The sequence below is a fragment of the Alexandromys fortis genome, unplaced genomic scaffold, assembly GCF_014885135.2.
Source record: "Alexandromys fortis isolate MF-2015 unplaced genomic scaffold, M_Fortis_MF-2015_v1.1 scaffold_219, whole genome shotgun sequence".
NCBI classification, from domain to species: domain Eukaryota; kingdom Metazoa; phylum Chordata; class Mammalia; order Rodentia; family Cricetidae; genus Alexandromys; species Alexandromys fortis.
In genome coordinates this window covers 796,410-866,038 of record NW_026068092.1, presented here as the reverse complement: position 1 = coordinate 866,038, position 69,629 = coordinate 796,410, and the positions used below count along the sequence as shown (strand labels likewise).

At 52.8% G+C, this 69,629-nt stretch overlaps 3 protein-coding genes and 1 non-coding gene across 8 annotated transcripts in view; 1 reads left to right on the top strand and 3 right to left on the bottom strand.

Annotated features, from left to right (window-relative positions):
• The first annotated feature begins 43,416 nt into the window (after positions 1 to 43,416).
• Positions 43,417 to 45,594, top strand: Ccdc188 (coiled-coil domain containing 188). The gene is made up of 9 exons (XM_050123062.1): positions 43,417 to 43,947; positions 44,071 to 44,176; positions 44,264 to 44,373; positions 44,451 to 44,507; positions 44,588 to 44,647; positions 44,750 to 44,814; positions 44,944 to 45,001; positions 45,275 to 45,324; positions 45,408 to 45,594. The coding sequence occupies exons 1-9, from the start codon at positions 43,417 to 43,419 to the stop codon at positions 45,592 to 45,594; spliced, it is 1,224 nt and encodes a 407-aa protein (XP_049979019.1).
• A 614-nt stretch (positions 45,595 to 46,208) lies between these two features.
• On the bottom strand, positions 46,209 to 60,753 carry Zdhhc8 (zinc finger DHHC-type palmitoyltransferase 8). Of its 5 annotated transcripts, none has more exons than XM_050123048.1 (11): positions 60,509 to 60,752; positions 53,986 to 54,107; positions 53,663 to 53,820; positions 53,407 to 53,579; positions 53,125 to 53,227; positions 52,722 to 52,813; positions 52,420 to 52,555; positions 52,008 to 52,128; positions 51,819 to 51,928; positions 49,653 to 50,650; positions 46,209 to 47,144 (listed from the first exon to the last, which is right to left on the bottom strand). In XM_050123048.1, the coding sequence occupies exons 1-11, from the start codon at positions 60,610 to 60,612 to the stop codon at positions 46,934 to 46,936; spliced, it is 2,328 nt and encodes a 775-aa protein (XP_049979005.1). In that variant the 5' UTR covers positions 60,613 to 60,752; the 3' UTR covers positions 46,209 to 46,933. The 5 variants fall into 5 exon arrangements, with proteins under 5 accessions (XP_049979005.1, XP_049979007.1, XP_049979009.1 ...); XM_050123049.1 differs by lacking the exon at positions 46,209 to 47,144 and adding an exon at positions 47,625 to 48,752 and having other exon boundaries at positions 60,509 to 60,751; XM_050123050.1 differs by lacking the exon at positions 53,125 to 53,227 and having other exon boundaries at positions 53,484 to 53,579.
• Positions 60,754 to 68,137: 7,384 nt separating this feature from the next.
• Ranbp1 (RAN binding protein 1) overlaps positions 68,138 to 69,629 on the bottom strand; it is an 8,838-nt gene continuing 7,346 nt past the window's right edge. The window contains exons 5-6 of the mRNA XM_050123063.1: positions 69,090 to 69,155; positions 68,138 to 68,554 (exon numbers count right to left, since the gene is read on the bottom strand). Coding sequence (XP_049979020.1) covers positions 68,448 to 68,554; positions 69,090 to 69,155 — 173 coding nt within the window. The 3' untranslated portion in view covers positions 68,138 to 68,447. The remainder of the gene's footprint in view (positions 68,555 to 69,089; positions 69,156 to 69,629) is intronic.
• LOC126489054 (small nucleolar RNA SNORA77) lies at positions 68,917 to 69,042 on the bottom strand. The gene has a single exon (XR_007588847.1). It is a non-coding gene; the product is annotated as a small nucleolar RNA SNORA77 (small nucleolar RNA).

Genomic DNA, 69,629 nt, shown 5'->3' with positions numbered 1-69,629 from the left:
TGTGAGTTCGAGGCCAACCTGGTCTACAAGAGCTAGTTCCAGGACAGGCTCCAAAGCTACAGAGAAACCCTGTCTCGAAAAACCAAAAAAGAAAAAAAGGAAGGAAGGAAGGAAGGAAGGAAGGAAGGAAGGAAGGAAGGAAGGAAGAAAGGAAGGAAGAGAAAAGAAAGAGGTGTCTCCAAGCACATCTTTCAAAAACACTGATGCTACATATAAGATCCTATATGCAGCCAAGAGAGATCACAGGCTTGCTAGACCTCCATGGTGGATCATTTACAAGTCTCCAGCAAGACATCTGTCCCTATGAAAACTGATGACTTGAACAAGATTAGCTCCCACACCCATTCACAGACCCACATAATCAAGGAAGGGTTTGTTGAGTGAGTGACCTCACAACCTCCCTCTGGCCTTTACAGACTCTGGCACGCTCTGACAATAAGAGGGATAAAGAGGAAAGGGGGTAAAGTTACTAGGCATCAACATCAAGGAGCCTGGGAAAAAACGGGAGCCACGGCCTACTCCCACCCGCAATGTCTGTTTCAGCCCTCGTGGATACAAGGCAAGACCCGGGCCAGAAGGCAGTGGCTCAGTTGACCTGATTTCCCACCCCAGACCCCTCCTGCCTCCCTCTCTGCAAGCCTTCACAGGGAGAGGCCAGCAGCCCAGCAATTAACATTAATAAGTTGATGGACACCAGCCTGGGTCTAAGTCTAGTGATAACTGAGGCTGATCCCTCCTCCGTTTGTCAACTAGTCTGGATGCAGCCAGCCCTCCTAGGATCCGGTCCTGCTTCAGGGACCTAAGACTGCCCTATTCTACCTGGTAGTGCATCCAGCTTTCCCAGACCCTGCTGGGAGCCTATACGTTCCAACACCCTCTCTCGGACTCTGGCTGTCCCAGCGACAAACAAACCAACCCGCTACCCACCTACCCTACCCTCAGACCTCCCCCTGTGCAGACTCTTTGTGCAGACTCCCTGTCTTTCCTTGTTCCAGGCCTCAGCCTCTGTGCATGTGGACCACCAACCACAGTACTGGTATTTGAGCAGTGTCCAAGAACATAGGGGAGACACAGGACTCTATCCCGGCTCTACACTTCAGTCTTCCCAATGACAGGTCAAGTTGGTATCATTGGCTGTGTGACCAAGGACAAGGCTAGCCTGTCATTATCAAGTTCCGTGTTGTGCCACCTATACGGCAGCTTGACTTGGTCCCCATCTATACCTGGCTTGGAAAAGGCCCCACATCTCCCGAAGAATACAGCTTTGCCTGTCTCAGAATGGGAGGCCACCTGACTCTCCCGGGGAGCTGGTGAGTGTACTGGAGGGGTCATTTCCCAAACATCTCCACCCTGCCTCCACATGCCTCCTTCCCTAGCCCCCATCAGGTTGGCTGTGACAGGAGACACTGGGAACAAGGGACATAAAGAGGAACAAGAAAGGCCTGTGAGAACATTGGCCTTGCAGGGCCGGCTCCGGGGAGAGCAGGTGACCCTTCCATCAGTTTCATTCTTTTCAATCCCCAGACTTCCAAGCTGGGGAGTGGGGGAGGGGATGGGCAGCCTCATCACAGAATCACGGGAGATCTTAAGCATACAGACCCACTTGGACAGCCCCCACGTACCCCCGAGAAGGGCTATGGAACTCACTGAGATGCCACAGATGGAGTTCAGAGTCTATGACAGAAAGGCCCGGAAAGTCTTTGGAAGAAGATGATTCTGGAACACTCCAGGGGACTGCTCACCAAGTTCTGCTTTGGACATGCCACACTTATTTCAGTGATGGATCTTCCCATCTTACTGATCACCCCAGATGGGTACACTCAGTATCTCCCAAAGGTGGCAGGCCTGGCATCCCATCGAGGACTATGCAGGCTGAAGTCCAGAGATGCCAGTGGTTGCATAAAAAGGCAGGACCTTGGACTGGGGTCATAGGTCAGTGTCAGAGCACTTGCCTCACATGCCTAAGCCCCTGGACTCACTAGCAACACACACACACACACACACACACACACACACACACAGAGTCAAGGCCACCTTTGAATAAGTCGAGTCAGCAGACTGGAGTGTCCTAGAGTAGAGTCATTTAGGGACAGTGAGCCACAGGTAAAACTCTAGGGATGGGACAAAGATAACCTTAGTTATTGTTTTCTTGTGTTGTAACACACTCTGTCACTGGAGCCCTGGCCCAAATACTCATCCAAATTATGTATGAAATATAAAGAGAAATGGAAAGATTAATTTACGTAAAATTTTGACCAAAAGTGGGGAGACAGAAACATTAACTGTGTCCCCACCTTACCCATAGCTGCATCACCACATTCAGAGGTGCCAGAGAAGCCAGGAGACACAAGTGCTATCTCTATTTGCTAGGGAGTGACATCTAGCCCGGGCCTCCCTCCCTTCCCACACAGAATTTCCTGGGGGAAATCCTGACTCACACTGCCTTCCTCCCCTACTAACATCCCTCCCCACTCCCACTCTCTCCACCACCTGAAATGCAGCTGCCGAGAGACCTGGCCAGGTGATTCTGCTGATGCACGCCTGAACTACAGGCACAGAGTGGACATTCAGTCCTCTCCTACTTCCTTCTTTTTTCTTTTTTTTTTTTTTCCCCAGAAGGATCTCATGTGTTCTAGGCTGGCCTTGAAATTGCTCTGTAGTCAAGAATGGCCTCGAACTTCTGATCCTGCTGCTTCCAACCCACAGGGGCAGGGCTTGGGGATGTGTGCTTTCACGCCTGGTTTATGGTGCTGAGGACTGAACCCAGAGCTTTGTGTGTGCTAGGCAGACACTGCCCACTGATGATGAGACAGAGCTGAAGACAGGGAGATGAGGCGTGAGGGGGGACGTGGTGAGATAGGCTGGTAATTCCAGAACATTCTCAGAGTGCTGACTGTGTGATGACTGTTGGCACAGGAGAGGGTGTTCTGGAGGAAGTAGACTGTGTCCAGGGAGGGAAGCAATACAGCTGGCTGGAGAATCATGGATCTCCCTCAACCACAGAGTGGCCACAGGGCTTGCTCCCGACTCTCCTGGAAATAACCTAAGACCTCTGTTGTCACCGGGAGGGCTGGAGGCCACTCTTTGAGAGATGAGTCCAAGTGAATGTGCTGAAGCCCATGGAGCATGAACACACATGATCAGGTGATGGGTTTGGGTAGCAGAAGGTAAGAATCCAGGGTCCTTTAGGCCAGAAGCTGGGGCTCACCATGTGGGCTAGAGGTAAGACGGATATGACAGAACATTACTTTACCATTGAAAGGAACAGGAAGCCAAAAAGAGGAAAATTCTACCAAATCCCAGTGGGAAGGAACTTTCTAAGAAAAAAAAAAAGCCAAAATGAGTGCACTTTGTGTAAAAGCTAAATTCTCAGGTGGCGCCAAAGAAAACATCATGGTAAAAGATGAGCAATGTGTCAGGTAAATGTTTGACACTAATGTGACAAAAATTAATACCATTAACATGGCAGGAGTTGTTCTGAAGCAAAAGTGCTGAGGAAGATGTGAGTACACTGCAGATGAAGCAATGCATGTGGCCTGTACATGCACGCACACGCATGCACTCACATGCACAGACATGCAAGCATGCACACATGCACACACATACGCATGCATACTCACACATGTACATACATGTACTCGTGCGCACATGCATACGCATGCACACGTACATGCACACATGCATAATGCAGACACATGCACGTGCACACACGTATGCATTCACACTAACACATGTACACACATGCACACACAATGAGAACACAGTAACATTCTAACCCCTTTGCCTGTGTCGCATCAGTCTTTCCTGCCCTGAGGCTCCAGTCAGCACATAAACCGATGGAGGTCTCCATCTCACGCTTCAGCCTAGAGCCTTTATTGGACTCTGTGCCAGCCAACCATGCACAGAAAGTCAGATCAGGGCTCATGAGCTGCAGTGCCTTGCCTCAGTGCTGTGGAGCCATAGCAGGAAACAGCACCTGAAAAACATTCTGGATAAAATCTCACAAAAGACAAACACAAAGGAAGATCATTCTGGAAGAGACATGAACATGAAAAGGTGTGCACAGGACAAGGAGATAAGGAAACCACCATTAGCAGTGACATTTCCATCCTATAAATACATACGTGGAATGTAGACACAGGAACAAGACTCTGGGGAGTGCCCTGTTCAACGTCAATGATGTCAGGATCTTCCTCAGGGTGGGGCAGCCCTGTTCTTGGATGGGGGCGGGAAGCTCTAAACTGGAAGGATGGGTGAGCAAGTTAGTGTGGATAGAGATGAATGAATAGGGGAGACAGACACCCAAGTCCACAGGAAGATGGTAGAGAATAGGTGGATGATGGGTAAATGGGTAGGTAGACATAAGGAGAACAGATGGGGCACAAAGTGACGGCTAGTCAGATGGACAGATGGATGACAGGATGACTGCCTGCCTGCATGGGTGAATGCATGCATGCGTGGGTATATGGATGCATGCCTGCATGGGTATATGGATGCATGCCTGCATGGGTATATGGATGCATGCATGCATGAGCGGATGGATACATGCCTGCATGTAAATGGATGCATGTGTGCAAGGGTGGATACGTTGGCAGGTGAATGGACAGGTGGAGAATTAGTTGGATGAACAGGGGGATGGATTGAGAGATAGGTGAAAGCCTTGGGTAAGTAAGGATTAGCCACTGCCCCCTCCCCTAGCCTGTACCTTTGCCCTTCTCTCTGGGAGCTATGCTTGCCCATTTCTCTCCATTTTTTTTCCTGCACACTCTGCTCAGCATCCTTTGACCAGCCTCTTAACCTGAGTCCCAGACAGCTCCCCTCCCCTCCCCTGTGCTTGGCCTCTTCAATATGCTAGAGAACCAACCCCACACAGCCACCATAAATCCTGCCCTTGTCCTACAGCTGATCAATCTCCAATCGGCTCCAAAGCCCCTGAACGTCCGTAGCTCAATCTGGCCATGGGAGCCACGGCCACTACTGGCTCTGAATGCTGCTGGTCACATATATTGAATTTGAAGCATCGGATTACATGTTTGTTCAATAGCAATAAACTCCCAAAGTTTTATAGGGTCATAAAACTGCTGCCTGGGCTCGCACTTAGGTGGCGTGTAATGTACACAGACCGGTTTCCCTCGCTAATGGGGCAGCGCAAGTGATTTGGGGCTATTAGCTAGAAACAGTACATCTGCATTTGCCAAATTCTCATAAATAAAGTGCCCTACCGGAGCAGAGCACACAAGACCCAGTCTTGACATTCGAGGGGAGGAAGCATGGCAGAGTGCGGCAGAGCCGTGAGAAATGATTAGAGAAGAACCAGGGAAATTACTAACCCCCTGGCATCCCATTTCAGCCTTTGCCTGGCTCTTCCTTGACACCAGAGTGGGCACGTGTGTGACTTTGCCCTGAACCTTGTAACTTTGCTATCGACCCAGATCCTAGGAAACACATCGATTTGCCTGAACGAATCAATATTTATTGCGACTTTAAGGCCTGGGGCCTGAGGAGGGCCTGCAGGCTGATGAATGAGGCCAAAGAAACTGCCCTGTTCTACAGGATTCGTCCAGCAACTTCCTGGTTACACTCTGGCCCCAGAGCCTCCGACCTACCCAGGACGACCTGCCACATACAGACACAGCCAAGGTGGTACAGGGTAGGGGATAATCCTGGGGCTGGGTCTTCTCACCCTGTGGCCTTGGACATCCTTGTGTCCTTCTTTAGAGGGTCTGTGGACCTGCTTAGTGATACGCAGAAGCAAGTCTCTGAAGACCCAAGGTCTTCTGGGTTATTTTCTCCGGGTGCCTCTTCCCTCCCCTTTCCGGATTCTGTTCTCAATGAAAGTCCGGGGGGGGGGGGTAGAAGGTGTGAAGAGGATTTTGTGTCAGGTAGGCCCCTGTGTCAGGTAGGCCCCTGTGTCAGGTAGGCCCCTGTGTCAGGTAGGCAGGCCCCTGTGTCAGGTAGGCAGGCCCCTGTGTCAGGTAGGCCCCTGTGTTACTTGCTTTTGTCCTCTCTCTGACAAAATTACCTGACCAACTTAGTGAAAGAGTATTTGTTTGGCTCACAGTTTGAGAGTAAAATCTACCATGTTAGACATGATGGCTGGAAGTTGAGGTGACTGGTCATGCTGCTTTGGCAGTCAGGAAGCAGAGAGAACTGAACACTGGTGTTCAGTGAGTCCTCTCTCCCAGAGCCAAGTCCTGCCACGCAGACTCACAGTGAGTCTTCTGTCTCCTAGACAAGCCCAGAAGGTGTTGTTAGATGATGCTGACAATGAAATCTGCCATCACGGGCCCTCAGGCATCCCAACGTCCTATCCACCCAGGCACTAGACAGTCACTTGCCCGACATGTCCTCAGCGAGCCTGCAGAGTCCACCCCAGGGGCCCCAGCCCTGACAGAAGGTTGCCCTTTGCCCTGAGGCTCTGTGAGGGTGACATGGACAGTAGCCAGTGTGGAAGGGTGGATCCTCCAGTCATGAGGTGTTACGGGCTGAACTGGGTGTGGACAGGGCTTTCTGATTTAGAATGTGCGCCAAAGTGTAAGACCTCATGGTGCAATGGTGCCTCTTCCAGCAAATTCTAAGGTTCCAACTGGACTCACTACTCTCAGGGGAATGGAAACCTGAATAACCAGTTCTCATTCACCAGAGTGGGCTACAGCACATGGCGGCCTTCAGGAAGAGGACTTTGTCACTGCTGCCCCCTCCTAAAATGCCAGAGCCTGTGTTTTGGGCAGAAAAGAGGAGGTGTCTTTAATAGGCCCAGGGGCAGTGGGGCATGGCAGTGAGAAACCCAGCAACAGGAAACTCATTCAGAGCCTTAGAGGAAGCTAAGGAGGCCTCTAAATAGCCAAAAAGCCACAGAACACAGGAGACCAGAGAAGAATTTTCCAGGCCGAAAGCCCACAGCTACGTCCTGCTCCAAGGGAGCAGTGAGGAAACTGAAGTGAGCCCCAGCATCACCAGCCCCGGAGCACCCTGGCATAAAATGCCTCACAATGGGACACGCATAGGCATCACTGCATGGTGTGGACCACAGACTGGAAGGTCTTCTTTGTGCTCATGCCCTACTGCTCCCTCCTCTCCTTCAAAGCATGCTGGAATTCCCCCAGTAAGAGGTGCACCCTGGAAAGCACAGTTGCCTTTGGAAGCCTGTCTTCTCCTCTGCCCCAAGTGGTCATACACAGGAAGGCTCATATAAAGAGAGCTCATCAGAGGCTAGCAATTGGCCAGGCTGGGTCACCATTCTTCAGACAGGACAGAGGTGGGACAAGGACAGGGATGGTAATCGTCAGCACTGAGGGAAACCATGGAGCCGTGGTGAGCAGTTGTTGCAGGGAGGTTGCTTCTTGGCTCCTGTCTGCCCTGCTAGCTTAGACCTGAAATAATCACACAGAAACTGTATTAATTAAGCCAGTGTTTGGCCCATTAGCTCTAGCTTGTTATTGGCTAACTCTTACAGATTTAATTTAACCCATATCTATGAATCTGTGTATCGCCATGTGGCAATGGCTTACCAGCAAAGTTTTGACATGTCTGACTCTGGCAGCGGCAGCTCCATAGCTTCTAACTCTGCCCTTCTTCCTCCCAGAAGACAGCACAGGTTTCCCCCACCTAGTTCTGTTCTTCCCTGCCATAGGCTCAAAGCAATTCTTTATTCATTAACCAATAAAATCAACACAGAGACAGAAGGACCTCCCGCTCCAGGCGGTAGGGTGGAGTGAGAGAGAAATGAGGGGAGACCAGATATGAACACAGGGCTACCAAGAAGGCCATGCTGTGGATGTGTCTTACAGGAGAACAGGCTCTGCTTCCTGCTGTCCTATTGTCTCTGGGTCCTGATGGCTTTTGCTGAGACTCAGGCTGCTATCTCCATCAAGCCCCTTCTAGACGGCTGAGGTTCCCCATCTGGGTCATCATCCCAAAAGCCTGGAACATCTGTGCATACAGGCCTTGACTGTGTGTGATAAGAAGAAGACTGTTCAGGGGACAGCAGGAAAGGGCCAGGGAGTGAGCAGCTCAGGGTCAGCATCCTTCCCAAGGCCTATCGCTAGATAAATCTAGACCCACCCCCAATCAGTCATATACTATACATAGCCTCTCAAAGTGCACCCTTGCCTCCTGAGAAGTGTGTTAGGGCTCTGGCATCCCCTCAGGAGGCCATTCAACATATAGGCATGCCACAAGGTCCTTGTGGGAAGAGGACAGGGAATTCGGGAGCTCAGGGGAGTGAAATATCAGATCCCAGCACAATCTGGAGCATCTGAAGAAGTGTCCCATTTGCATAGGGGCACATAGAGCTGTGACTTTATGTAGAGAAGTGTCAGAAAGGCCAGGCAGTGATGGCACACATCTTTAATCCCAGCACTCAGGAGGCAGAGGCAGGAGGATCTCTGTGAGTTCTAGGACAACAAGGGCTACACAGAAAAACCCTGTTTTGGAAAAAAAAAAAAGAAGTGTCAGAGGGGCATGGGCAGTGAGGGAGGACATGGGCGGTGAGGGAGGACATGGGCGGTGAGGGAGGACATGGGCTGTGAGGGAGGACATGGGCGGTGAGGGAGGACATGGGCGGTGAGGGAGGACATGGGCGGTGAGGGAGGACATGGGCTGTGAGGGAGGACATGGGCTGTGAGGGAGGACATGGGTAGGGAGGGAGGACAAGGGCGGTGAGGAAGGGCATGGGTGGAGAGGGAGGACGAGGGCAGTGAGGGAGGGCATGGACAGTGAGGGAGGACATGGGTGGGGAAGGAGGACATGGGTGGGGAGGGAGGACATGGGTGGGGAGGGAGGACATGGGTGGGGAAGGAGGGCATGGGTGGGGAGGAAGGACGAGGGCGGTGAGGGAGGACATGGGCAGTGCCATTTTTCTGTAGCACATTTCTCTCTTGTGAATTTCATAACAACTCCATGCAAGGCCTAGGCCAGCTCTGGTGCCCCATTGGGCACCTTGCCCACTCTTCAACCCTGACCCCCACTCCTGCCTGCAGCACCTCTAGGGCCTCCCAGAAGACTCAAGCATTATAACTTCTTTCAGACAGAGCTCCTGGTAGAGGCAAGGAGTCTGATTTACTAGCTGGTGGCACCAAAGACCTTCTGGAAAGGTCCCTTGTGCTGGGGTGTGAGGCAGAGAGGCTGGCACCACTGTCAACTCTGGAGGTTCTGCCACCAGGATCAACTTCAGTCAGTTGTGCATCCTGAGCCTGGGGTGCCAGACCCATCCTTGTCTACATGTTCAGGACAGATGCAGTCCCTGGGCTCACACAGCACAGAGTGGAATGCCCAGTGGCAAGGCCACAGTAATAAACAGTAGACACGCTGCCAGTATGGCCTTCTCAGCACCTGTGAACCGAAGCGACCATGCACGGCTCTGTGACCGGGCACCAGCCCTCTCTTCACTGTTCATGTGAATGGGCGTCCTGGGCCTGCCATGGGTGAGAAGGCCGGCACAGGCTGAGCCTCAGTTCAAGCCCATGTATGACCATGAGACCAGGAAGGACTCAAAGCCCAGGTAGACAGGCCTCTGCCCTGGTGGTCCTGGTTAGCCAGCCCCAGCCTTGGCTGCACTAGAGGGTCTGCATCCCTTCCTTCCTCACCCCTCCCACATCGTGCCCTGCCCCACCCTGCCTCTGCCTGCCCACTTCACTGTTGTTTACTTGAAGGTTTTCGTCAAATGGATTTTTTTTCACTTAAGTGATTATATTTTGAAAGGAAATCTTACAGCAGCGCTGGAAATAGAAAACAAGCATCGAGAGTGGCAAATAGAAGGTATCCACACAAATAAAATGAAAACAAAACATGTTACGAAATCCCTTGAGGCCCCGGCTGCAGCAGGCTGATGCCCATGCCCAGAAGCCCAGATCCACTCAGGCCAGGAGGAAACTGCAGGGCCCAGTCACACCTCAGTCTCAATCTTTCATCACACTCCTGAGTCCTGGGCATACGGGGTTCTCAGTCCTGATCACACCTTGATTCTGGGTCCAGACACACTTTAATTCTGGGTCCAGACACACCTTAGTTCTGGGCCTAATCACACCTTGATTCTGGGTCCAGTCACACCTTGATTCTGAGTCCAGTCACACCTTGATTCTGGGTACAGTCACATCTTGATTCTGGGTACAGTCACACCTTAATTCTGGGTCCATTTACACTTTGATTTTGGGTCCAGACACACCTTGACTCTGGGTCCAGTCACACCTTGATTCTGAGTCCAGACACACTTTGATTCTAGGTGTGGCCTGAGTCCCAGATATACCTTGATTTTTGCTCTTAGATACATCTTGACTCTGGGTTCATTCACACTTTGATTCTGGGTCCTGATCACACCTTGATTCTGAGTCCAGACACACCTTGATTCTGGGTTGAGTCACTCCTTTAACACTGGGGCCATGCACGTTTGGGTTATGGGTCAGTCCTATTCGAGTTAGGTTTTTGGGTCTTGTTCTCACCTTGATTCTAGGTCCAGTTGCAGTCTTAATCCAAGAAGCTGCTCAGATCTGGGACCTGAGTCCCGGTTATACCTTGATTCTGGATTGACACCTGGCTTTTGGATCACAGTACATCACCTGGTTTCTGGGTCATGGTTGTCACAACTGGTGGTCTACCTGGACTTTGGGGCACTTTTCACGGGTTGGTTCTGGGAGTCACTGGGCCACACCAGGATTTTACTGTGGCTGCATTTTGGAGGAGGATCTGCTCGAAGGTTCCCTCACAAGGAGAGCACCCCACACAGTGGTGAGAACATTCCTCCATGCTTGGCGGCGTTACAGAAGGCCTGTGAGTGGCCACTGCTTCCTGTGGACGTGAAATGACTGAACCTTGATCACAGTTCAGATTTGTTATGAAATCCTGAGAGGCCCTGGCTGAAGAGCATGCCCAGAAGCCCCAGATCTGCTCAGGCCAGGAGGAAACTGCAGGGCCCATTCTCACCTAAGTCTCAGACCCTGGTCACACTCCTGAGGGCTGGGCACATGGGGTTCTGGGGACAGCAATTCCCATTCCCGCTGTCTGCCCAGGATCCAGGGTCCCAGGCAGCCCATGCGTGTCCCCACCACAGAGGAAGGAGGCAGCGTGGCACCGCTCACACCCGTGCTACCTGCCTGTCTCTTAGGTTTACCTATATCTAGAGGCTGCTTTTTTATCCTAGGGTTTCCTGGTGATCTCTTCTTCCAGATTGACCTGTAGGGACCTCCTGGCCAGACCTCATCCATCCACATCAATGAGCACGCCTCAAAGCCCAGCTTTACTTAAACAGCAAGATGACTCCACCCAAATGATAGCTGGCAGGCTTCCCTGCTGTTCTCAGCAAAGCCATAGGACACCCAGCCTGTCCCCTGGCCTGAATGGTCCAGCACCATGCTCCCTGCGACTTTATCAGTGCCTCGGTGGATGTCCCCCTGTCTCGGGCTCGGCAACCAGAAGACGCTGCTCAGTGTGGAGGTTCAGACTTGGAAAAGGTCCTTTCTTAGTGAAGAATCAGACTTGCCTCTCCCATACTGACTCCTTGGCCTGGGAGATGTTGCTCATGGAAATGCGTGGTCTCTCAGGGCCCATGGGCATGGAAAATCACTAACTGCTGCTGGCACTTGGTCATATGGACCGTCAGACAACTCTGAAAAACCATTGTGCCCTGATTCCAGAGCCTGCCCTGCCCAGGGGTCCTGATCTGCACATGGCTGCCCAGTAAGGCTTGGCCCACATATTGCAGCCCCCACAGCCCACACTCAGCAGCCTTTTGTAAGGACAACATTTGTATTGCTGGGCCCTCAGGGTGCGGCAGCTGCTACAGGCAGGGCCTGAGGAGAGTACAAGTGGAAGGAGAGGGACACCTCACAACTGGGCCAGCTGGTGGCAGCTGCCATGGGGGGCAAGAAGGCAGAAGCTGACTGGAACCCAATAGGCTGGAGAAAAATGTGGTCAGAGCTGAGGCAAACTGGCTAAGGTTATTAGAGCTATGACAGAGGGCTGGCCACACACACTGCTGCCTGGCCACTGGAGGAACCCTAGTTGCCTCCTCCTAGCCCTTGTCCTAAGGCCTTGTACGACAAGAGTCAGTCTAGACCCCTGGCTGCTCTGTCCAGCTCACCTACTCGGAAGAGGCACCCATCCTAGGAGGATGCGGTCTGTGTCCTCTGTCAGAGCCATGGCTATGTTCGACACCTAGGATCCCAGGCTGGGAATGTGTTCTGAGAAAACACACAGGCAAGGGCCACCTCCCCTCCCGACTCCTCCAGCCCCAAGCTCTGGAGAGCCCACAGGTGTGTCATTACTAATTGGTGCCAGTGCCTCCCTCACTACCACATGCTGCTCAATTGTGCCAACACTGCCACTTGATGGGCAGATTGTCACCATTCTATGTGGGTCCCCCCCTTCCTCCCTCTCTCCCGTCCTCCTTTCATCTCTCTCTCTCTCTCTCTCTCTCTCTCTCTCTCTCTCTCTCTCTCTCTCTCTCTCTCTCTGTGTCTTTTCAAGTCAAGATCTAGTCTCTATATAGCCCTGTCTGTCCTAGAACTCAATGTGTAGACCAGGCTGGCCTTGAACTCTCAGAGATCCACTTGCCTCTGATGACCGATCAGAGTTCATCAGTGCTGAGGTCAAAGGTGTACACAACTACATTTAGCTTATGTGGGTTTCTGATATGTTCCCAGGCCCCAGAGTGTGAAGATGGTGGCTGACTCTACAGCCAAGGGATGATAGCTGTGGGAAGCTGGAGAGACTGTGAGACTCATGAGGGGTCAGTCATGGAGGACCATAAGGTCCTGTCATGGGGGCCAATCATTGCTCAGAGGCTCAGCCAAAAGATCCCCAAACCCATTGACAATACCCAGGTGACAAGGGACCAGAGTCAGCATGCATGTGCTCAGCCTCCTCACACAGATACACATGTCCCTGGCATCCACATGTGCACACGGCTTCTCACACCACACACACACCTGGCTCCTTCACAGTTTCTGGGTCCCCTGCTGCAGAGGTCTTTGTTCCACACCCCAATACTCATGCGCTCTACTCTTGTCCCATTCACCCCTCAACCAGCCTCAGCTGGTGCCTGTGACAAAGACCCTCCTATCACACAGGACTGAGGATGACCTAGCTGTTGACAGGCAGCTGGAAAACCTGGTCTTTGTTCCTGCTCTGGGTACAAGGGTACCCACCAAGTGGCTAGAGAATGGCTCCCTCATCACTCTAGGCCTCCTAGGGACCCTGGGACCCCTTTCCCTGACTATGTCCTCAGGATAACCCATCTATAGTCACTAGGGAAGGCCCACAGGCCACCAGCCTGTACTGTCCACCTCCAGCAGACACAGAAGCCCAGGAAGTGTCAGAGGATGGGATTTGAACTCTGGGCTCAAGCCCTGTTCTCCCCAGACCTGTGAAACTATCTGACTTAAAGGCAGGAAGGCTTCTCTGTGCCCATGTGGAACTCAGACAAAGGTCAAGCCAACAAGTATACCCTGGAACTTGCTCTGTAGATCAGGCTGGCCTCAAACTCAGAGATCCACCTGCCTCTGCCTCCCTGAGTGCTGGGATTAAAGGTGTGTGTCACAACCACCCAACTGGGTGATTGATTTTGCATGGATTATTCTGAAGCCAGGCCTGGCGGTTCCAATTTTCTGTGAAAATGTGATTTTGTTATTTGCTTTTCTTATAACAATGGAAAAAGTTAAGCTGGACTGGGCAAGAGGGTCCCCAGCATCCTGGGCCCTGTAGCAGCCACAGGGGAAGAAGAGTCAGATAGGGCAGCCTGTCTCTGCCATCCATAGTCCTGGCTCTCACCATCCAGCTCGGGGCAGCCCACAGAGTGGGGCATATGTTGTGCCAAGAGCTGTCCATTCTGTGTACCTAGCACGCTGGGCAGCTTTGCCATTGAGAACTTCAAAATGACCTCCCGTGTCCCCTCACCATTCTGCAGCCCCTAGAGGCCCCTGTGCAGAGGACCAGGCCCAGCTGTGGACTCTGGGTCATTGCCAGTCCTCCAGAGTCACTATCCAAGGGACTCAGGTCAGAATCTGAGCAGAGTCATCGCGAGCCTGATAATGGCACGTTGCTGAGACTCTTCAGACCATCTCACACCTTTGGGCTGGTGGGGACAGCTTGGGAAGCCAGAGAGGGTAGGCTTTTGCAGGCCACCTTTAGGGGCACATTCCAGGACCAACAGGACTGGCCCAGGTAGCTCATACTCATAAGGCAGAAGCTGTCAGACACATGTGGCATATGGGTAAACTGAGATAAAGATGGGGCCAGGGTTCACAGAACAGAACCCAGGTCAGTGTGGGTGCAACACATATGGGAAGAAAGCAGGCTGAAGTGAAGACATGGCGGGGGCAGGGGCAGACCCCTCCCATCCACGGAAGCACACCATGTGTGGGGAGCCCTCACCACCCGCATTGTCCCTAGAGCCACTCATTGTCAGCTTGACTGAATTCAGAAAAACTGTGTGGATTTTTCAAGAGGGGACTGGAAAGATGGCTCTGGGATTAAGGCCACCTCTTGTAGAGGACCTAGGTTCAATTACCAATCCCTACACTGCAGCTCACAATCACCCTGTTCCAGGGGATCTGATGCCCTCCGATGGCCTCTGAGGGGACCAGTACACACATCCATGCAGGCATACACACATACACATAAAATAATAATAAATCTTTATAAAAAAAAACAAACAAAGAGGACATGAAGTGGGAGGGAGCTATGGGGCAGGATTTGGGGGGCGTCGGCACAGGGAGGGGAAGTGAATATAATCAAATATAGTGTACACACGTATGAAATTCTCAAAGAAGACATTTAAAACATATTTAAAAAATAAAGCAGTGCAGGAGACAGGGCTGTGAGTGCAGTCTCTGTGAGTGCAGTTCCGGAGTCTAGCTGGGGAGGAAGACCCACCCTGAGGTGGGGCAGTACTGTCCCAGGGGCCCGAGGCTGCAGACTGGATACAAAGAGGAAAGGGAAGGAGCCCGAGGATGCCAGCACTCACTCTTCTCTGCTTCCTGTCTGGAGCCAGCTGCCTCCTCCCTTGCTTGCTACCATCACATCCCTGCCATGGGGGGGCTGCACCTACAAACTGTGAGCCAAAACAAAGTCTTTCTTGCTTAGTTCTTTGTCAGGTATTCCGTCATAGCAGCTAGGAAAGTAGTACAGGAGACACCGCATCTCCAGGAACCCGAGCCACCCTGGCCCCACTCACAGGCGCCACACAGCCCTCTCTGTCTCCAGCCTCGGTGTGTCTCATGGAGCCATCACCCTGCCCCTGGCTGGGAGGGACCTCTAGGGTCACAATGAGGCTCTAGCCACGTGTTTGCCCATTCCTTCTGTGTAGTGACTGGCCTATGTATGTTCTCCGGGGAACCAGACCTGAGCAGAGTTGGGGAAGACTGTGGAGGACAACAGACAACACCTTATTCCTGAATTGGAGCTAGAAGGAGAGCCACCTGCGAATCCTCAGTTAGAAAGGCTGTCCCCACACACAGAGTCAAGGCCTCGGCACAGCAGTCTGGCAGTCCTCCCAGGCAGCAGGGCCCAAAGTGTCTGGGAGGTAATGTCATGGGTTGCCAGAGCCAGGGAAGGTGACTGTCACGGAGGGTAACAGAGCCCTGTGCCCAAGTGGGCAGATAGGACAGGAGAGCCAAATCTCGGCTGCAAAGGTCAGAGCTTGCACAAGGGACAAGAACACAGACCAAGTCCCAAGCCAGGAGTCTGTCCTAGTACCCCAGATCTAGGTCTGTCACCCTGCCTGGTTCCCTCTGGAACCCTGCCTTATGTCACTCGATGCCTTCCAAGCCATGTGCCCTCCCCTGACAGGCTGTCTTCCGTCCTTCCAGGCCAGCTCCCAACACTGACGCTCCCACCGCTCTCCTGATTTTACCAAGGGCTTGCCACACAGCTCTACTCAGGCCCAGGCAGGCCAGAGACAGTCCACACGTCACACCTTCCCCCTCACACAGTTCTTTAGAATACGATGGCCACTGCCAGCAAGGACCCCCTGGGAAATCAGCTGATGCCATTAAACCTCCTCAGATACCTCAGGTCCCCCGTGCACCATCTTCCACATCCACCAGTCTACCAAGTCTGTGCTGCATCCGTCTGATGCAGCTTCGCCCACTGCCGCTTCCCCACAGCCTGTAGCCCACCCAAGTTCAACCCACTGTAGTGCCCCTCAGCTCTTGCCTAGCTCCTCTGCTGGGGCTGCAGCTCATCCAGCATGATCAGGAGTGGGGTAGTGGCAGGGCTTGCCACCCGCCAGCCTGACATTTCCAAATAGGCTAGCAATGCTTCCTCAGCAGGCAGAACACGCACCGTCAGCAGCTCCCCGGATACCAAATGCCAGTGTGGCTACCCAGGCATGGCAGGATGAGGCCTGGGCTGGGCGTGGGTGCAAGGGCTATGGACGGGAGTCCTGGGTCTACCCTGGGGAGAATAAAATGATCTTTGCCAGCCAGCCAGCCCCAGTCTTTTCTGGCCAAAAGCCTGAAAGATTCCCTCAAATCCACTCCTCCCTCCCCCATGACAGGTATCCACTGTGGCCCTGGGTGAACTGCAGCTACCGGCACCTCTCCCCGAGCGACAGCATTGGACCATGCAGCCTGCCTCTCCAGGGGGCTGCATGGTCTAAGAATTAAAGTCACAGCTACCCCGAGAGTCCCAGGGTGGGCTTCAGGGCGCGTTTCCCATCACGTTGCTGGTCTCAGTCTGGACAAGCAGCAGAACTAGAACATCGGACAGCAGCAGCCTACCTCACAGGCCCAGGCAAGTCTATTGAAAGCTAAAGCTACGGGTGGGGACCAAGCCCCGCCCACAGTTCCACAGTTCCCAGAGGGTCTCGCCCACCAGCAGCGGTTGGCATTCAAGGTGGGGAAGCAAAGACAGTGACTGGAAGATGAAGTGTGAATGACTCACGGGTGCCACAGCCACACGGCTCCTTGACTTTCAAGGAAGTTAGAATATACTGAAGTCAGTCCTAGACTGTGGTAATTGCTCATAGCAGTGCGGGCCAATTAGCATGTGACTGAGGAAACGAAAACAAGCCTTTTTTCTCCTGCTTGAAACACTTCAATACAGAATGTAGGAGGCTCTGCTGCTAAATGGAGGCTGCCTGTGAGGACGGTGTGCGGGACTCACTGGGTCCCAGTACACGTGATCCCAGGAGCACGACCCCAGAAGGACACAAGCCTGGGACTCCAGCCCAAGTGGACAGAGGGGTGGCCACCATGCCAACCATCCCAGGGATTAGGAGTCATATTGTGCCCAGTGATATCATTCTCACTGAATTTTCATCAGCTGCCCTCAACTACAGCCATCTAGAAAATTGAGGGGCTCAGAGGGTCAGCCCCAACTCTGAGCAACACCAGTTCATCTTGGAACCAAAGGGAGATAAAGATCCAGGACCCCTAGGGCCAAGCTGGTCCACAGCACCACATAGATCGCTTGGAGTTACAGGCTCACTGTGCAGGCCCCAGGCCGAGGGCTTCCTCTGGAAGCAAGTGTCCTGCAGGAGAGTGTCCTCTCCTGAGGTCAGGAAGGAGGCGAGGGCTAGTCCTGAGACCTTGTGTAACACGTGGGTGAGAGTTGTCTGTGCTGTGTGAGAACCCCTTAGCAGTGGGCATGGCAAGGGCGCCAAGCAGCTAGGATAGCAGTAGGGGACAGATTGTGAGGAAAGCCCTTGGGTTGGGGTAGGAAAGCCCTCGCACACACTCCCAGACACCTGCCAGTCGGCAGCATAGGTGCCTCCCTCAGCACCCTTTAGGCATGGTGCCTAGCCCAGCAGCAGTGCCCAGAATGGAGGAGGCTGCCTGACCTGCTGGCACCACTGCAGAGACAGAAGCAGCCCCAGCCTACAGGTTTCCGCTGGGGGAGCTTATACGCCGGCACTTTTCTGCCCAGATTTCCTCTCCACTAGTTCATGTCCTCAAGTGTCAGCTTGCCTCTGGCTACCCAGCGGGACCTGCCCCACCATCTATACCTGCCCATCTCACGGTCCCATGCCACCTATACTATTGTTACCTGCCTACCCCACTGCCCCATTTATCCTCAACTCCCAAGGCCCTGCCTATCCTTCTCCCAAGAAAAACCCTTGCAGACCTAGCCTGTCCCCACACTTCCCTTCCACACAGATGAAGAAAAAATGCTCAGGAATCACAGGAGGAAAATTAAACAACCCAGCAGGTGCAGCTGAGATGGGTAAGTAGGGAGGTGTGGTGGGCAGGTGCACCTGGGGCAGGCGGGGCAGGTGGGGAGGGGAGGTGGGCAGGTGCACCTGGGGCAGGTGGGGTGGGGAGGGGAGGTGGGCAGGTGCACCTGGGGCAGGCAGGGTGGGGAGGGGAGGTGGGCAGGTGCACCTGGGGCAGGTGGGATGGGGAGGTGCACCTGGGGCAGAGCAGAGCAGGACTGGTCCCAGACAACCCTGTTCCTGGTGCCATTGGAGAGCAGCAGAAAGAGCAAGGCTTCTTGGTCCTTTGCTCAGAGAGAGTCCCCTCTTTCCTTGTGACTCTCAGGGACTCTGGGACCTTCAGTATGGCCTCACTACGCACAGAACTTCTGCCGAAGGCTGTTCCTGGCAATGCCCTACCCATGAATTACCTCTCCTCTTAGCAGGGCCTTATCTGCCTCTGTAGCCATAAAAAGGCCTTGGAGCTCTGGTAGTATAGTCCCCACAGCTGGTGGCCCCAGCATGCTCTTTGCACCTTTTTCTCCCTTATGACAATTTTTTTTTTTGGTTTTTTTGAGACAGGGTTTCTCTGTAGCTTTGGTGCCTGTCCTGGAACTAGCTCTTGTAGACTAGGCTGGCCTCGAACTCTGAGAGATCCGCCTGCCTCTGCCTCCGGAGTGCTGGGATTAAAGGCATGCGCCACCACCGCCTGGCCCTTATGACAATCTTGACCTTGCAGAAGACTAACAGAGGCTGCCCAGGGACCCTCAGCATACTGGACACATGGCCTTGCCCTCTCTATGATTTTGTGGCATCGCTGAGCTAGTTACCGTCAGCCCGCCTGGGATCACACTTACGGAGTCACAAAGCCTACATCTGGGAAGCTAGGCTATGGATCCCAACATTTAGAATGTGGGAGAGTCACCTTCCTAGACAATTAAGCCACGACATAGACAAGTTTACTAGGGTGAGACCCTGCCCAGCCTGCCTTTTCTCAAAGTCAATTCTTCCTCCTGAAGGTTCTCACAGGGCCACAGACACCCACACCTGCTAACAGGGCTGCCAGCCCTAACTCGGCCATTGGTGGCTGATTGATGGGTAATTGTTTTACCTCTCAACAGCCCAAGCCCCATAATTTGGAGGCATAAATCCCAGGCTGTCAGGCATGGCTGACATGCAATGACACCCAGAATTAAATGGAAGCATAACAATTAACAGCCTATAAGATTGTTTCTACCGGGGGCACCACCAACAGGCCACTGCCCCTCCCTTAGTGGGGCCCCCACAGGGGCCTGAGCCAGGAGGGATGAATTGTTCACATCCTCTGACCCACATCTCCCTCTCCTGGGATAGAATGACCCCTGGATCCAGCGCTGCCTGGGCCCACATGCTGCCTAAGTGAGCCCCTGAATAGAGATCCTCAATCCTGCCGTCCCCTCAGCACCTGGTGGGCTGGTGCTGTGAGAAGACCCTTCACCCCCAGTTGCCTGGAGGTCACTAGTGAGCATGTGCAGCCATAGGCAGAGCTGGAACTCAAGAACCAAGCTCTAGCAGCCCAGTGTTCTACCCAGTCATTCCTAGGTCACCTCCTTCCCGACCCTGCCCTGTCCCTGGTGCTACCATGCCCAAATGAGCGCCTAGACTCAGCCTCACTTCAGGGTCATTTAGGAGAAAATCACACTACAGGAGGCCAGCAGGCTCCCCTCTTGTCTCTGACTCCCATATACTTCATTCTTGGGAACCACATGGGGGCCTACAAAGTCCAAGGCTCTTTCAGAGGAGGAGCAGCCCCCAACCCCTGCCCTGACATCTCTGGTGGCAGCTCCCACCATCAAGGTTGTTAACCTCACAACCCTCAAGATTGGACACCAGGGAGAACAAAGGCTCCTCCCAGACCTCCAGAGGGCCTCCATCATGGAAGCTGAGCTGGAAGCAGGCACCTCAGAAAGAGAGACAATGTCTGACCCCAATAGCTTGTGCCTCTGAATCTGAAGTCCCCATAGTCAAGGTGTCCCTGGGTTCAGTGTGCACGGGGCTGCGGGGAAGGGAACTTGAGGTCCTGTGAGCGAGTTGATATCCCTCTTCCCTCACAGCAGTCTTGACCCTGCATCCAAATGACCAAGGCTGACCGGAGCCCCTCGTCACAATGGCCTTGCCCTCTGGGGACTCTGCAGTATCTTTAAACAGATGACCCTCAGCTGTGAGGACAAAGCCACAGAAAACTAAAGGAGCCTTGCTGGCTGATTCCAAGGACATGATGGTGACACACAGGTGTCTGCTGTCCCCACCACGCACAAATAACAGAGCCCCCCAGGTCCCCACCCCAACCTGGAGGGTCCTGACACCACAGGAGAGCATGCTCAGACCCATGGGTACCACGCTGCAGACTCTCACTGGCTGGCACAGCCCCCGTGCTGAGGCTCAGCTTAGCAAACACCTCGTCCCAGTGTTGGGAGCAGTACACAGCAGCTGCCTGGCTTCATCAGCACCGAGCTCTGTTGTGAAACTCTGTAATTGTGATTTTGCTTTTTTTACTAACAGTGTTGCCAGAAACCGACTCCAAAACATTCTCTGGGTCCTCTCAGAAGGAGTACTGCCATGGGTGCAAGGCAGACACAGGGTTCCCCAATACCTTCCTCCTAGGATAGCTCTAGGGACTTTCCCGAGCTCAGGTCATCAGGAAGAAGTGGGTGGAAGGTTCTCTGGACACGGGACCACATAAACAGGGGCGGGTGCTGAGGGAGGCTGAGGAAGGGCAGACACCGAGGGCAGAGTGGGAATCACGGCCAGCATGGCCACTCAACAGGGGGACACGGCAGCTAAGTGGAGGGAACATCCAGTGGCCCAGCCAGACAGTGTCAAGGGGAACCCCTGGGGAGAGCCTGCATGCGTGGAGAGGTGCCCAGCATGGGGGTTAGGACTGGCTTTGAGGAGAATATGCCTGGGGGGGGGGCTGTGCCCTGTTCCAGCCTGGAGGCTCAAGCCTCTCCCTAGGCACCCTGACAGGAGCTGAACCACATTGGGAATTCAGGGCAGGTCCAGCCTGAGCACTGTGTTGGAGAAATGCAACACAATTAATTAGCCCCTAAAAAAAGTGCTTGAAGTGTTTATTGCAGGACGGCGCTCCTGGTTTTATAAGCAGATGGGGAAATAAAGCGGTGGGGATGACAAGCCAGGAACAGCTGCACAGGGACCCGGAACCTAATTCATAATTCAGCAGACTAATCAGAGAACATCTTCTGCAAGCACCGTAATGAAGGGACGTGAGGCTGCAACCGATGAGCCGCTCCCCGGCGCCCACCACACCCTCTCGCCCTCCGCTGCACAGCTAGACCCAAGACAACACATGCCTTCCGCCCTGGGCCTGACCCAGCCACCTGGGTCCTCTGGGTCAGAGCTCAGCATCGCAGAAGGGCCTTCTTGCAACATTGCAAACACAAGCCCATTTTCCAGGAGACAACTGAGGAAGAGCAAGGCTGAGCCGATTATAGCTCCTGGTGGGTACACAGCGCCCCCCAGAAGCCCTTCTCTGGGGTCCTCTAGGCTAGACCACAGCATGTTCACGGTAATACCTTGCAGACCTGGAAACCTCCCTCCCTCGTGTGAGGCCAGGAGGGGGGAAGAAAACAGCTTGACGTTGAGGGCCTGTCAGGAGGATGAGTTGGGGGCTTCTCCACTGAGCACAGAGGGGGTCTAAATAGGCAGAGACTGGGGATCGGGACACAGACAGGGCAGCTCTTGCGCCCTGAGTGGGAGACCTAGAATAATTGAACATAAAAATTCACATGCGTTTTATGAATCTTCCAGCTCCGACAGGAGCCCAGCATTCGCAGCAGTTGTGGACTGTAAAATGTGTGGGATGAAATATTTGTGACAGCCATAAAGTCCTTGTTTTCTCCTCAGCTGCCGTTGAAACAATGGGAGGCAGAGGGTGGGCACTGAGCCTCCCTTACCCTGCCCGTCCGTCCTGCCTGCGCACACTCGCCTGTGTGGCCTGTGTGTACACAGCAAGACACAGAGACAGAATAGCTCGGCCCATAGACCTGCTCTCAGCAGCTTATTGTCTCTGCAGGCTGGCAGGCAGGTGAAACCATGTGCAACCTGCAAGAGACCACTCGCACTGTGGGATGTCCTGAGGAGGGCTTCAGGGGCTTTATGGAGTCGGGCTTAGGAACACCAGTCACCGTCCTGTGACTCACCGAGCCTGGATGGGATTGGACTCAGGACAGAAATAGAGTCTTGAGTCAGACCATACCCCCACCTCTGTTGTACCCTCAGAACTGCCCAACAAGGGCCATTGGCACAGATGCACAGCTCAACACAGGGTCGCCTCTTCATGAGCCGTGAGGGTGTAGTCAGAAAGAGAGAAACACGTGTTGACAAAGAAGCCATCGCTGCCTGAGGGTTTGAGCCCGGGAAGGACTGCTATCCATGGTATATCTATAGGGTACAAGGGACACCATGAGGGTGCTTGAACCATTTGCGCACAGCCTTGGCCTGCTGGCTCTCCTTCCCCACATCCCCCTCACCTAGCCCTGTGGAGCTTCTCTAAGACCAGCTTGGTACCAATGCTGCAGCGAGAAGATGACAAGCAGCCACCTCAGTACCAGCAAGGCCCCGTAGGTGTCAGCATCCCCTGCGAAGCAGGATCATCAGTCAAGAGTCCCAAATGACAGTTCCAAGACTATCTACCCTGCTAAGATGTTGATAGGAGATGAACAAAACTCTTGGAGCTCACTATCTGCTCCCAGGGGCACAGGGCATGAGAAAAAAAGGTACAGACCCTTAGATCCGTGACACCACGTGGGCCCTAGTTGAGGCAAGCAGAAGTGTCTTGGAAATTAGCAAGAAAGTTGGCTGTGACACAGCACTTTGTCACCGTTCCCAGACACCTTCTGGTGGCCACTCAGCCAGCCCACTCTCACCTTCACACTGTGGGCCCATACTCCCTTGGCCACCCACCACCGGCCGGAGGTCCCAAGCTTGCGAATGGTGGCAATGATGACACGAAGCCAGTGTCTCAGCGCTGGGGCCGTGTTCCTGGATGCACTCCCAGGGAAGCCCCAGGGTGCACACTCCAAAGTCTGTACTGGCCCACCAGGAGAAAGAACACAGCCAGCCTGTGGCCCAGGAGGCAAGGAGACTGCCCTCCACCCCCCAGCAAGTCCCTCTACAGGTGTTTCAGCCCTGAACACCCACAAAGTGCAGTGAGAGTACAGTGTGCCACCTGCGTGTGGAAGGCAATGACAGGACACATGGGGCCTCATGAACAGAGCCCCAGCGAGACAGAGCCTTAGGCTATCTGGAGCCTGTTGTCTTGGTCCTTGCCAGATAACACCTATCCTGCCCTCAGTGACTGGGAATGTGGGCAGGTCTACTATGGGACCCTCCCATACATGCAGCCCTCTGTGCCATCTGGCTTCTGGGCTTCTCTGGCCCAGGAAGTCTTGTTGGAGAGTCTCATGTCCAGACCCTGGGGCACAGTGGGCCAAGATGGACATGGCCCCAGTTCCAACGATAAGGAACAGGACAAGTAGGGGTAAAGGGGGCTCAGTGGCCCAATGAGGCCTGGCTGCCCTGGGACTGTTGTCCACCACAGCTTTGAGGTTAGTACAGACAGGCCGAGCCTGTGGCCACAGCACCACCCTGAAATGGCATCTGCCTAGGGCTCTTCTGTCTAGAGGACAGGCAGCAGGAAGCCAAGGTAGATGTCAAACACCCAAGGAAAGGCTTCCCAGGGTGCTCAGCCCTTGTTGCCCCAAGGGGCTGACTCATCTCTGGGTGACCAGCCAACCAGAACTTCCTCTTAACAGAGCTCCTAGAGGCCAGAATGGATAATGTAATACCCTGGGCATCCCCACACCTAGTGGGGTGTGATGTCCCCAGCCCAGCAAGCTCCCTGTGCATTCTCCAACCTGGAGCTGCAGACTCATGAGGGGGCAGGGGTTCTTCAGGGGTCCCTATGCTCGCTGCCTCCCGAGGACCCTCTCCCATCCTCTACAGTAAGTGGTGGAGAGCTCCTGCCAGTCCCATCATACCCCAAGGGGACGCTGGACGCTCACTTCTGGAGGGCCTCACTCACTTATCTCCAATGTCTACAATTTCAAACTTTTCTCAAAGTGGCATGGCTTCCTCACAGAGTTGAACAGACAGCGCCAGGAGGAGTCACCAGGAGGAGGGCCAGGAGCCAAGGGGCCTTGCGCTCTCTTCCGAGAGTCCTGGGTGGGCGCAGTGTTCCTGTGTAGCCACACTTGGGCTGCGCTATCCCCAGGGCTCATTCGTGTCTCTCCTGGGGATGTGACAGGCTCATTCTATTGCTGCCGCAACGGCTGGATTAACTTGCATCTAATGGGACGTTCAGCTATGGACATGGAGCAACTACAGTTTAATTAGGCATCGGAAAGCAGTACATTAATTAACATGGCAAAAGCCTCCGCAAAGCATGGACCTACCTGGAAGGAAAGCTGAGCTCAGAATCAGAGGGGAGGCCCAAGGCATCACCAGTGTCACCCTGGGTGTCACCACAGAGGCCACCAATGCTTCTGCAACACCCAGGTGGAGCAAAGCCCTCCTTACTCCCCTCCCCTCGCCCTTCTCAAGTCTCCTCCACACCTGGAGGAAGCTGCCCCCATGGGCCACAGCAGTCCAGGAGCACGGAGAGCCTGCTGTGAAGGGCAAAGGTCACAGGAGGCAAGACAAAGCTACAAAGCCAGGGGGTACCACAGCTGGCCTAGTATTCCCTGCCCCCATCTGTTTACTGTTCCCAATTCTCCTTATCCACACTTGGCCTTTGTCCCTCCATGATAGCAAAGGAAGGAAGGTCACCCTAGTGACCCTAGTTCTAGTACTTGCTGCATTCACAGAAAAGGCCTAATGTGACTTTAAGAGCAGGTGAGTTGGCCCAGGCCAGGCTCTAAGCTCTGCCATTCCTTCCTCCCAGGTGTGCCATCTCTGCTCCCCCTGCTGAGGTGTAATGAGGGATTTGACCCAAAAGGCTTCTTCACACACAGTCCTTACTAACAGTGGCTTCCCAGTGGGTCCCCAAAGTCCACATAGGCAAAGAGGGCTGCCACCACCCTGAACCATTCTCTCCTTCAGGAGTTTACCTGAACTGTGGCGCAGGGGTCTTAGAACCCTGGTAAGATAGTCTGGGAGACACGGCCAGCACTGCAGCCTCTAGAGGGGCCCAACAATACAGTCACAGGGTGTTGAAATAAGAGCCGCGGGGCTAAGTCCCAAGCACCCTGACCGCTTGCTAGCTCATGCCCCAAAATAACAACACACAAACTGTATTCATTTAAGAACTGCTTGGTCCATTTCTATTTAGCCTTTTCTAGGCTAATTATGGCACCTGGACTAGCCCATTTCTAATAATCTGTGTAAGCACCCCAAGGTGCGCTTACCGGGAAGATTCTAACCTATGTCCATCTTGGGTCGGAGCTTCATCGCATGTGCCTCAGAGAGCAGAGCTATCGGGAGAGTGGAGCATGGCGTCTCTGCTCCAGAGAGCAGAGCTGTCGAGTCTCTCTGGAAGCAGAGCAGAGTCTCACCTCACTTCCTCTTCCTCCCAGAATTCTATTCTGTTTACTCCTCCCACCTATGCTTTAACCTATCAGGGCCAGCCAAGCAGTTTCTTTATTGCTCAATGACCTTCCTCCATCAACAGGGAGTCTCCACAGAGCATACCTGATGCCGCTCACCCTCAGACTCACATGTCTAGAGCACTGCCTGGGTCTCCGAGACATGCCTGTCATCCCAGCACTAGGAAGCTAAAGCAGGAGGATCTGAAGTTCAGTTCAAAGCCTTCCGGGGCTATGAAAATTTCCTTTTGTAAACAGGAATGCCACCAAGCCCCCAGCACTTCAGGGCAGTGTCCCAGCCTTTTCTGCAAAGCCCTGGAGCTCAACTAGGAAGCGGCCACTCAGGGACACTGGCTAGTCTTGAGAGTCAGTGGATCCCCCGTACTCCTTATGCTGGGGCAAACACTCACTGCTGTGGTATCGTCCTTTCCCACAATGATGGTCTTATTTTCCCCATCAGCAAAGGCGCCAATCGATGTTGTGTGAGTAATTTGAGATTGATTTTAATTAAGTCTTAGGAGTTTTGCAGCCCTGCCCTGTGGAAGGTTCTCTTGGCCTGCTACAAAGAGATGATGAGAACTGAATTCTTCCCACCGGGGGCCCTGGGGACCAGATCCAGAGCTCCCCTATGATCCCCAGGAGTGCCTGTGTCCTCAGCTCCAATGAGGCAGGAACCTACAGGAAACAGTGGTTGGGTTTGGGCCTAGGGGTAGCTGCTCCTAAAAGAAACAGCCAATGGGAAGGGTGCCCCAGGACAAAGCTGCTCTATCGGTTTCTTGGAAGCATCTGGAACATCGCCACATTTGCTCCCTTTTGTCCCTCTTGGAGCCACCAGGGAGCTGCTCTCCACATCCCACCAGCCTGAGCTATAGACTTTTCAGTCTCTGCTCCCCCAGTGCAATGTCCTCAGAGCCATGTCCAGTGCCACGTCCCCAGTGCTGTGTCCCCAGTGCCGTGTCCCCAGTGCCACGTCCCCAGCACAGCCCTGACCTCAGTTCTCACAGCTCTCCAGCCCTGGAATAAGGAAGGACCATGGACTCCTTTCCAGTTCTCAGCTGTCCTCGTCTATTTGACAGGTGCTTGCTCTGACCACCTACTCCTGCCTTTTCATGATGCTCCCAGGAGCCTTAATGGTCCCTTATCCCATATGGGGGCAACCCTGCCTCATGCACAAGTGTCTCCCACAGCTGGAGGGCTCAGTTAATGACATGGAGGAGAGACGGTTGTTAGCCGAAATGTGTTATTAATGAGACGGTCTAACTAGGCAGGCCACTAAATCACTTAGCCTTGCCCAGATCCCTGGGGAATAGTGTGGGGGAAGGGGTGAGGCCTGAGAGGGATGGCCAGCCTGCAGGGTGGGCCTGGGCACAGAGGCTGCAAACAACTGTGATGGGGGGGTCACCTGACTGACTGAGTTCTAAGGACCCTAAATCCTCAGTATTGATGATGGTGGCTCCCCTCATTTCAAAACCATTTTACAGACAGATAAAGTGAAGCGGGCCGTAAGAATGGATGACCCAAAATGTACCCCAAGTCCTCACCAAGTGGGGGAGACTCATCTGACCCATGGGTAGCAGTAAACACCAAGGTGGAGAGTAGAGCCACAGTGCCACCCACAGAGCCAGGGTCAAGGGCACCTGATACTCTGTGGGGAGGACATCTGTGCAGGTGCGCAGGGCCATCAGAGAAACTTAAGCAATCAGGGTCCAAGGAGCCAGCACCTCTCTCACTGCCACCTCTGAGCCCCGGGACCCAGAACTAAGTCGCTGCTGAGGAGGAAATATTGGTTGAGGTGAACCGAGGACGCCAGGGCCTGGGTTGAGGCAGGAGGATCAGGAACCGAGTGCTCAACGGACCTAGGATTGGCCTTCTGAACCTTGGGCAGCTCTGACCCCCTCAGGCCTATTTACCCATCAAGTGTGACCTTGTGTGTGGCAGAAGAAATGAAGAAACTAGCATTTCAACCAAATGGTGAATCTGGGCCAGGCTTATGCCCATACCTTCTTGCCTGTGGGAACTGTCTGTGATGAATGACAGGAAGTCCCTTCCCACAAGGCCACCACCCGGGCCCCTTATTTCTCCGGAATTTTTGAAAAAAAAATTTAAGTCCTCAAAAAATAACCCTGCAGGGACATCCCAGCGTTACCTCCTTCTACTCTGGTGTGCCCACCATGAGGTGCCAGGGGCCTGCCCCATAGTTTCTATGGCTACGGCAATGATGGCCTCTGAGCTAGGGAAGTGGTGACTGCGGACAGGTCACCCCTGCCCTCAGGGGCTGTTTCCTGATGAATCTTTACAACAGGAGTGGCAGCAGAAATGGGGACCATACGTGTCCTTCCCCATGCAGGGAGACTCAGAGATCACCCCTCCCAGGGAACAGTCTCTTCCTCTTTGAAATGAAATCACACAGGACACTGAGCTTCTGTGCCAACCTCTTGACTCTGCCCAGGTTGCCATTGCTGCTGTGTTGGAACAGTGCCATAGCCTCTGGGACACCCCGCACACACTTTAGAGAGTATTGATGGAGCCATCTTGGCCAGATCCCGGGAGGACTGAGGAGTTGAGCCCACAGCGGTCCAGAGGCCTTTCATTCATTCTCCTTCTCCCATCTGGAGCACCATGGGTAAGCACACAGTATAAAGTGCAATCTCTTAATCCCCATGTCCAGAGCTAGCCAGTCTTCTCTGGAGTCACAATGACACCAGCGGCAGACAGGGGCTCTGGCCCTCTTATAAGGAGGCTGATGAAGGATGGTCCTGCTCAGGGTCCAGGAAGCTGAGGGGATGGGAAGGGGTGGACAGCTCAGCAATATCTGACTCGGAAGAATAGGAGAACTGTCCTGCATGGGAGGCACCATACCCCCAGATTCTGTCCCTGTGTGGGCCCCTAAAAGCCTGGTGTGGGAAGTCCTTCTGTCTATGTGTTGCTTTTTATGATTAATGAAATTGGTTTTGGCCAGTGGTTTAGCAGAATAGAGCTAGGTGGGAAAACTCAAAGGAATTCTGAGAGAAAGAAGATAGAGTCAAAAGGAGAGGCCATGGAGCTGCCAGACGAGAAAGATGTGAGCCACCAGCTAGAACCTTTCCTGTAGGCCACGAGCCTCGTGGTAAAATATAAAATAATAGAAATATTGATGCTAACAGTACTGAAAACCGCCTGGTATTAGCATAAAAACAGACAGGAGGACCAATGGAACCGAATCAAAGACCCGGATATTAATCCGCACACTTACAAACACCTGATTTTTGACAAAGAAGCAAAAAATATCAAATGGAAAAAAGAAAGCAAATTTAATGAATGGTTCTGGCATAACTGGATATCTACATGTAGAAGAATGAATATCTATAACCAGCACAAGCTCAAGTACAAATGGACAAAGGCCTCAAAATAAAGCCAGCCACACTGAATCTTATAGAAGAGAAAGTGGGAAGTACACTTGAACGCATTGGCACAGGGAACCACTTCCTAAATAGAACCCCTGCAGCATAGACACTGAGAGAAACAATTAATAAATGGGACCTCCTGAAACTGAAAGGCTTCTGTAAAGCAAAGGACACGGTCAACAAGACAAAACAACAGCCTACAGAATGGGAAAAGATCTTCACTAACCCCACATCAGACAGAGGTCTGATCTCCAAAATATACAAAGAATTCAAGAAATTGGTCATCATAATAACAAATAATCCAATAAAAATGGAGTATAGACCTAAACAGAGAACTCTCAACAAAGGAATCTAAAATGGCTAAAAGACACTTAAGGAAATGTTCAACATCCTTAGTCATCAGAGAAATGCAAATCAAAACAACTCTGAGATTCCATCTTACACCTGTAAAAATGGCCAAGATCAAAAACACTGGTGACAACTTATGCTGGAGAGGTTGTGGGGAAAAGGTAACAGTTCTGCATTGCTGGTGGGAATGCAAGCTGATACAGCCCCTTTGGATGTCTCATAAAATTAGGAAACAACCTTCCTCAAGACCCAGTAATACCACTTTTGGGTATATATCCAAAGGATGCTCAATCGTGCCACAAGGACATGTGCTCAACTATGTTCATAGCAGCTTTGTTTGTCATAGCCAGAACCTAGAAACAACCTAAATGCCCCTCTATCAAAGAATGGATAAGGAAAATGTGGTACATTTACACAAGGGAGTATTACACAGCAGAAAAAAATAATACCATCTTGAATTTTGCAGGCAAATGGATAGAGCTATAAAACATCATTTTGAGTGAGGTAACCCAGACCCAAAAAGACAATAATCACATGTACTCACTCAAGGTGTTTTTTAAACATAAAGCAAAGAAAGCCAGCCCACAAATCACAATCCCAGAGAACCTAGACAACAATGAGGACCCTATGAGAGACATACATGGATCTAATCTACATGGGAAGTAGAAAAAGACAAGATCTTCTGAGTAAATTGGGAGCATGGGGACCTTGGGAGAGGGTTGAGGGGAGAGGCAGGGAGGGGAGCAGAGAAAAATGTAGAGCACAATAAAAATCAATTTAAAAAAGATATAGGAACTAGCTGGCAACACACTTAAGTCATTGGCCAAGCAGTGATTTAAATAATATAATTTCTGAGCCTAGGCAGTTTGGATGCTCACCTTACTAGACCTGGATGGAGGTGGGTGGTCCTTGGTCTTCCCACAGGGCAGGGAACCCTGATAGCTCTTTGGGCTGATGAGGGAGGGGGTCTTGTTTGGGGGAGGGGGAGGGAAATGGGAGGCGGTGGCGGGGAAGAGACAGAAATCTTTAATAAATAAATAAATAAATGGAAAAAAATAATATAATTTCTGTTTGATTATTTTCAGAGTCTGGGTGGCCAGGAAACTAACAAGCAGCCTCCCCCAACAAAAAGCCTCTGAGCCGCTGTCCAGAGCTGGCGGAACTGGTGGATTCTGCCAGGTACAGGGTGCAAGCCCTCTCACTGGAGTTGCCCTCTTCCTCCCCTAGCCAATGGGGGCTACCTATGGACCACAGGCTCCAAGCGCACAGAACTAGGGCAACACTGAGCAACTATTCACGTTAGAGAGATGGTGGGCGGAATGACCCTAGGACAGATCTCAAAGCATGGCAAGAGCCAGGAGTAGGGCAGGGAGAGGACCAGGAAGCAGCCCATGAGTGTCTGAAGATGTATAAGTCTACAAGCCTTGAGACTCCAGATGCCCATAGGGATGGGGAACCACTGAGCCTACCCCATGGCTACACGCAGCTGAGAAGGACAAGGGAAGAGACAGGCTTCACCATATAGCTCAAAACTAACTTTCTGCACACGGGTGTGCTATCCTCGCCCTCCAGATGTGAAGCACAGCTGCCCCCAGCCTATGGCCTAGAAGCCAGTGACCGGGAAGCACAGACTGCAGCACCAAGGTGCCCGCAGTGCTCGGGCCATCAGCAACTAACTTTCTCTTTATTATAATTACCTAGAAAACTATAAAATGCAGTTATTAATCATCAAGTAATCATTATCTGCTCTCGTATTAATTATCTGGCCATTGGGAATGTCACCAAGATTTAAGATTTTTAATTGTTAATAATATTTCCCAAACACAAGAGAAATTTAGTGCAGCTCAGGTGAGGTGGGCTAGGGCCACCTGGCTGCAGGGAGCCCTGCTTGTGTCCACGTGACTGAGGCCCCACAGGCACATGTTTTGGCCCCAGCAGGGTTCTGAGGTAACTGAACTTTGGCTCCAGTCCAATCCTCTGAGCCCCAGCGTTTTGCTGTGCTCAGACACTCCTGCCCAATGTAGGCCAGAGTGAGGGTCAGCAAATGCCTGTTACAGGAGAGGAACCTAGCTCAGCCTGGGATTCCTGGAGTCCCCATGTCCCCAGCAGCACAGACATTGCTCCCAGGGCAGCTCCTCTCTGGTGCCCTGCCAGCCTAGGGCACATTGTGCCAGCAGTTGATGGGACATCCAGCACCAAGAAGAGAATTAAAGAGGAGGGGAGAAGGAAGAGAAAAGGGAGGAGGAGAAAGAGGGGGAGGAGGAGGAGGTGGAACTCGTTAGACTGTTGAGACAGCAGGAGCATGGAATGTCTCTCGAGATGGGCTCTGTCTAGCCCTGTGTCCACCCCACGTTCTCTGCTCCCGCAGATGGCTGTATTAGACCTTTCACCTGCATCATCAGGGAGGCTACTCCCAGGGAACACGGCAGCCTCAAACTCAGCACCCACTTGTCAATATGGGAGATGTGGTGGAAAGTAAGGAGGACGACAGTTCCCAGCTATGAGTCAGGGGTGGTAAAGGAAATGGTGGTGGTGATGGTAGGGATGGTGACAGTAAGCTGGTAGTGGAGACCATGATGGCTGTGATAGATAGGGTGAGGGTAGTGGTGGAGAAAACGGCAGTGGTAGAGGTGGTGACGTAATGATTGGTGATCTGATGGTGGTGGTGCCAGTGGGGATTGTGAAGAATGGTATTGTAGGAGTAGTGATAATGGTTGTTGGTGGTGGTGATGACAGTTGATGGTGGTGGTGATAGTTAAGATAGGAATGATGGTGATGAGAGCTGTTGGTGTGATGGTGAGTGTGATCATGACAGTGATCATGACGGTGATCATGACAGTGATCATGATGGTGATCATGAGGGTGATCATGAGGGTAATCATGAGGGTAATGGGGATCATGATGGTGATCATGATGGTGATCATGACGGTGATCATGAGGGTGATCATGACGGTGATCATGACGGTGATCATGAGGGTAATGGGGATCATGAGGGTGATCATGATGGTGATCATGAGGGTGATCATGAGGGTAATGGGGATCATGAGGGTGATCATGAAGGTGATCATGACGGTGATCATGAGGGTGATCATGAGGGTGATCATGAGGGTGATCATGAGGGTGAGCATGAGGGTGAGCATAGTGGTGACGGTGACAGTAATGATGATGGTGATAATAACGCTTGGTCATTTGGTGATAATAGTTGATGATATGCTGATGATTTGTGGTGATGATGGTGGTGGTTTGGTGATGATGGTTGGTGATGTGGTGATGGTGGCAGCTTGGTGATGATGATGATGATGATGGAAGTGAGTGGTGTGTGGTGGTGCATGAATTGAAACTTAAAATCCAGGAAGCAGAGGCAGGATGATCTCTAAGAGTTCAAGGCCAGCCTGGTCTACATAGTGAGTTCCAGGAAATCCAGGGCTACTCAGAGAGACTATATCTATAAAAAGGGAGGTGGAAGTGTTGGTGGTGGTGGAAAGTAGAGGCTGTGATAAAAGTGATGGTGGAAGTGTTAACAGAGGTGGTGATGGACGTGAAGACCATGATGGGAATGGTGATGGTGACGGTGACGGGGGTGATGGCCATGGTGGAAGTGATGGAGGGTACATGGTGATACAGGTAGTCGTGTTCATGGCCACAGCACTGATGATAAAGATGGATTCTCCAAAGACTCAGCATCTCAGACAAGCACAGCCTCTGCCTACCAGAGTGGCTCAGCCTTCTGGTTAGATCGGCTGCTCCTGAAGGGACAACGTGCAGAGCTCCAACGGCTCTTGACAGGGCAGTTAGTGTATCTTCAGCTTAGAGAGAACATTTAATCTTGGTTAAAATTAAATAAGTGCAATTATTGGAAAAGGAAGAAACAGGTTAGTGTTTATGGCAAGTGCATGAAAGGAAATTGCTCTAGGGAGAGTCCCGTCCAGGATGCTGGGAGTCATCCTCTTCCTCCTCCTTTTGGGTTCACTTTGTAGGGAGCAAGGTGGTGGTGGCTCATATCTTTAATCCCAGCATTCAGGAGACGGAAGCAGGTAGATCTCTGAGTTCAAGACCATACTGGTCTTCAAATCGAGTTCCAGGGCAGACAGGGTTACACAAAGAAACTGTGTATCAAAACAAACACCTTTGTGGGTGGCAGGAGGAGGCAGCCATGGAGTGGCTTTGCCTAGCACCCTGACAGGTACGTTTTCCCTTATGTCCTTTAACGGCAAGGCACATGCCCACAGTGATGCCCATAGCAACTCACTCTTGCCCATCTGCACTGTGACCCCAGATAAACCCTAGGCCTCTCCGAGCTTGTAAAGTGGATGGTGACAGCAGCTGCCTTGGTTTGGTGGGGACAGGAGGTCAGTAATAGTAACTGTGTCCCTGTGTCTCTATGTAGGACAGACCTGTCTTCCTTCCCCAGACCCTGACCTAAACCCAAAGGTCTATACCTGCTTACCCAGGGGTGGCTTCATGCCCCCATTCCCTGTGATAGGGAGACAAAGTCAAAAAGCCTGAAAGCAGGATGGAGGCAGGGCCTGCTGCTGCTGGGCCCAGTCTGGCACTGGTTTGAGGGAGCTGGAGTCAGAGCTGGGGAGGGACTCAGAAGGAGCTGTACACAGTCCACCATCAGCATAAGACCCTAGGTCCTGCTGCAGCATGTCCAGGGCCCTACTCTGGGTCCAGCTTGGTGAGGGGCCTTTGGTTCCCAGTGAGACTAGGCAGCCCCAATGGCCTGGACCTCAAAGGTGTCTTCCCTGGTGTGCTCTGTCAGGCTAGCCTCACCTCTCACCTCACCTCATCTCTCGCCTCTCCTGACTGCACTGTCGCCTCCTTGAGAGCCAGCAGCAAGGTCATCAAGAGATTCGGCTCCTGTAGATGACCCAGCCTTGACCCTCAGACGGCATAGGCCCAGCCTCAGTGAGTACCATGTATGATGAGTGACCTGGAGCGGCTGTTGTAATTAGTGAGAACGTGCTTCATTTGCCGGGGAGGAAAATCCCATCTTGGAAATATACATCGAATGCAAGTTCAATTTTACCCAAGAGGCCATAAAACCCCTTTTCCAATCACCTGGTACTGTTGGCTGCCAGCGATGTTAATCCTGGCGCTGTTATTTAGAGCTGAGACATTGCTGGGCATGGGGGGGGGGGCAGGTCCAAGACCTTCCCTGAGGAGCCCCTGGTTTCCTGCAGAGGCTCCCAAAGATAGATGGTTGACGTTCACCAGAGGTGAGCTCACGAGCAGGTGGGGAGACGGAGAACCCGAATGACTGCGCGGACTGCCGTAAATGGGGTAGCATGGTCCCACTTGCCTGGAGACATTGTCCTTCTGGTCCCTTACCACCTGCCTGTTCCATCCTCCCTCCAAGATCGGTGCTATCTTCTGGCCTATCATTAAAAATCGTTTTCTTGATTACCAGGGTAACAATGAAAACACGTAATTGAATCTCCAAGAAATTGCCATGTTTATAATCCTGAGATAAATTAAGCGTCTCTCTCATATGGCAAGCAGCTTCTGGCACATGGACGAGGGGCCGACACTGCCCTTTATCCCTGATACAGACTCCAGTGAGGAGACATTGCTGCCTCCTGGGAGGCCTGGTGGTTTCTGGCTAGCCTGAGTGGCGGTGGAGCCCCCCAGCCATAAAGTAGGTGTGTGGTAGGGTGACTGGGTGAGGTTGTGAGGGGTAGCAGGAGGACTCACTACCTTTTAATCCATGTTCCAAAACAAGGCGGAAGCCTCTGGCCCAGAAGCTTCCTAGGGGCTATAACCCAAGGAGCTGGAGGAAGTGAGGCAAGGGCTCCAGGCAGAGCTGGGCCGGCAGAGAGGAGCACAGTACACTGAAGAAGAGGACAGTGAGCAGGGTGAGTGGGAGTGGCGAGGAATGGGACCAGAAAGGGGGAACCTAGAAGGTGGGAGAGGGACGCACAGCATGAGATCAAAATTCATCTTCTTTGGTAAAGGGCCTAGGGGCTCACCTGGTCCACAAACATCTCAAAGTCAAATAAGTGAGGGGCCACTGAGGGTGCTCCCAGTGAGGGGCCACTGAGGGTGCTCCCAGTGAGGGGCCGCTGAGCGTGCTCCCAGTGAGGGGCCGCTGAGCGTGCTCCCAGTGAGGGGCCGCTGAGCGTGCTCCCAGTGAGGGTGCTCCCAGTGATGGCGCTCCCAGTGAGGGGCTGCTGATCGTGCTCCCAGTGAGGGGCTGCTGAGAGTGCTCCCAGTGAGGGTGCTCCCACACTGGAGTGGCCAGGTGTGAGAGAGAGAGGAAGTGGGTGTGTGGAGGATGGAAGAAAAGTCTGCAGATGACCAGGGAGCTTGCGGCAGAGGTGGGCACCGCACTCTTGCTGGCTGAGAGGGGAGACTGAGGCTCCAGGACTCAGCGGTAAACTTTACACACTTGCCAGCCATGCTCAGTAGAACCAGCTTTACACAGCGGGGCATAGAGAGAAGCCCTGAAGAGGCCAGAGGGGGAGAGGACCAGAGCATGGATAGACAGTGTGCTCTCTGGATAGGAGGAAGGGCAGCTCTAAGAGCAGTGTCCCATTGTGGCCATCTAGACAGACTCCGTCAAAAGTGGAGTCGCCAGGAGCCGGAACTCTGGTTAGCAAGGCAGGACTTCCTCCTATATCATGGGCAGGCGGCCTTTTGGTGGAACATGTGGGGAGTGCAACAGGGAGTTACCACTCTGAGGGGCTGGATGCGCCACACCAGCAAATGTCCCCTCCACCACCTGAGCGGCTACTTCCAGCCACACCAGCAAATGTGCCCCCTCCATCACCTGAGCGGCTGTCTGCTTCTGGCCACACCAGAAAATGTGCCTCCTCCACCATCCGAGCAGCTGTCTACTTCCGGCCACAGAACATGCAGAGGCGAGGAGCTACCACAGCGCCCCTCCATAAGGTACAAGCAAGCTATAGTCTATGGATGAAAGGGACATCCTACCCAGATACAAAACTGGGCTCTCCAGCTCCACTCCTGACTTGTACTCTGGAGCCCCCATCTCAGGAAGGCCCCATGGATTGAGGTAGAGCCCTGCCCAGAGCCCAAGGACGTCAGACAAACCTAGTAACCTGGACTGAGAGGGCTAAAGGTCAGGAAAATTGCAGGTGCGCTCTGAGCTCTACACTGACTCTCCTCCCTAAAGTCGCGTCCCAAGCACAAAAGTAAATGTGTGTCCACCTGAGGCCGTCAGACATAGCCTGAGCACTGTGCTCACTCCAGACCCAAGCTCCACGTTCTCCAGAGTTCCAGGGCACCTGGTAGGTGGTCCCCACCCCCCCTAGAAGTCCATACTGCTCCCAAGGAGAGTAGCCCGGAGCCCCTGGGCCATTCTCAGCCAAGGTGAGATCACGGTATTCCGACTTGCTGGCTGGGACCACCCTGAACTCCCCTGCTCACATAGCTTGGAGACTCCTTATCCCAGCTCTAACTGCCCTGTAACAGTGAGAAGCCAATCCAGAGATGCCCACGAGAGAGATGGGGGAACCCCTCCCTGCACAGTGCTGGGAAAGTCTAGGGTAATTTGCTTCAAAGTAAGCAGGGAAAAGAACACCCTCAAACCAGCGAGAGTTGTGACGGCATGACTACCCGTTGTGGAAACCACAGACCCAAGCGGAAGTGGAAGCTTTGCCCCTTCTCTGCCCTTCCCTGGTAGAAATTTCAGCCAGGGTGGATTCATTCATCGCCTACTTCTGCCTGAGGCACTGGGCCCCAAGCACCTGTGCCTGATCTGCAGGGTTGAGGTGCCATCTGGTGGCCAAGATAAGAACTGCACTCTACTCAGGGGCCAGCTTTTGGCCACTTGAGTTGACCTAGCATTTGCTCCACAGTCTGCTTTAACCTAAGAGTCCTGGTGTCCAGATGCAGAAACAGGTCTTGGGAGTTCCTAGTGCGACACTGTTACCTGCAGTGACAGGCCAGTACACACCAGGAAGAGGGCCAGGTAGAACAGATCACAAGAGATAAGAACCAGATCTGGTCCCAGTAAGGTGAACTTGGTATTGACCACCAGGCAGTCCCTTATGCCGACATTCTGGACACCACTGTCCTTCTAGAAGTGACATGAGAAGGGATCTGACCCTATTGGGGTGGGACTCCTAGGTAAGGAGAGAGGCCCTCAGCCTGGGCAGGGCCTGTTTGGCTCACAGCCAGCAAGCTCCTGGAACACAGGAGCAGAGTGGCCAGCCAGCCTGTTACCTCTCAGCATGACGCCTCAGCATCCTGGAAAGATGGTAATCTGTTGAGGCTATGTCACCCACGGGGGAGGGCTTTCTTTACCACTCTTATCTTTCTGATTCTTAAATTTTAAAGCATGGTGGCACATGCCTTTAATCCTAGCACTCGGGAGGCAGAGGCAGGCAGATCTCTGTGAGTTCGAGGCCAACCTGGTCTACAAAAGCTAGTTCCAGGACAGGCTCCAAAGCTACAGAGAAACCCTGTCTCAAAAAACCAAAAGCCAAACAAACAACGTGGGCAGCAGTGTCCCAAGAGGACAGAGGAAGGAGGCAAATGGCACAAAAGCCACATGAGGTGTACCTTTCCTCCCAGAGCTTTAGCCTATGAAATGGGGATCCCCAGAAGGGCCTCAAGGACCCAGCCCACCTAGCGCCCTCTGTTGGGGGGATAAGACATAGACAGGGTCTCACTGGGTATCCTAGGTTGGCCCCAAACTCATCGCAATCCTCCTTCATTAGCCTTCCACAATCCTTATGCACACAAGTGTGAAGCAACATGCCCAATTCCCAGGCCCCAGCTCCCAGCTCGTTCTACAGCCCGTTCTCCACAGAAAAGGTCACATAGCTCTCAGAAGCACACGCCTACCTTGCCAGAGCAGAGGCCTAGCAGCCCCCACCCTCTGGCCCTGGGATGACTCAGTCACTCCAGCTCCTTCATCCCTCATCTGCCCCTCTAGTTGAGTCTAAGGACGCCTGGGAGATCTGAGGCCACAGCCAAGTGTCACCCTGCATCTCTAATAGACCATAATAATTCATGCCTAGGTCACACCCTAGGTCCTGGGAAAGACATAAAAGGAGAAGCCTGAGTCCCAAGTGAGAGAGGGAAGTTCCAAGGCCCTTCCAGGAATGTCCAAAAATCCATAGGTCCATTCATCTGGGGTCTGCTAGGATCCTCCAGTTCTATGCAGGGTACTCAGAGGCTGCAAGTGGAGAGGACACACTGGGCCAGAAGCCAGGGTTAAGAGCACAGAGATAGGCCGGGTATGGTGGCGCACACCTCAGAAGGCAGAAGCAGGTGGATCTCTGTGAGTTCAAGGCCAGTCTAATCTACAGAGGTAGTTCCGGACAGTCCAGGTTACACAGAGAAAAAAAAAAACCAAAAGGCAGAGATGGGAGCACCTCAGGGATGTGGCTGATTCTGTGACTCTGAGGTTACTCAGGCCCTGAGATGAACATGGGACACTGAATGTCAAGGCCATGGTGAGTACAGCAAAATCAGTCCATGGGGCCCCTATCTTTATGCCAGGACAGCTGTAAGCAAGAAGCTGTGGGCAGCACGATCTCTCCCCTCTCTTCTTTCTTTAGCATCCCCTAGGCACCAGTCAAGGAGGGGGTGAGTGTGTCTGAGTAGCTAGCCCCTTACCACCACTCCAGGATCCTCAAGGCCATATGGGTGTCATGGCAACATGGGCAGGAAGCGGCTGCCATGGCAACTGGTGTCCAGGGAAGTGTGCTGCCTAGCAACAGGGGCCAGGGCCACTCTAGCTCCTTACAACACACTCTAGTTTCCCACACTTTCTGTGTGGCTGTGAAGTCTCCGCACCTATACAGGACCCCTACCCAATGCAGACCCAGCCCTTCTTCTGCATGGAATCTGGGCTCCACACAGACACGCCAACCCAACCTTCCAGTTTGCAGGCTGATTAACACAGGTTAGCAGCAGTCAGCCATAATGCAGACCCAGGATTCTTCTCTCCTTCCAGACTCCCCCACCTCCCAGGACACTCAAGACCATACAAGGACCATGGAGACAGGGAAGGCATCTTCGGGGCTGGCTCTGAGAGAAACCAACCTTCCAGATAGGGCAGAGCTCAAGCAAAGGTAAGGTGATCAGAGGATGTGGGCTTCCAGGTTAAGGTGGGTACCCTAGGGTATCAGGAGCGCAGAAGAGCAGCTCAAGGACCCTGGATTTTTCATCACGGCTGCCCAGCTGCTGTAGCCAGCCTGGGCACTTGGCATTGCAGCCTGAGGAGCCCAGCCTACAGCCTGTGTGAGTGAGGCTGCTCTAGTTGTACAGGACAGGAGTCCCCGAGGATCCCGAGCACTTGCAAGGCTGGAGACACCTTAATGAATGCCAACTACTCAGGTCCTTTGCTGCTGCTGCCCTTCACCCCTACCCATAGCCACCTCACACCCAGTGCTTTCCACAGGCCTCCGTAGGCTCCCACCTCAGAGACCAGCGTATCCTGGTAACCATGAGACCCCAGACAGGAGCGCACAGACAGTGGGCCTGGAAGACCTAGCACCCTCCAGGACATACTGAGGCAACTCGGGGCCTTCCCATTACACTACTGCCATTCTCTGCGTGTTGCTATGGATCTAAGGTGTGTCCCACCCTAGGAAAGTGCAGAGCCCCTGCTTGTGTGGCCAGTTGGGCCCAGCCTGAGCTGGTGCTGTAGTACACACTGTGTCCTCCTCCCTCTGGCACAGGTCTCAGCGGTTTCTGGTGGGTACCCAGTCCAGGTCTGCAAGGGACCCATCTGTAAAGGGACTGCAGCAAGCTGAAGATGGGATGCACAGCTAACTCAGAGACACACGTGCTGGGAACTGGGCACTGCCTGCGGCAAGCTTGTCCTCCGGTACTGATCATGGCGACTGCCAACAGAACTTTCTAAGTCTCCATTCCAGACATCAGAGCTGGAGCAGGGAGATGTGTGGCCAGAGGCCTTCCTCCGCAGACCTGGACCACCTTACAGTTAATAGGAAAAGTACCTATTAGCTTCCTCAGCCCCTTTAGAAACAGAGACAGAAAAGAAAAGCCGGGTTTCTATTAGAATAGTGTCGCCTGGTGGTGGTGGCACACACTTTTAATCCCAGCACTTTGGAGGCAGAAGCAGAAGGAGCTCTGTGAGTTTGAGGCCAGCCTGGTCTACAGAGTGAGCTCCAGGACAGCAAGGGCTGAAACACAGAGAAACCCTGTCTTGAAAACCAAAAATCGAACAAACAAAAAGAATAATAGAATAGTGTCTAGTGAGAAGTCTCAAGACCAAACATAAAGGAAAATAGAACCAAGGAACCATAAGGGGGAAAAGGGAAAGTGTAGGTAGCAAAAGATCTCCCCCAAACCACTGTACCCTGAAAAGAGAATAGGATCTCCCCAAAACCACTGTACCCTAAAAAGAGAACAGGATCTCCCCCAAACCATTGTACCCTGAAAAGAGAACAGGATACTCTGAAAAAAAGAAGAGGTCTCCAGGGATGAGTAGTAACACCTCAGGAATTAAAAAATATGACCACTGAAATTCAAATTTTTAATAGACCATTATAGGCTACGTAACACTTTGGTCAACTGCAGGCCACTGTGGTCCCATAAGAAGGTATAATATTAAGGACTGAGAGCGCAACTCAACGGAAGCTGCTTGCCTATCATGTGCAAAGTCCTGGGTTCTATCCCCATCATGGATAAAAAAATTTTGGTGGTATTGAAAAATTCACATCAACTAATTATGCTGTTGGCATTGTGACATAACATACCCCTCGTGCTTGTAGTGGGAACGGCAAGAACGCACCCAGGGTTCTGCTAGCTGCATAAAGTGCAGTACATACAAGGTGCGGTGCCCAACACTTCGAAATCACAATAAATGGCTATGGTGCTCCCTTATGCATTTACCATGAGATGTTTTGCTGTTTTAGTGTGCTCTTTGTGTTTGTTTTAGAAGGATTTACAGCAAAACACAGCTGAGTTCCGCTGTGACAGTCCCTGGCATCTAGGCTGAGTGTCCCGTTCTGCACTTTCCTCAGTCCAACTCAAAGAGCAGTGAATGCTTCCCACCCAGGTTCCACACAGCCCGGTGCATAGGAAATGGCACCACCTAGGCTTACACATGTGTACTTCAGAATGCCAAATTATCATTAAATACCCCATCATTAAATGACACAAGACTGTGTGCAAAGAGAGAGACGGGCTAAAGCCTGAGGACCCGAGTCTGATCCAGAAGAGACCGGAAAGACCAGGTGTGGTGGCCCACACTGTAATCCCAGTGCAGGGGGGCTGAGATGGGCAGATGTGGCCAGAATTGACTGGTCAGCTAGACTGGTCTAATCAGTGTGCTCCAAATCCCAGTGAGAAACTCAGAAACAATACTTCTGTTCCCTCCTCTGGCTCCATGGACACAAAGCATGCACGTGGTGAACACGCAAGCAGGCAAAACACACAAATAAATCACTCATGTGCATGTACACAAAAAATAGATATTTGTTTTAAAGAAAGAGAGAATTAAGACTTGAAGGAATTGGGCTGGAGAGAATGGCTCAGTGGTTAAGAGCATTGCCTGCTCTTCCAAAGGTCCTGAGTTCAATTCCCAGCAACCACATGGTGGCTCACAACCATCTGTAATAAGGTCTGGTGCCCTCTTCTGGCCTGCAGGCATACACACACATAGACTATTGTATACATAACAAATCAATAAATAAATATTTAAAAAAAAAAAAAAAAAAAAGACTTGAAGGAATTGACATACAAATACCAAAGACACACAGGAGAAACCCAGCGTCTGCTGGGAGATCCTAAGAAGTGGAAAAAGCAGAAGAGACTTAAATCAATGAGATCTTATACATCCATGGGGCAGCAGAGATGGCTCGGTAGTTAAAAGCAGTTCCTCCTCCTGCAGAAGACCAGACTTCAGTTCACAGTACCCACAGCAGGTAGCTCACAAACACCTGTGACTCGAGTTTCATGGACTCCATTGCTATCTTCTGGCCCCTAAGTGCATCTGCACACGTGTGCATACGGCATACACACAGAAATACACACAGTACATATAAAGATACATTAACTATTAAAATGAAAAAATAAGGTTGGGCGGTGATAGTGCACACCTTAAATCCCAGCACTCGGGAGGACTCGGGAGGTAGAGGTAGGTGGATCTCTGTGAGTTTGAGGCCAGCCTGGTCTACAGTGCAAGTTCCAAGACAGGCTCCAAAGCTACACAGAGGCCTTGTTTCAGAAAAAAAAAAAAAAGAAAGAAAAGAAAAGAAACAAAACAAAAAACCAGCTAGGCTGGAGAGAAGCTCAGGAATGAAATGTTTACCTTGTGTGTACAAGACCCTAGATTGTATCCCCAGCACTGCCAATAAACAAAACATGCAACTTAGCCACCAAGCAAGCAAGCTCACAGAGTAGAAGCAGAGAGCATCCTCAGACTGGCTTTCCAACCCAGCCTTGGGCAGGGTAAGACGCCTCTAGACCCTTGTGGTGTCATGTTGGCTCTTCCCACTCTTAGACATGAGCACGGCTATGGTAAAGCCGGGCTAACCTGGGTGCAGGAGCAGGTCACTGGCAACCTGACTGGACCTGAGGGCATAACCAAAGGGGTGGGGCCTTGATGGTGTCACCCACCCACCTTTAGTCAGCTAGATCCTGACAGAACACACAGCGGAGGGGCTTGAACTTGGGGTGGGGACAACTGCCATTTTTGTCATACTTGATTTCTTCCAGGGCACAGCCTTCGGAGAATGGATGGGCACCATGAAAATACCTCCACACACAGAGGAGAAACATAGTTGCAGAGGCTTCAGGGACAGTGAGAACGGGGCTGGAGCAGGAGTGGCCCACTAGCCGGCCCACTAGCCTCACCTCTGCCCCAGCCCTAGAGCCAGCCCATTGTGACCTCCCTGGCTGTCCCCAGGCCTTTGTGACTGTCATTCTGGGTAGATTTGTAAGCCAGGGTGACATCTAAAGTGCCCTCAAAGAGAGTGGCAGGTCAGCCAGGCAAGAGCCTGAACCTGGGGTCAGGAAGGGGTCACAGGGAGGGATGGAGGGGCCAAAACCCCTGGGGCCCTGTGGACACTCTCATCCCCAGTGTCCCCCAGCCCCAGTTTCAAACAGTCACGGAGGATGCCTAGATCAGCCCTGCCAGGGATTTGTGAGGTGGTCCTGTCTGCCCCGGCTTCAGTCCACTCAGTCACTAGAGTCTTCCAGGCCTTTCCCTGCTCCGGGGACAGGGGGTGGGGGACCCAGAGTGGGAGGAGAGGCACCTGGGATATTTCTGTCAAGTGAAGAAGGAGAGATGTCACGGCAGAGAGCTCAAGAGGCAGCAGCGGCCAGACGAGAAGTGGAGGCTGAGGTAGAGTGGGGCTGGCCCCTGCATCCAGAGCATGAAAAGGGGCTGCCTAGGCAGACAGGATCCCCCATCTCGGGACCCAGGCCCTGCCCATGTCCAACCCTGCCTCCCGGAGGAGGGGCCACAGCCTCACCTAGGACAGCTCCCACACACCTCCAGGGTGGGACTCTGGAGTCTGCTGAGCAATCCTTTCTACAGCTGGAGCAGGAGAACCACAGCCTGGTGAGTGCATCTCATGGGCTGACGGGCACTCCTCAGAGCTCCTGCCAAGGCTCACCTGCTTTGGCTTCCTGCCCGAGAAGCAACCAGGACAGGTGACCCTCTCTTTATCTCCCTTGACCCCAGAAAAGGCAGAACCAGGACCTTCGGGAGCAGCTGGGGGCCCTCCTGGGGCCAGGGCAGCAGTTCCTGCCTCTGTGTGCCGAGCATTCAAGCTGCACAGCCCTGGCCTGGGTAAGCGGGAGAACACAGCCCCGGACCCATGCAGCAGCACCTCGCGCTGTCCACAGCCTTGGGCATGCCCCGGGGGCTTTCCCACGGTCCCCTGAGCCAGCTAGCACCCGGCCCCTGGAAGACAGGGCACCTGTGCAGCTGTTGCAGCAGCAAGAGCTCTGTCAGGGGCAAGAGTCCTTTGTGCGGCAGTCCCAGGTGGGCCCTGGGGAGAGGGGCTTGGCCTGGGGAGCAGGGAGCAGGTTCCTGGGCCCACACTGCTCCTCCCCACCCAGAGTGAGCTGCAACAGATCCGGCTGTCCTTTGAGAGAAAGAAGATGGCCATCACCGAGGTGCCTGCTCGGCTGGCGGTGGGAGGGAGCCCCTGCTGTGTCCTTGAGTGTGATGCAGGCTTCCCATTCCCTGCCCCCAGGTGTGGGATGGTGTGGCCGAGGTACACATGGCTCTCAACAACCAGGCCACCGGGCTCCTGGTAGGTCATCAAAGGGCCATGGTAGGGGTGACGGCCATGAGAGGCAGTGGGTATGGCACAATGGAGGGACAGAGGACCAGCTTCACTCCTTCTGTCTCCTAGAACCTTAAGAAGGACATCCGGGGTGTGCTAGATCAGATGGAAGACATTCAGCTGGAGATTCTGGGGTGATGCAGGGACCCGGGCTGAACCAGGTCGGGATGGGGTGGACCCTTCTCTGATCTCCAGTCCCACAGAAGAGGTGGTGCCAGCTGGGGGCGAGGGTCGCATGGTCCTCACGGTGTGAATTCCCCCAGGGAGAGGGCCCATTGCCGCACTCAGGCTAGGAAGCAGCAGCAGATGGCATGCACGGAGGTAAGTCCCCACCCTGTCCCTTCTGATTCCAGAGTCCCACCAGGGTACCTCTAGGAAGATTTGGAGAAATGGACTTCAGGGGCCAGCCCTCAGGGCTAGAGCCCAGTGGTTCCAAGAGACTATTCTTGGAAAGGGAGGGGGAAGCGGGCACAGCTAGTTGACCCACGATGGAATTCACATATATTGTGGGCACCTCAGGGCTAGGGACCTGCCCTTCCCCCAAGGCCCCCAAAGTACCAAGGACAGGCTCTGACCCAGCCCCCTCCCCGACAGAAAGGCAGGCCACAGCTGGGATGTTCCGAGGGCCTAAAGGGCCATCTCTGGTAGGTCACTTTCTGGGCAGAGCCCAGTCCCCCAGGATCATCCCCATGGGCATTCCCTATCCCTTAATTGCCACCGCCTGCAGGCTGCTGGCCTTGAGGCTGCTGCTGGGTGCCCTGCTGGCCTGCACAGCGGCCTACGTGTACGTGGTGGACCCCGCACCCTTCGAGGGGTTGGTGCCACCCCTGCTGAGCCGAGCCGCTGTCTGGAAGCTCAGGGCCCTACTGGGCCCCTTCTTACGCCTCGAGGTGGACGACTTCCTGCCTTTCTAGGCCAGAGGCCCAGATGCCCCAGCAAGGAGGAGGCCAGGTGGCTGGCGCTGCCCCAGGGGCCCGGTGGCTTTACTGGTTCCTGCCTACTGCACTGCTGCACACAGTCCCTACCAGGAGCTGCAGAGAAGGGTGGAGGAGGGGCTTGTCCTGAGGGCTGGGCCTGCAGCTGGACATACAGTCATGACACACTTTGCATGTAAGCTTGTTTCCATGGAAACTGGAGTTTTGGGGGGGAAAGGTTTGGGAACTTTCTGAGGCACTCTGCTTGTCTGGCCGTGTTTGGCATTGGGGCCCCTGCCTCAAATCCCAGTACTGGGTCCTATCTGCCATCACAAAGTATTCCCCCACAAAGGGCCCCTGGAGCTTGAGGGTGTGGCAAGATGGTCTTCCCCAAAGGCTACAGCTAGGCAAGGAATCTGTGGGGCTCACCTCCTGGACCAGGCCCTCCCGAGGACCTCAGCAGTCAGAGCCCTGAATCTGCTCACCCCATCTTGTCTACCCTGCCAGGGCTATCGGCAACTCATCCCAGAATCCCTGTGAGTTCAGCCTCCTGGCACTTTCCAAGGCTAAAGTAAGGGGATTCACATTGCTGGATAGTGCCATGGAGGTAAACACACACAAAAAAAAAATTTATTGGGGTAGTTGAGGGAGGGCAATCCTGTAGAACAGAAGAGAGCTTTAGTAGATTCTGAGTCCCCAAATACAGAGCTGCTGCCCAGAGTGGACCCCAGGACAGGACCCTGTGCGAAAGGGGGAACTGGCAGGGGTTCTGTTCTGCCCTTCCAGGAGCATCCAGGCCTGCAGGCTGGGGTGTTTCCAGAGCATCACCCTGAATACAGGAGGCCCAGGTGGGGTCAGAGCAGGCAAGAGGCAGAGGTGGATGGACCAGGTCTGTGGTCCATCAGGCTGGCTGGCAGCTCCAGGACTTTAAGGCATCTGTTCATGTGCTTGGGGTGGAGTGGAGGGGTGCAGTAACCTGCAATGACCTGAGACCCCCACCCCAGCCCAATCCACAGAGGCCTGGGCTCCCCAGAGGAAGTGGCTTAAAGTGCTCGGAAGGGATAGGGAGGCTGGGGTGAACGTCATGCTGGTTCCCAGTAGCTCTGGGACCACCCCCAGTGGGGCACTGGACCCCTGCAGCAGGTGGGGGAATTTCCTGAGGTCACCTGGACAACAGGGTCATGGGCCCTGGCAGACTGATGAGCCGAGATGTGGCTGGTTGACAGGGAAGACAGGGATCCTGGGCCACATCCAGCCCCACCCTAAGCTCTACAGCAGCCTGGTCTTCTGCATTCCCAGCAGGTTGTCCATGGCCCTTGAGCCACCTGCTGGTGTCCTGCTAGGGACCTGAGAGGCTGGGGAAAAGGCTGGATGCAGCGGAATGTAGCCGACAAATGGTCCCACGAGGGGGCGCCCCGGCGGCCACGCTCCAGGGGGCCCGCAGCGGCGGGTGATCCTCGGGATGGCCAAGGTGGCACAGGTGCAGGCCAGGAGTCCCCCTAGGCGGACCACGCCACCCCCATCCACGACTACAGGTGCCAATTCGCCCCCTGTGGGCCGATGTCCGTGAGAGAGAAGCAAAAAGGTGGAGGTCAGCTGGGGGTACAGCTATGGGGCCCTAGGCTCTGGACACCTCCCCTGGGCGTCCCTGAAAATCCCTCCCCAAAATACCGGGGACCTAGCCCAGCCCTCTCCAGCCCCATTCTGAAGCCCAGCGCAGGAAGGTGTGGCTTTCTGGCCCTCCCCAATCGTCCCTCGGCATCTAGCACGGAAGCGTGATTTCTAGAAAGTACAGTAGAGTCCTATGAGGCAGCTGTGATCCTAGCCTGTGCCCGCACACCCTGCTGTCCAGTATGACACAGATCAGGGGTTAGAGACCTTTGCTCTCACCAGTCAAAGGCCCATTTACCAACTAGGCCTGACTTGGCACGTCATCAGAAATGTGCCATCCTGTGCCAGCTGGCCAACCACTTTCCTGACACCCTCCCCTACACCCACAGCCATAGCCTTGCCCAAGGAAAGGATCAAAATGATTTTTCCTTTTTTTTAATAAAATTATAGATATATAGATGTAAATATAAAAACATAAAACAGACAATGCAAGCGGACGCTGCCATGTGCTTACTCAGGTCCCTGGCGCCAGGGGGAGAACTGACCCCTGATATGCTTTCCAGCGGCACTGGCCAAGCCAGTGCTGGGAACTCCGTATGCTTTGGGGTGAGGACACTCCAGTTTGGCAGGGTAGGCCTGAGAGGGAGGGAGTGGGCTCCAGGCCCCACCATTCCCGGCGGCAGCGCCTGGCCCCTCCCCACTCTGGCCTACTATCCCCCATCACCTCCCACAAGAGCATAAAGCAGAAGTTAAGGCTTTGATGAAAGAACAGTGGCAGCCGAGCGCTAACACATCAGACGCAGCACGGCATACAGACATAGGGACATCAACCCACCAGCCAGGCAAGACAGGGACATGGAGCTGGGACCCCTGCTACAGCTGGGTTATCTGTCCATCTGTCCATCCATCATCACAACCCAGAGCAGGCCAGGGTTACACTCCCTGCAAAGCATAGGCCTTGCCAAGCAACAAGCTACCAGCTAGGTCAGTGGAAGGCTATGGATTAGGAGCAGCTGGGAGCACGGGGCTACAGCAACCCATCCAGAAAGGAAGTGGGCCCAAGGGACTGTTGAGGACTGGCCTTGGGGAATGAGGGCAATAGGGGGCAGGGCTGAGACTGGCTGACTGAGGAGGCAGTCCAGGTCCCCATGACAGCCCACAGCCTTGGATCCATCTGCCCTGTGAGTAGGTAGGTGGATGGACAGGTAGAGGCCGGAGCACAAGCTTGTGGAGGCGGGGCTTTCTTTCCTGTTGATGTATCCACACCAGGCTTGGGTAGCCTCCTCGCCCTGGGGCAGAGAAGTTGACGGGGGTGGGAGCTACTGTGGGGGTCCTGGTCCCCGTGGAATCCCAGCAGATGAGTGGTGCTCAGTTCTTACACCGAGATCTCGTACGTAGTCCCACCCACGCCGGACACCTTCTTAACCAGCGTGTGCCGGGCAGGGCTGGCGTTGGGCCCCATAGGGCTGGCAGCAGGCCCCAGACGGACCATGCCCGGGGACTGCCCGTTAAGCTTACTTGGGGGGGTCTTCAGCTGAGGGTGATCCCTGCATCAAAACATGCACACACATGAGCACAGGACAGTGGGCAATAGGACACATGCAGATTGGACCCTGGGCAGTCCTTGCCTTAGAGGACTGTGCTATCACAGGACAGACAGACATTGCCAGGACTGCTGGCATCCTGACGGGTACCTTCCTCTCTCCCAGTTCAATCAGCCAAAGAGCAGCTAGCCTGAGTCTCTGGGCCCTACTCTGAACACTGGGCTTGAAGTTGGGAAGCCTGGTAGTGGACTCCCAGCTCCTTCTCCACTGTCTCTCAGGAAGATGAGGGACAGAGCTGACTACTGTTCCCCTGAGGGCACTCTGGAGCTGGTCTCCCCATCTCATCACTCCTGAGAAAACCAAACTGGCTCCTGCATAGGTGGGCAAGCCCCATGGGTCCTTTGTAGCCACAGAGCCTAAACAGGGTCTCCTCTCAGGTCTCACCAGAGACCAAAACAAACCAATGCTCAGGTGCCTGGGTTCCACCTGTCCTTCCCCATTTTTAAGCATGGAGGACCCCTGTTCTGGGGCTGCATGCTCAAGTACATATCAGCTGTGGTTCGTTAATATCCCTCAGTCTTAGCATGATGAGCAAACAGCAAGACCACGGAGGGACAATGTCCCTGGGGAGTAGGAGTCCACAGAGCCATGTATGGCTGGCTCCAGCGAGGGCCCTGGGCCAAGTCTGTGCTAGCTCAGCATGCAAATGTGTGTGTTCCCACATGCATATGTACCCAGAGCCAGACTTTCCACAACAGGGTAACTAAGGGGCCTTGAAGGCAGGTGAGGCCCACCCACCGTGCACTGTTCCTGCAGACAACCATAGGTCTCCAGAATGAACTGGGAGAACCATGCCATAAGGGGCACAAATGGAGAAACCCATCTACACTTCTGGGTACCCACCTTTGCAGAGCCAGTGAGGGTGGCCGGTCCGGGAGGTCTGTGTGGATGAAGGCGACAGCCTTGGAGCCCGTGTAAGAGGGAGATCTGGGAGTGCCTGGTGGGGAAGGCAGGCCCTGACGGACAGGTGACCTGTGCGAACCACTGCCAGGCCGGGGTCCTGGGGCATTGTTGTTGGCCTGGTCAGCCTGTAGGGAGGAAGAAGATGTCCGCGGTGCCCTACTCATGGAGCTCGACAGTGAGGATAATGACGTCTGCAGGGCAGGATTGCGGGCACCACCAAAGCCAGGCCCAGCCACGAGGTCATCCCTGGAGCCATAACGCAGCACAGAGCCTCGGGGACCTTCCGTTAACACACTGGCCTGTTGCAGGCTGTAGGAGCTGGGTGTGTCATAGACACCAGAATCGCCAAAGAGTGAGTCAGTCTGGGAGCGCAGGAGCCGTTCGCGCTCTTCCCTGTCCTTGCGCTCCTGGATAGAGGCCATGATGGTCCGAGACAGGTTGTCATAGCGCACAGGAGAGGGTTCCCTAGGTCGGGGACCCAGCACAGGGCTGAAGCTGCGAGGTGGGGGCCGTGGTGGATCTGATGGCCCAGGGTGCAGGTAGGGTGAATGGTAACTGGCCATGCCAACAGAGGAGTGTGTGGGGCATGCATGGCCACTGGGTGAGCCAGGGTTAAGTAGGCTGTCATAGGATAGGCTGCCATTTCGGTTGGGCAGTGCATGAGGAGCAAAGAGACCATGGTGGGGTGTGGGGGGCCCACCTTCAGAACGCAGAGGCTGTAGGGTCATGTGGTCCCCACCCCGCCGGCTGGCAGCCTTGAGACTCAGGGAGCGTAAGGCACCTGAGAAGGCATCCGTGTTATTGAGGGGTGGGGAAGGGGGATAGGTAGGGTGCAGACCACCAGGCCCGTGGTCTGGAAGATCCAGGCTGGGCTCGGACACAAAGTCTAGACTGTGGGTGCTGTCATCTGCCAGAGTAAGGGAGTCAGGACCCGGGACCTGTAGGAGGACAGGGGGCTCTCACCATTGCCCACCCCTCACCCCTTACCTGACCCTACAGCACCAAGAACTCTGAGGGTGTGGTTCAGTACAGCAGCCATGGAAGCAAGGGCAACTAACACAATCTACAGATCAAAAGGTTCCCATCCCTGCCCCACATCCACCCCTCCAGTGCCTACTATGGATGGAAGTCGGAACAGAAGACTCAGCACCACGTTCCTAGAGTTTGTCTCCCAAGGAGAGGTGGTGTGGGGCTTGCCTCTGCCCACAATCAGTAAGATCAGCTACATGGACCCTTCCTAAGGCAACCAAGGGTGGGGCTCTGTGTGGAAGACCAGACAGAGCTGCTTTCTCCAGACACAAGGTCTGTGGTCTTGGGTCTCTCCAACCTAGAGTGGCCACAGCTTCTTTAGTCTCTGTGACTAGGGTTGAGCCACAAGCCCCTCAAATTCCAAAGTCTATAAGAGTACAACTGTCCTGGTGTACTCAGGCAATCTTATGGATTCCTTTGTGGGGTACATATCAGTCACAGGAAGGCGGTAACCCAGGAAGGGTGTCCGAAGTCCATCGTCCCAACCTACAGTCCTCCTGTTAGGCAACAGGGCTACCACATTGCCCCCAGAATGGCCCCTTGCCCACAGAGGCTCACATTCTCACCCAATGGACCAGATAAGGAAGGAGGTCCCCAGGGCAGAACTGGTCTAGATGTATGAACTAGTCTCCCAGGCAACCTCTGGAAGGGATGGCAGCCTTGGGAACACTCAGGGTTCTGGTCATTCCACAGGCTGTTCCATGCTGCTGACTGTTCCACAGTGGTAGACAAAGAAGTACTTAACTCAGGAAAATAAATGTGCTTTCTCAAACAAACCTTCAATTCTTTTGAGGGCTTCCCGTGGGTCTTACAGAATGACTAACGGTGGAATTCCAGACATCCTAACTGCTAGGGGGCGAAGCTGCCCACCTGGTCTATGGGCAAGGCCAGCCCAGCATGATCTCATCTGCTCCCTTCTAAGGGACCCCAGCTCAGCATGCCTACAGGCTGGAGTCCCGCCAACATGCCCACGACAACTGTGTGACAAGTAAGACAAAGAAGACAGGACACCACCACCAAACCAGGCTCTTTCCCAGGCACAGGTCCCTCCCAGAGAGCGGCAGAGCCTGGACTTACCTGCTCACTAGGTCCACAAAAGGGTGTCTTGGGACCAGTGGAGAAAGCTGGCCGGAACTTATACATGGCAGGTGTTGGGGGGCTAGTCCTCTGTACTGATAGGGCGCTCTCTGGGAAGAGGGAGCAGAGTCATGGTGAGTCACACAAGGGCCAGTCCATGTCCCTTTCCTCAGCTGCCCTCCACCTCACCAGCACTGCCAGGTCTTGGCGTCTTCAGATCTCTTCCAAAGGTGCCAGCTTCTATCTTGGGAGGCAGTGGAGGTCCTAGGTCCAGAGGCTTCTCATCCAGCTGGTCTAGACTGCCCTTGGACTAGCAAAGAGGGAGCAGTGGTGGGTGAAGCGTGTTTTGTTTTTTTCAAGATGGTTTCTTTGTATAGACCTGGCTGCCCTCAAACTCACAGATCGGCCTGCCTCTGCCTCCCAAGTGCTGGAATTAAAGGCGTGCACCACCACACCTGGCTTGAAGTTCAGTTTTTTTTTTTTTTAATAGTATCGTCCTATGGCTCTAGGCACCTGCCTAGTTCCTCTACCTCTTCCTGTCCCAATCCCATACACCCCACAGCCCTGTTCTCATCTGTTTTGTTCCAGTCCAGACCCCCACCTTGCTGCGGCCAGCCTTCAGCCCATTGTCGCTAAGTTTGACCTTGAGGGGCACAGCTCGCTCCAGGAGCTCAGGCCTCAGGAAAGGTGGCTTTAGACTCACAGAGAGCGGCATCCTGGGGGACTCCACCACATACCTGTGCCAGGGCAGAGAGGTCAGTGGCCACATAAACAGGCCGGAACAAACAAGGGCAGGGCCAACCCCACCTGGCCAGATCAGAAAGGAACCAGGCTGAGGGTCCGAGGCTACCCACCCCACACCCAGAACAGGCCTCCTTGTCCCGCTACCCAACCGGGCCTCACCGGGGCGCCAGGGGACTGCATAACACGTGCTCCACGTTCCCATAGCAGCCTCGAGTGAAGGGATTCACACCCCCGCGGAACTTCCCAGTCACCTGTGGACATGGGACCCCTCAGCCAGCCTGGCCACCCAGGACAGGCAGGGAGCCAGGCAAAGGTAGGGGTCTTTATGGGAGGCAGTGTGGGCACGGTGGGCCCAGCGGTGCCCTATACCCGGGTTATCTTTGCCTGCCCTTGCAGGAGGGTAAAGCATTTCCAGGCCTTGAGTTATTGGTGGCCACAATGTCCACGGGTGGCAAGTGTGCAAGGGATGGGTAGCCGTGGCCCCACACCAAGTACCTCCCCCCACAGCTGCCTAAGTAACCTCACGTGAGGGTTCCTGAGGCCCAGCCCACAGGGTTTGCACCTGCTCATTGGTGGTGCGCCCCCGCGTGACCAGTACCACGTGGAAGCCAGTGAGGCCGATGACAGGGATGAAGAAAAGGCCAGCCACACACATGACAGCCATGCTGGCCCGTTAAGGCCAACAGCTGAGGCAAGAACATGGGGACCCCACCCCCACTGCAGTGACACAGTTCCGTGGTCCCCTCTCGCCTAAGCACAGTGACTCCTCTGTCGGAAGAGTCAGGTACCCACTGACCCCCAGGACACACTGCCTTGGGCTGGACCATGTGAGGATCAAGGATACGTGATGGTGGTGTGGGCAGCTCCCAGCCCCTCTGAGTGGTTGAGCACGTAGACCAGGCCGAAGGCCACCACACCCACCATGTGTGCACTGAGTGACAGCAGGAACAGGAAGAAGTAGCGGTAGTTGCGACGTCCAATGCAGTTGTTGACCCAGGGACAGTGGTGGTCAAAGTCCTGGCAGGGGCAGTGTGTCAGAATGCATGGAGGGTAGGAACTGGGCACAGGGCCTGGTGGGGGGGTGGGGCAGGGGTGGTCACCTCCACACAGTTGTCACAGACACTGCAGTGTGAGCAGCGGGGTGGGCGGTAGAAGTGGCATGTTGCACACCACTTCATGCGGACCTGGATACCCCGCACGTCCACATTCTTGTACAGTGGAGCCCGGAAGTCATCCTCCTTGTCCTCGTCCTCGTCCGCTGAACATCAGGAGCCCAGTAGGGTGGCAAGAGTACAGGAAGGTGAGTTTCCTAGCAGGAGAGGACCTCTCTAATCTCTGCCCAGCCCACCTAGTGGGAATCCCAAATCAGCCACTTACACTCTAGTGCAAAGAAGCAGACGAGCTGCCCTATACAGGGCCCTACCTCGAGGGAAGACTCCAGGGTCCATGAAGGTGGCCATGCTGAAGTTGGCCAAGACAAAGAGGAAGAGGATGCCATTGTAGACAGGGATAGCTGGAGACACAGCTCTTGTCAACCATGGGCATCTGCAATGGACAACGGGCAGAGAGCTGGGTCTCGGGGCAGGAGGGAGGCAAGGCCAGGGTTATAAGACACAGCCCCATGTATGCACCTGGGCCCACCAGGCCACCAGCAGGCCACTGGCAGTCACACAAGCAGACCTTAGGCCCACTGCTACCCCTTGGTTGTCTCCACCACGTCCAGTGTAGGCTCTGACCCTGGCCATCCCCAGGGCCATGTCTAGGACATAATTCACAGCTGAGGACATACCTTGGAGAGGCCCATCAGTCTAGGGCTATGGGCCATGGTACTGGGATGGCCACAAAGCTAAGCCAACCCAGCTGCAACTTGCCCAGGCTGCCATACTCCAAAGAGACCCAGACGGAGGAACTGGGAACTCAGAGCTACCCAGCAGCTTGGGTTAGGCCACGGCAGGGTTGTGTCTATATGGACTCTTCAGCAGGGGCGCTTTCTGAGGTATAGAGAGCCACAACCCTGCTTCAGCCAGTGCGACATCCTTCTTTTGGACAGCACAGGAGACCTACAAACACTGGAAAAGCACACGTCCCTACTGGTATTTCCCATCTCTCACCATCCCACAGTACTTGGAGCCAAAACTGCCTCCTTTTCCAAGGAAGCCTTCCTCTAGAAGGCTTCTCTCTGTAGCTTCTCTTTAGGGGCTCTGCACATCTCCCTCAAGCAGACCTGCCTTGGCCCCTTACAGAATCCCCTCCAGTGACATGCCAGGTCTCGAGCCCCAAGTCCGGACCCTGCAATGGCTACTGAAGTCCCCCTGCCAGGTTCAAGAAGCTCCTCTGGCCTCAGGCTCCCAGGATTTTTCTTCGGTGTCACTGGCTGCTGAGACAGGTGGTGGGGTACACATAGGGCTTTACTTTCTTGCCTGTGTTTGGTACTCTGTGGAACCAGGCCAGTGGGGATTCCCTCGTGGCTGCCCTAACCACAAGACAGAGTGATGGTGGCCGTCTGCAGGCCCTGCAGTTACCCGGCACCGGAGTGCACAGTCCACGCTGTGCGCCCACGCCTGCCTTGGCTAGGAGCCAGGCCGGCCGCCCCAGCAACCACCTCCATGGCAGCAGAACTATTTTTAGTGGGAAGCAAGAGGCTATTTAAAGCTCCTGCTTCCCACGGCAGCACCCTCTATGGGGCCACCAGCCATGACACCCCATCCTCTTCTCTGGCCAGCACGGACACACAGCATGACAACACAGGCCACAGCCATTAAGGTCCAGCATGAAATGACACCCAACCTGTCGGCCTGGAGTGTTCACCCCTCACATGACACATTCTATATTCCCCGTCCCTGACAGAGGAACGACACTGAAAACATGTCTGTGACCTCCAGTCCATGCTGTTCAGCAAAGCAACAGTGGCACCCTAAAGTATGGCCAGCCAGCAACAAAGGGTTCAGTAGGTAGGGAAGACATGCCCAAGAGAAGCAGCCAAGCCTGTTGGATGGGGTCCTTTCCAGCTTGACTTGGGCAGAACACACCAGCTCCCTGTGGTGTATGATGGGAGGGGCTGGTTCCACATGGGTACAATGTAAAAATTCAGACCATTAAACCCTAGTGCCACCTGCAGAAGTGGTGAGGGGTCCTAGGGCAGCTGTAATGGGGAGGCAGACACAGATGTGGAAGAAGCAGGCAGGGGTGTACACGGGGAAGCCAGGCACAGGTTCAGTCCTTAGAAGACCTTGTCCTGCACAAAGCCCTTGGTGTTCCTAGCTATGAAGCCTCCCTCTTTGTAAACAAGAAACTGAAGACCACAGGCACTGGGACCAGGCTGACTCCTGGCTTTCACCTGGGCTAGCCTCATACTCCCTATGAAGTAGAAAGGCCTAGCTCCCAGGGCTGAAGAATGTTCCCCACCAGCCTGGTAGCCTGTATTCTGTGTTGCCCCTTGAGCCTCAAGCTCTTTAGCAGGCCATATGGACCAGACAGTTGCCTGAGTGAGATGCCTAAGGAACAAAGGGGTACCCTTGAGCCATGCTTGGCAATCTGCATTGGTGGAGTGGGATTGGCGGGGAGGTGCTGGGTAGCCTCTGGTCAGCATGAGCACCACCTGCACAAACATACAGCAGGGCCAGTGGGTGTTGGAAGGTGTCAGGCCTGCTGCACTTTGAGCTGGAAAGTCACTAAGTCGCCATCCTTGCATCATTTCTAAGACCCTAAAGCTTGACCCAGGTCCAGGACCAAGCGTCTGTCCTCTTTAGGTACTGCTGGAGGCCTTCTGGTCTAGTAGGCCCTCTTAAGGAAAAAAGGACTAGTGTCCTCCCCACCAGGGTCTAGATAGGGTCCAGACTTATAAAGCCTGTGCGCTGAGCAGGGACAGGGGCTGTAGGCAGGAGCACAACACATACTAGCACATGCAGAAACATGGACATGAGCACATGTGAACACAGCATGCTCCAAGGCACATCCACAGAGATTATGTATGCACACAGAAGCACGAATTTGCAGCTCGCAAATACATGAAAGCACAAACAGCCATTCCACATGTAAGCACAGCAGACAGCTGCAGACACAGCTACATGCAGGAAGACTTGCATGCAGACGCTTACTATGGGCACACACATCATGTAGACATACCTGCACACTTGCTCATGCCCAGAGACTACCACATGGGCACACATGAATATACCCACGTGGTACTCCCCTCCTCTTCCCTCAGGCTTGTCTAACCTAGGTCAGCTTTCCCACTCCCACAGGGACAGGGTAAGCATGAGCACACACAAGAATGACTGAAGGCTGACGGGATGTGTGAGGACACACAAAGACACAGAAGAGGACACACCAGCTTTCCCAAGGGACGTGGCAGGCAGAAGCACTGGGTACATATTTGCTTAGTCTTCTACTCAAGAAAATTACAGTGCTTGCCTGTGGAATTCCCCCTACTCCAGCCTGGGCCTAACAGACACACCAGGCCAGTCCTCCCTGGTTGGCTCCAAGAGGTCCCAGCTGGAGACAGCCTACATACCCCTGCAGGGACCACTTTGAGTACTGAACTTACAGATCAGAAAAGGTCAGGGAGACTAAGAGACCCTGTCTGCCGGTAGGGCATCTGGCTTCCAGTGAGTAGGACAGCTCTACCTAGACACCCCTTTCCTGGCTGGCTCAAGCCTTGCTAGGGACTGGTGTGTGTGTGTGTGTGTGTGTGTGTGTAAGTATGTGTCTGTCTGTCTATGTCTCTGTATGTAAGGTTTCTATGTGTGAGTACATCTGTGTATCTCTGTGTGTGTGTATGTGTATGTGAGTATCTGTGTGTGAGTACGTCTCTGTGTGTGTGTCTGTGTGAGATATCTGTGTGTATCTCTGTGTGTGTATGTGTGTGTATAGGGTATCTGTGTGAGAGCACGTCTCTGTCTGTGTGTATCTGTGTGTGTGTGTGTAAGTATATGCCTGTCTGTCTGTCTCTGTATGTAGGGTTTCTGTATGTGAGTACGTCTGTGTCTGTGTATGTGTGTGTAGGATATCTGTGTGTGACTATGTCTCTCTGTGTGTCTGTGTGGGGTATCTGTGTGTGTGTGTGTGTGTGTGTGTGTGTAGGGTATCTGTGTGAGAGTACATCCTTCTCTCTGTATATCTGTGTGTGTTTCTGTCTGTTTGTATGTCTGTGTGTCTCTGTGGGAGCCCTGGGGCTCCAAGAACTCTAGTCTGAGATGGCCTCTGAGCAACAACAGTAACTCAGGCAAGAACACAAACCATCACTAAGTGCCCCACCCAGGTGGAGGTCCAGAGCCCCGCCTAGGCCAGCAGAGACACCACCCAGTAAGGGGGTGACTTCAGGGACAGAATATCTGCCAAAGCTAAATGTGGAATGGAAAATTTTTACTCAAGACATTTTCTTTTAATCAAGTTCTTCCTTACATTATCTGTGAGCATCATTAGCCTGTGGGGCATCCAGGAACCATGGCAGCAACCACTCACCCTGGACATCCCAGGACTTGGAGGAGGCAGCTGCCCCCACCTGTCCAATCCCTAGACATTTGGACACACAGAGCAACTGGCTCAGAAAAGCAGCAGCTCCCATCACAAGCGGGACATCCTGGCAGAAGAGTTCACAGTTTTCACACCTAGGCCTCCTTCCCATGATGCTCCACTCATTACTAGATCTCCCAAGGCTGCCGGAGGCCCAGAGCTGGACTGCCTGCTGTCCCAGACCAGGCTTCTAACTATGCAGAGGGCTCAGGCCCACCTGAGAACCAGCTCTACCTACCCAGGTGCCCAAATGGCCTAATAGCTCTAGGATTGGCTGCCTGACAGCCATCTCCACCCTCGGGCATGCATTATCCATGTCCTTTTGTAAAGTGGATCTGGGGGCAACCTGGCCTGGAGGAAGCCTTTGGACCCACCCCAGCACCAAACCCAGCTTGGCACTATACCACAGAGAGAGACACACCCCAGCAGGCTTCCGGGAAAGGGGCTCAGAATTTACCTTACTCTCGCACCCTACCTCCAGAGAACCAAGCCATGTCTCACACCCTGCCTGCCCCTAGCAGCTTCTACAAAGAGCCTGCACGGTGGCTGGGCCTACCCTCTGGGTGAGCTGGTTTGGGAGGGGTGTCCCTGATACTTCGGTCCTCAGGCTCCCCTTCTTAGCTGACCCACTTCTCCTTGGCATGTAAGTAAATTGTGCCCTGAAAGGAGCAGTTCACACTCAGTTGTACAAAGAGGAGACATGGGGGATACTCACCTCCAGGAAAAGTCCCAGGACCCTGTACAGGCCCCAAGGGTAGGTTGGGGAACTACTCCCTTTTCTTGGTGTCTGGGGTGTTGGTGGGCTTGGGCAGAAACAGGGCAGGAGGAAAGCCCTGAGAGGATACCAATCCTGTTCTGAAAAAGATACCTAACCCAGTATGGCTACCAGACTGGCCTGGACCCTGGCATAGCCAACATCAGCACAGCTGCCTAGCAGAGTCCTTTCTGAGAAGAGGGCCACCTTGAGTCCCCCCAGCAGAGCCAGCCATGCCCACACCTCAAGGACTCACACAGGGGCAGATGAGGATGTACAAAGACTGTGTGGGGCCCAAGTCATACCATTTTCCTAACTGCAAGGCCAGCCTAAGTCAGAGTAGGCTACCCACAGGTTGAGGTGCTGTCCCATAAAAAGAATCCCACACCTCAAGAGCACCAACAAGTATGGGCCCAGAACTCCAGCTTCAAGAACAGCAGCAGAAGCATCACCCAGGAGAATGGGAGCAAAGAGAGAGAATAAAGCTTGGGGGTGGGTCAGGTTCCCAGACACCACCAAAGACGGCCCCTCGGAAGCCACAGAAGAGACCAGGGGGCAGAGGATTTTAACTTCTCTTAAAACTTTCATTCCCACATTTCATGACTTAATTCTAAAGTTCTGTTACAAGACACTGACCTGTACCTGAGACACCCCACTGAGACAGAACCCCACTCTGACCTCTGAAAGACTGAATTTTCCAAGATGTGTTTTCTCTAGCCCTAGTTCCCCAAGCCCACCTACCACCACCCCTTCGTGTCCCACAGTCCCCGACATCTGAGTGACAAGAACACACAGACTCTCTGGAGCCAGAAATAAGCCCGTCCACACAGGCCTTTTTTAAACTTGCTCTTTGCAGCCGGTGGCACCCACCCAACCCCAGCCTCCAGGTAAGGACTCTCCTCCCCCAGCAGGCACAGAATTCAGACTCCCACAAATGCTGCTCAAGTGGAAAGGGTGGCTCGGGTCCACTCCAGGCTCACATCGGGGCTGTCCAACCTGGAAACAAATGGCTATTCCCCTGTGTCAGGGCTTTGGAATTGTAGAAAGAAACGAGTGGTCAGGGATCTTCAAGATTACCACTAAGACCCCATGACCTGTGAACCAGCCTGTGTCAAGAAATTGAGGCTGGAACCACCGGGTGCCAGGCTAGCAAGAGTGCTCCCTCCCCACAACTGGTGGCCTGGCCTCCGCGGTCTTTTCGTTCCTCATGCCTAGAAGTGTAGGTATCGGAGCCTGGGTGAAGCCTGGACTGGAACCTCTAACAGTATTGTACTCAAAGAGGGCAAAAGGCCCTCGCCAGGCCGGGAGTGACCAGCCGCGACTGTGGAGCAGGCCACACCTACGCGGGAATCGCAGGAATAACTTGGCTTTGCATGCTGGCTGCGACAAGGGGGCTCATAGCTCCCATTCTGCCTGCGAGGAGGGCTGGTGACACTGGGTGACACGCGTCCCCCTCCAAAGCACCGCGGGAAAGGAAGGGCTGCAGCCACACCCAGGGCCTGCTAGAACGCACAGAGGGGCCAGGCATTCACCTGTCCGCGCTCCCGGGACGCAACCCCTTGGCCTCGCCGCCCCCTGCTGATACGCCCAGCCCGCCGCCGTCCCGGAGGGGCACGTGCACCCACTCGCTCTCCCCGCCCCGCGCTGCCCCCAGGCTCTGGACCCGGCGCAGACTCACGTGAATACGAAGAAGAGAGTGCTGGAGCCAACCAACAGCGCAGCGGCCGTGGCCACCGGGATGTACTTGGCGGGTTTGAGGCGCGTCCCGGGGCTGCGGGGCATCCTGGGCGCCGCGCCGCCGCATCCCTCCCCGGGGCCGGGCGGGCGGGACCGGCCGGGTCGGGCCGGGGTCGGGCGCGCGGGCTGGACGGCGGCGCAGGATCCGCGGCAGCGGCAGCGGAGGAAATCCCACCCCACGGGCGGCGGCGGCGCGCTGATGTCAGCGCGCCCCTTAAGGTGGACTCGGCGGCGGGGCCGCGGCGGGGGCGGGCCGAGGGCGGAGCGCCGGCCGCCGACTCCTCTTGCGGACCAGCCCGCCGCTCCACGCACGCGCTGCCTCCTAATGTACTTGCAGGACCGTGGGACGTCTGGCTTTTTTGCTTGTAGCCGCAGGCCCTAGCCCGAGACCCCTCTTGGGCCTATGTGCTCCCCAAGCACAGTCCCGGGGCAGGCTGAAGGTCCCCTGGCAGTCACTAGGGAGCTGGGGAAGATTGCTGTGACAGGGGGCATCGTGGTTATCAAAAACTTTACCAAACTCGCAGCCCTCCAAACCCTACAGTTGGGCCACCGAGTTCCTCTGCGTCCTAACTCAGGCCGCAAGCTTGGCTGAGGGCATGTGTAAATAGGAGACGGAGAAATGTCTTTAGAAGGCTGGTGCCCTAAAGGAAGCGCCCTGCACTGCCCAGTTCTTCAACAGAGGGTGCGCATGCTCTCCACCCGCGGGAAATCCCACCTGCCAGCACCAGGGCGGTGCTGCTTAAGGTGGACCGACCTTCCAAGGATGCTGCAGTTGTGGCAGGCAGGCTAGACGTCTGCATTAGCTTCCCCTGGCAGATTGGCCTTAGTGTGTTTTGTGTAGGAACTGGCCAAACTCCACTGCCTGCTCTGGTCTCTCCAACACAAGGGAGCAGCGTCTACTCTGAATCCTATTCAGGGCCAGGGCAGGATGCTGGCTGGTGATTCTCCAGTATGAAAGCACTCCTCTGTCTCCCACCCCTCCCTTAGCCGCTGCTATTTGCTTCTGTACAGCCAGAACCCAGAGTTCCAGAGGCTACCCCATCCCTGCCATAGCCCTGGGGCTCATTGGCCTGGAGGCCCACAGCTCAGAGCTGGATCCCTTAATGTAGAAACATTTCATCAGCATAAACAGTGATGTGTTTCTCTCAAACTTCTGTTGGTTATTTGATGCCAGAAGACACCGGGGTCATCAAGAATTCCTCCAGCATTGATAAAATACAATTAAGGAGCCTCAGGGCACACTGGCAAGCAGAGTGCACACCCTCCCTCTCTTCTGCTCTCAGGTACTATTCTTCTGGCCCTCTGCACTAGGCACACAAGTCAGTTAAATTCACCCCACCTATAGCTTGGACTTTGCTCTTGTCCTTCTGCAACCCATAACACAGAAAGCTCAGGACCTCCATGGTTCTCTCTCAGGAGACTCCCCAACTCAGCCCCGACCCCTGCAGAGTTCCTCTGGGTTGGGGTTCTACTCAGATGTTGTATGTAGGGTACCACTGCCACAGCATGTAGAAAAACAGCAAATACTGCTCATGGAAGAGACTGCTTGCCTATTGAGATCCTTTTGGTTAATGTACATTCCCAGACAAAGGTGTCTTGTGTGGCAGACCCAGCTGCTGAGGCCAGAACCCAGTGTGATGATGGCACCTTTCTTCCTGAATAGGGCTGGCAGGAAACGTGGGCACTGTGAGGCCCAGGCAGATCTCCTTTACCAGAGTAGCCATAAAAACCCACAGCTGGTGCAGGGGGAAAGGAAATGAAACAAAAGTGGAAGGTGGTAGTCAGCCCATTGCAGGGCCTGAGATGGAGGTAAAGGCAGCACAGATGGGGCTCTGCCTTCCCATGCTTTCAGCTATCCAGAGACAAAAATTATTGAATAGAAAATTCCAGAAGTAACTCACATTTGTGTACTGTTAGCTGGGTGTGGTGACTCTTGTAATAGCAGCCCTTGGAAGACCGAGGCAGGAAGTCTGGCCAGCCTTGGCTCTACATGGTGAAACCCATCTCAAAAACCAAACAAGCTGGGTGTGATGGTTCACGCCTTTAATCCCAGGACTGGGAAGACAGAGGTAGATGAATCTCAAATCTGAGGCCAGCCTAGTCTACAGAGTAAGTTCCAGGCTAGCCAAGTTATGTAACAACAAACAAAATTTTAGAGAAGGGCAGCTTGCTGGTTCCGGCCGCCCGGCTAGCTTAGACCTGAAATAATCACACAGAAACTGTATTATTTAAATCACTGCTTGGCCCATTAGCTCTAGCATCTTATTGGCTAACACTTACATATGAATTTAACCTATTTCTATTCATCTGTGTATCACCACATGGCAGTGGCTTTCCAGCAAAGTTTCGCATGTCTGACTCTGGCAGAGGGTCCATGGCTTCTTGCTGACTCCGCCCTTCTTTTTCCTAGCATTCAGCCTAGCTTTCTCTGCCTACCTAAGTTCTACCTTGCTATAGGTCCAAAGCAGTTTCTTTATTCATTACTGGTAATCATAGCACACAGAGAGGATTCCCACATCACCTCCCCTTTTCTGTTTAAATAAAAAAGAAAGTTTTAACTTTAACATAGTAAAATTACATATAACAAAACAGGTGTCAAACAAGAATTACAGTTACAATATTTATATCTACTTTATCTTTTATCATAACTAAAGAAAACTATAACTATCTATCTATTCTTCAACTCCATCAGAGACTCCAGAAGGATATAATATTACATAAGTAAACAGGAAGTGCATTGCAAGAAGCTTCCAAAATTTTAGAATTGACAGAGACATCTTGCTGCCTGGACAGTCACCAAAAGTTCTTCTGTACCATTGGGGCATCCATCTTCAGCCCACAGGCCCATAGTATCCAGCAGACTTTTTCATGAAGCAGGAAATTTCAAAGACAGTTCCACCTATACTGGCAGTTTGTCAGTCACTTTTTTCTGTGTCCTGCAGAATGTCTGGCAGGCTTTCATGAAGCAGAAACCCTGAAGGATCATCTCACCTTTAGACAAGTTCAGCAGTCATTTCTTTGTGGGTCCTGCATATCCAGTTCAACAGTCCAGGCAGGAGCAGTTTCTTGTCCAAATAGCTAGCAAACTCCATAAGGAGCCTTTTCGATGTCCATCTTCCTCTTGAAGTAGCTTGTGCTGCCAGGAGCAGATGTGTCTCATTATCATGAAAAGTCCTAAGTTATTAAAACATTTTAAATGCCATATTCTGAAGGTCTCTGAAAGATTTGAAGAATACCTATCTAACTGAAATATATCTCTATACATCTAGAAAATCTGACTACAAGCTTGACTATTATAGATGAGTATCTATTAACTTATATTTCTTAATTATACATTACATGTTTAAATGAGCTACCCAAACACAATACCTTAATCAAGATCAGAAATACATATACATATAACAAAATTGACCCTAAATTTGTATCAATAAACCAAGATCCATACCAATGCAAATTATTCATATCTATATCATATCCCCCTTTAAATGTAAACAAACACTTATAGACAATATTTGGGAATATGGGCGTAGTTTTCTCCATACTGCTTCCTGCTGATTGTTGGCCGTAGTAATTTTTGGGGGGTGTTTATGGCAACTTTCAGGGGAGGGTCTTGTTCCATCAAACCACACCAGTCTGAAAGCAATCCACAGGTTCTCATCCTCTGTGGAAACAAGAAAAGAACCTCTTTTCCAAAGCAACATATCATTAGACCCAAATTTGGAAGTCATGATACCTTTATAATGTATATGCTGGTTTTGCTTAACAGCCCATACAATGAAATGTCTCTCTGTACTTAGCTCATTCACAGTCAAAAAATTCAAAGATAAGACAATATACATAATACAGACTCTCTGTGAATTTTCCATCTTTACGTGGCTTATTTTTCTTTACTCCTTTTAATCTATTACTATCTGTACTCTAAACTATACCTTTTTTGAAGCATTAACTTTATTTTATGACTCTCTATACTTTTTCTTTTCTCTTTCAAGCCTAAGTACCTTTATCCAACACGATGACTCATCTGAGTTTGTCTTTATTGCATATCTGTACTTCTTTACTGTCCAGGAGTGCTTTTTAAAATGCTAAGCGCTTCTTAAAACCTAAGCTGCGCCAATACTATGGTATATATTGCACTTCTTGCTTGTCTGCCCAGTCTAAAACTTAAGTTGCATTATTACTGTGGTATACACAGTACTTCCTGTTTGTCCCACCCAGTCCAGCGTGGCATAGCTACTCAAACATCTGAGAGACACACATACCGCCCCACTTTTAGACACACAGCTGGCCCATGTTGCCATCAAGCAAGCTGTGCCCCATCCAAATGCTCCGTCTCCAGAAAGAGCCAGAGGTCATGCTGGCAACACATCCCAGAAAGCTGGCATTTCAAAACGGCACTGCTTTTCTGCTATCACTGAGTCAGGAAAACCTCTCTTAACGGAGCTGCTGCATGCAGCCAGCAAACAGCAAGAAGCTGTGTTAAACTCTGTTGTTTTTTTTTTTTTTTTTTTTTGTGTGTGTGTGTGTGTCTAGAATTCCTTTTCAAACTCTCAGGTTTTACATGGATTTAGTCTACCATGTTGGTGTGCCAATCTGTTGGAGGAGGCCACTTGTTCTTCCCAGATGCACGACTAGCTAGCTTAGACCTGAAATAATCACACAGAAACTGTATTGTTTAAATCACTGCTTGGCTCATTAGCTCTAGCTTCTTATTGGCTAACTCTTACATCTGAATTTAACTCATTTCTATTAATTTGTGTATCGCCACGTGTCAGTGGCTTCCTGGCAGTTTCGGCATGTCTGACTCTGGAGGAAGGTCCATGGCTTCTTCCTGACTCCATCCTTCTTTTTCCCAGCATTTAGCCTAACTTTCCCTGCCTACCTAAGTTCTACTTTGCTATAGGTCCAAAGCAGTTTCTTTATTCATTAAAGGTAATCACAGCACACAGAGAGGACTCCCACATCAACAAAAGGGTCAGGATGTAGCTCAGTTGGTAGAATGCCTGCCTAACAAAACCCAACATCATATAAACAGAACATATGTACCTAGTTTCAGCATTAGGAGATAGACACAGGATTCAAGGTTATCCTCTACTACACACACCTTCAGGCCAACCTGGGCTGAATGAGTCTCAAGTGAACCAACCAACCAACTTAACTGCACTTCTCTGTTTTGAATGTGAATTCCCTAGGCTTACCTAGTTTCTATTGTAGCCTTCTTGTGTTTCTACAGTAGTGATTGCCAGAGACCTGGTAAAGCAAAAGGCCAAAGTGTTCTACATAGGTAAGAACTTGTGCTGAGCATGCCTTTAATACCAGCACTGGGGGGAAAGGGGGGGGGGCAGAGACAGGTGGATCTCTGAGTTCAAGGCCAGCCTGGTCTATAGAGCTAGTTCCAGGAGAGCTAGAAACACTGTCTCAAAAAACAAAGAATCTGTGTTGAGGTTGCTAAGACCTACAGTAAGCTATTTAGACTATATTTAACCTTTTTGCAGTTTATCTGATTTCATCTCCCACTATGCCTAACTTATAAACAGGGCTTGGCATCCCCTAAGTTTGCAGTGTCTATTGGGGGTCCTGGAATGTCCCCTATGGATAAGAGGGTGCTACTGTATGCTTGTGATTTTTGTTTTGTAGACAGGATTTCTCTGTTTAACAGTCCAAGCTGTCCTGGAACTCTTTGTAGACCAGGCTGGCCTCGACACACAACAGAGATGCACCTGCCTCTGAAGTGCTGGGCTTAAAGGAATATGCCACTACTATCCAGCTACCTGTGTGTCTCTTATAGTTCTAACTCCTGATAAGACCCCACTGCCTCTGCCTCCCATTGCGTCAGGACACAAACGCCAGCCAGACTGGGTAGCTTCAACAATTCACTCATATCCTCCAGTCCATTGTCAATAGGGCAGACTTGGATCAATGCATGTTCCTTTCAGCTACACCTCAAAGTGTGAACAAGCCATTTCCTTAAGTACACCAGAATACAGCTTGAGCACAGACAGCAGTGTCCCCTAACCACTTTGGAGGGGCTTTTCTGTATTTGCAGCATGGAACTCTTTTGGGTTTGACTAGAGACTTATGTTATGTATGGAGGCCACCAGTCATCCTCCTCCACTGCCAGAGATACATGGGAAAAATGCCAAACTCTGGGAATGGGAAGAAACTTTCTACTTGGTGAGCATTCTCCCACCCCAAAGGCCCATTTGCTTGTTTCAACTCAAGATAAAGGTTACTTTCCACTATGTCAAAAATCAATGTCCCAGTCCAGGGCTTCCCTTGAGGAAGATCACGCAGCCCTTTTATGAAGTACATTGAAGACCGCATGTGGTCAGTGTCACAAATTCCAGTTCATCAGGCCCCACCATGTGTGCAGATCTCTTCCTCGAATGGAGAAAGCCAAGAGACAGCCAGTAGTCTTTAGTTGGCTTTTAAAGATCAGCTGGGGGGATGAAAAGGTTCTTTTGCAGCAGGTGGGGTAGTATGAACATAAAGTATAATATGCCTATATGGAAAACCTTGAATGCTACCTTTTAAGTTTTTAAAAAAGAAAAGCTGTATTTGTAAACACACCATGTCTGACAAGGTCAGACATAACAGGGTCAATGACAATACACAAATTGACAGGTGGAGACCCATCCTCTTCAAGCGCTTCTGGTATATGTTAGGGGTAATCAGCAAGAGTGAGACCAGCTCCTCTTCTTATGGGAGCAGGCCCCCCATGGCTCCTGTCCTGTCATAGGTAGGGCTGGTGCAGCTCCTGAGGCCAGCCCATAATACAGCATATCAGTGCTCTCATTCATATATATGTATACACACACACACACACACACACACACACTTGCATGCACTACCTGGGAGAGGCAGTGTGTCTGACTCCTTGGAGCTTAATTGTAAGCAGCCTGGTATGGGCATTTAGAACTGAATTCAGATCCTCTACAAGAGCCATTTCCCCAGCCCCACACATGGTAAGTTTTAGACACAAACCCTTACGAGTGTTATTTGAAGATGTGTTGAAGCATCTAATGGTTTCCAACAGGAGGGTTAAAGGGCTAGTCACAGCTACACCGTGACACAGCACTAGAATGGCTATCCATCTCCAGGGTGGCCTTTCTCTCCACTGAGCTCAGTGCTACCTTATTAACCATAGCCAACCCAAACCAGTTTTTCTTAATAGCCACATCCGTTTGTTTACCTACTGCCTCCCTTCACCAGGTTACTCTAGTGGTCTTCCTTCATGTCCCTCCAACACACACACACACACACAAAATCTACAAAGGGCACAAAGTAATAAATAGTTCCAGCTGCAAGACAACAGCCACACTTTGGCCCCGAATGCCAGCCTCAGCCCCATTGGGCTCTTCAGCTGCCATCACACTCACCTAGTGGCTTCTAGGAACAGCATGGACAAACCAGGCCATAGTGTTCATTGCTCCCTAAAGAGCAATAGCAGACACACCATTTGATTCTCCTAAGAAACCAGCTTCACAGACCTGCAATGCACACTCAGGTACACAGGTGACCAAGGAGGGTTCCAGGCACAGCTCCCCTTCCCCCACATAGCCTTGCCAGTTGGTCCAGGTTTTCAAAGGTATTTTTATTCACTATTTTTGATGACTATAAATAAGTGTTTCCACTATGGAAAAGAAAGTTAGCACAGTACATTTTCATGACTGGGGAATGGATTTCTGAAGTCATGTTCAATGGTGTCAAAACTTAAGGAGAAAAGAATTAAAAAAAAAAAACAAAAGAAAACAAAAAAACCCCTGAAGGTTGGAATTCAGTTCTTTATAAAGTCCCTTGTAAAAACAAAACAGAATAAAAACAAACCTTAAAGGGCAGGGAAATTTTTTTAAAAGAAAAAGGAAGGAAAAGGACAGACAGATTCATTGCTTCTCCTCAGATTTCTCTTCAGCCTCATCTCTGGCCTCCCTCACAGAAAGGGCTTCCAGCTTCTCAGCCACCTTTTCAGCATTATCATTTTTGCCTGGTCCTGCAAAAACAGGCAAACGCAGTAAGACACCAAACAGAGAAATCTGGTTGTGAGATTGTACTACTCTCGGCACTCAACCAGTGCAAGCCCAACCTGTTCCCTAAGCATCACCCACCACTCTCCCCAGATGGGCACAAGAGGCCCCAACAAGCTGCTGGTTACCACCAAGCGATCTATGGTCACTTACTAACACAGGTCTCATCTGCCCCAGAGGAACAGGACACACAATTCTTAGAGAAAGAAAGGAGTATCTGAAAAGCCCTTTCGCCCCTGGTAGGTTTCCAAGAGCTGTAACTCAGCTCTGTACCTGAAGTGAGCAAGAATGCTATGAGGCCAACCTGCAGTCAAAGCCTCCAAGGAATCACCATGTCCCCAGGTAGCTGTATGACCCCCAACAGGCAGAGGCAGCCACAGCACCCTGGAATGTTTCTTTGGCAGACAGAAAAAGCACCAGACTGGAGCTGCAGTCAGGTGCAGAGTGAATCTGCAAAGAAGTTCCAGCACCCACCCTCATCACCCCAGGGCACCACATCACCTTTCTTTTCTCTCTCTTCAATCTCTTTCCTGCATTCTTCAAACTTTGTCTTGAACTTTTGTGCATCTGCAGAAAGAGAAGAACTGAAGGAGTTCTCAGAGTACACTGGCGACATCCTTAAGTTCTCAAGAGCCAACTCATAGTCCCCAATGGCTATTTCTCTCATTCTTTTTAAAGACAGGCTCTTGCTACGTAGCCCTGACTGTCCTGGAAGACAGAGATCTGCCTGCCTCTGCCTCCCAGGTGCTGGGATTAAAGGTGAGCACCACCAAATCCAGCCCCAATGGCAGCTTCTGACTACCTAACACCTGCAGTGACTGGTTACTGAGTCTCTCCTGAGGCCAGTGACTGTCCTCAGTTATTTATCAACAGACGACCAAGGGCCAAGGCCCTTCCTGCTATAGGCTCTACTCCTGTTGGAAGGGCTACCAGAGATATACTATACTCCCAGAACAAGGGAAGGCTCACTTTCACAGGAGCACCAGCCACTAGGGCACTGGCCATGGTACCTGCTGACTCTCTACGATCCTAGGGCATAGC

Bases quoted from the DNA above. Each gene is read 5' to 3' on its own strand.
- Ccdc188 (XM_050123062.1), top strand. From the start codon at position 43,417: ATGGAGGGGCCAAAACCCCTGGGGCCCTGTGGACACTCTCATCCCCAG. The intron at 44,648-44,749 runs GTAGGTCATCAA...TCTGTCTCCTAG, and splicing joins ACCAGGCCACCGGGCTCCTG to AACCTTAAGAAGGACATCCG. The intron at 45,002-45,274 runs GTAAGTCCCCAC...CCTCCCCGACAG, and splicing joins AGCAGATGGCATGCACGGAG to AAAGGCAGGCCACAGCTGGG.
- Zdhhc8 (XM_050123048.1), bottom strand. From the start codon at position 60,612: ATGCCCCGCAGCCCCGGGACGCGCCTCAAACCCGCCAAGTACATCCCG. The intron at 54,108-60,508 runs GTGAGTCTGCGC...TGTCCATTGCAG, and splicing joins ACTCTCTTCTTCGTATTCAC to ATGCCCATGGTTGACAAGAG. The intron at 52,814-53,124 runs GTGCAAACCCTG...CCATGTCCACAG, and splicing joins GGCGCACCACCAATGAGCAG to GTGACTGGGAAGTTCCGCGG.